This window comes from Ornithorhynchus anatinus, chromosome X5 (assembly GCF_004115215.2).
Source record: "Ornithorhynchus anatinus isolate Pmale09 chromosome X5, mOrnAna1.pri.v4, whole genome shotgun sequence".
Classification (NCBI taxonomy): domain Eukaryota; kingdom Metazoa; phylum Chordata; class Mammalia; order Monotremata; family Ornithorhynchidae; genus Ornithorhynchus; species Ornithorhynchus anatinus.
The window spans coordinates 22794408-22862707 of NC_041753.1; the positions used below are offsets into that span (position 1 = coordinate 22794408).

The window sequence follows — 68300 nt, forward strand, 5'->3', positions numbered from 1 at the left end:
TTTAACATCAAGTCTGTTCAGGAGCACATTTGCCCCACCGAAATGTAGATCCGCTGCAAATATCAACCTATTTAAAATCAATCTGTTCTCCTTCCGTCTCTCTCCGCTTTCACTCTGTCGGAATTAGATGCGCAGATGGTACGTTCCCGCTAGTGGAAAGCTCGGTTCCAAGGGAATCGGTATGGCTTCCCCAGTTTGCTCCCGCTCTGTCCTCTCTGGTGAGGCGAGCCTGCTTTTCGGATGCTGGCCATTTTCTTTGAGACTGCGAAAGCAAGATGGCCCACACTCGGTAAGGGATCCCCTCGACTTATTAGGAGAAGCAAGAAACGCTGGAGGATAAAACCAGAGCATCGGACAGGGGTCCGATTTTCAACCGACGGAGGCCGTTTGCAAACGTACGGACGAGGCTGCGTTGATCTCTCAGCCGAAAGCACGGGAAGAGAAAAAAAAAAAACCGGATGGGGAAACAGCGCTGTCTGTTGTTTAAGGAGAAAGAGCAGTGGCCCCACAGTTCTCAAAAGATGATTAAAAAGCCCCTCTGGTGTTCCCCTCCGGTTAGGTTCATATGTACATTTTAGCGGTGCCCGAAAGGACAGCTTAGCAAGGCCCAGTATTCTATAGCATGGGCACTTCTGAGGAGGCTCTGGTCCCAGCCGCTGTACAACTGAGCCCATCGTGTAAAGAAAAACAGTCCTCTTTAATAGTGATAAGGCTAGAAAAGTGTGCGTGCTCAGGTTTTTTTTGGTTTGGTTTGGTTTTTTTTTTTTGGTTCACAGGCTCCTCTTGGATGACAGAGCGTGATCCACCCATACAGGACAAGTAGCCAGTTGCTGTCATCAAGCGTTCAGGACAGTGCTCTGCACACAGTAAGTGCTCAATAAATACAATTGAATTAATAATTGATGCTACTGTAGCGAAGAGTTATTTTTTCAGGCCCCTCATTTCCAGAGAGAAGCGGCGTGCCCTAGTGGATAGAATGGGGGCCTGGGAGTCAGAAGGACCTGGGTTCTAATGCCCGCTCCGTCACCTGTCTGCCGTGTGACCTTAGGTGAGTCACTTTACTTCTCTGGGCCTCAGTTACCTCATCTGGAAAATGGGGATTAAAGCTGTGAGCCCCATGTGGGGCAGGGACTGTGCCCAGCCCACTGTGCTTGTATCCACTCCAGCACTTAGTACAGTGCCTGGCACATAGTGAGCACTTGAGATACCAGGAAAAAAGCCCCCTTAGCAATCGTCAAGAAGAAATACTGCTCTGTGGCTCCGGGTCCTATGCAAGAGATCCACGCGAACCAGTCGAGGGACTACAGTCTTCCGGCTGGGCAGGTGATCAGCGTTGACCCGGAGAGATTCCCATCTGCAGAAATGTTCTTCAGCTCATCTCCGACGGGGCCCAAGCGGCCGGGGCTGCACGCCCTGACTCCGTCCTGCCTCAACAGATTTGTCCCTTCCTGCCAAAAGAATCTGACGAGCAAGCGTTTATGCAGTGGCCGCACCACGTTGCGGGGCTTCCCTGCTCCGTTCCAAAATAACAAGCCTGGCGTTTAAGTACTTACTATGTGTCAGACACCATACTGATCACCGGGGTGGATACAAGCGGGATTGGGTTGGGCACAGTCCCCGTCCCACGTGGGACTCGGAAGGAACCGAACCCGGCCCTGCCCGAGGAACATTCCCGAGGTGGTTCTCGGCCGATATTTTCATGGGGGTCGGAGGGTCCATCCTCACCTCTCTCCGAAACTTGTTTTTTTTAACGGTATTTAAGCACTTACCCTGTGCCGGACACTGCACTAAGCTCTGGGGTGGATACAAGCTAATCAGGTTGGACCCAGTCCCCGCCCCACATAGAGCTCGCAGTCTTACAGGCGTGGGAACTGAGGCATAGAGAAGTGAAGTGAGTTGCCCAAGGTCACTCGGCAGACAAGCGGCAGAGCCGGGATTAGGACCCAGGTCCTTCTGCCAGGTCCGGGTTCCAACCACTAAACCACGCTGCTTCCAGTCACTACGGTTCCAGCGATGGGAATACTAGGAATTACGGGCCTCCTCGAGCTAGAGGAAAGGCTTGTGAACCCAAGCCTGGTGGAATGGGCCGTCGTCACTACTCGGTGGATTTTGCAAGCTCTTTGGAGCAAAGAAATGTTTTCCTCCTCCGTTCTAGTAGCGCAAATAAAGTCTGATACTGAAATGTTCCCCTTTGCTGTGGTAGTTGTTCCGTCTCTCCGAACGAGTGGTTTTTGGTAGCTTTGTTTCACGGGAACAACTTTACACGTACACACACACACGAAAAGAAACAAACACCCAAAAACCCATCGTCTGAATAGAGAGTATTTGCCAAAGTGCAGGGGAAGAAGAAAAGCTTGTAAAAGAACAGATGTAGGTGATGGAGCCCACACAGACTGCTCACTGAGAGCCGGGGGGGGGGGGGGGGGGGGGGGGGGGGGGGGGGGGGGGGGGAATGTGCCGTCTATCATTGGAGACTACCTTTAAAATGGCAGTTGTGCTCTAGGCCTGAAATCAGAAAGAAAGAAATACGTTGAATTGTACAGGCAGATGAGTCAGCAGTGTAGTGTTTTCAGAGAAAAGCCATCATTTTTCTGGGCTGGCTAAGTATGTTGGAAGTGTTGGGTGGGAAGGCTGATAAGGAGTGGGGGGGGGAAAGAAAAAAACTAGTTTTGCCGATGCTTACTTAACCCTGGTCCTTTCATGCCTCTTTCTTTGGGGCTAATGCCCTTTTAGAGGGCATATCGAGGAATCGAGAATACCCTAAAACCAAAGGTTGGTGATTAGGCTTCTCGAGCTTGCACTCTTCAGTCCTCCCAAGCTCATCTAACTGTATCTCGCTCTTGCCTCTCCCACCCGCTGGGAGAGGCACCTGGGCACTAGGCACCCACCTAGTTCACTTGGTTCCCCCAACCCTAAATCTGCCAGACTTCTAAAAAAAAAAAAAAAAAAAAAAAACACAACACCTCCTCCAAAAAGCCTTCCCAGTCAACTCAACCCCACAGGTGCATCAGATCAACACCCACCCTCAACACCTGTGCGTACATGTAACTTCATGTTACTTGTATATTTACCCAGACAGTCAATTATTTGTTCAGCCACTTCATCCCGAAGTGTTTTACCGCTTCCAGCTCCAGACATGTTATTCTTTCCATTAGATTGTGAACTCTTTGAGAGCAGGGAAATTAGGACTTACCCTGGCACTCTCCCCAGTGCTTTTTACAGTGCCTAGCACTCATTCAATAACTCTGAGTGATCTATTTTCTTAGCAGTATTCTTAGGCTTTCTGCCACTTCCAATCTCGTTTCCAGTTTACTTTCAATTTCCAGCATACAAAGCTGCACCTGGAGCTCCTGTGCCTTTTTTTTTCAATAAACTTCGAGACCTGAGAGAAACTAATTTCCTTCCGATTGTTTGTCTTGTTTGAGAGAGAGCCTTGATGTTCCCTATGCGAACGGGGAAGGTGTTTTCAATTAGCGGGCTTTCCGTTCCCACCACGGTCGGTGAACAATTCCAACGCCGAGGGACACAGAATTGGAAAGAGGAGGTGGAGAATGAGGGATCTGGCATCGCATCCCTTGATGGCAGTATTATTTCCCCACACCTTTTCCCTATCTCTTGCTTTCCGCCATTAGGTGGTTGCCAAGAACGTTTAAAGCTAAGGTAAGAACATTATGTCTTCTCTCCTCAAAACAGATGATAATGGGAGAGGGAAGATGGCTTCTGGAAACCCAATCCAACATCATCTGTGGGATATTTTCTAAGGAGGTGATAGCTATTTCCCTCTATTCCGAGCCGGATCAACAGAGAAGATTCCGAATGGCCCCGACATCCCCTTTTCTCTACTCCACTAGAAAAGAACAGGACACGGTTTTTTTTTTGTACTGAACATTTCTATTGTCCGTGAAAATTCACAGCTTATTAAATTCGACTTCATTTCTAGTACATCAGCGTGGGCCCTATGAATGGTTTTACAGATTTCACAATGAGAACGAGCTACAATCTTGAGGCAGTGTCAGAAGTGGTTGGGACGGCACTTTAATTACTCAGTGACCTCGCCGAAGAGTACGTACAAAGTATATTCAGTACAAAACAAACATATTACAATTGTTGCTCCTACTTCCGAGGTTCCAGGATTCCAGATGAGTTGGAACCTTCTAACAGAGGAAAAAACGGCAACAGCTGAAGATCTCCTGGCCAGTTATTTCTCATTCCCCTTTCCAAGCCAGAAGCCGAAATGAGCCACAGTATGTCAAACCTCACTAGGACCGAGTCTCACAAATAGAGTGTACCTAGGGTCATCAGTGCCTCAAAATTCCACGGTACGTTGGCCCAGAATATTACACCACCGCCCGCAGAGATACTAACGTTAATTCGGAAGACTTATGCCTGTGTATATGTAGTTCTGCTATACAAATGGAAGCTAGTTTTGATTACGTGTACCTGGTCTGCTAGAAACGCCAGCCCTCACAGTCTCATCTTGCCGGTTGCTTCCTGACTTAACGCATCCTTTCCGAAAGCTGCCTATTAAATTCCGGGCGGTCTCTGTCTCTTGCCCCCAGCCCCTCGAAGCTAATACTTCCCCACCGAGAGAGCGACAGTCCGATCAAATCCAACGGGAATCAGCACGGGAAAAACCAAATGACATTGCCTAGACCCCGCCAAGGCCATTTCTATGAAAGGAATTGCTGCTTCATGCTCTGTAAATGTTATTAAGGCCCATCGCTAGATGTAGATTCTACTATTCTCCATGAGATGCCTATTGAAATTCCTTTGACGGGATCTCTGATTCATGCCAGGCCTTCTCTTTCGCACTGTGGCGATGCCAGCAAGTTAAATTCGGGTCAAGGCTAACGCCGTCCCTCTAGCCGGGATGATCATCGAGGCGGTAAAACTGGCCACACAGGTAAACGATTGGGGGAGGGGAACCCTACAGCCGAGCTTCTGATTTGGAAGTTTCCATGCAAATAACACAACAGCCAAGTAAGTGCGAAACCATAAATGATAGTTTAGAAAGTCAATGGAAGCTTTAAACCGTTTTATTATTACTATGCTTTAAACCAGAGGGAGGATGACATTTAAATTATTCATTATGACAAAGTAGTATGTACTGCTATAATACCACATGCGTACTTAGGTACTGCCCTCCGAGGACACGTTAAGGACGTCGACTCGTCTGTCCTCACAACACCCCCTGAGGTGGCGGGTGTTAGTAGCTCCATTTCACGGGTGGGAAAACTGAGGCCCCCAAAGAGTCATGTGACTTGCCCAAGGTCACAGAGTGAGCGCGCTGTAACTAGAACATGAACCCGGTCTTTTGATTCCCACCCTCTAACCCCTACAATGCACTACTCTAAAAGCACAAAATGAAGTATTAATACTACCCAGCCCAGCACACCGTTGCCCCGGCTGAAGTTGTTTTTTCGATACTACGTGTGCAGGGGAGCACGAAGAAGAAGTAGCATAGAATGGGTTGGGCAGGCACCTATTCCGCAGAGCAGAATGCGTGACTATTTCGGAGGAGACGGTCTTCTCTTCCTCCCCGGTTATTAGCTCCTAGGGCCTCGGGAAGAAGTAGGGGATGGGAATAAGTGGTAATGAGTGAAATGGTACCTCCCATCAGAGCCCCACTACATAGTTAAGGTCCGAATTACTCTAAAAGACTCAGTTTCCATTGGGTGCTTTTGTTGAGCTTTGGAGGTATAAAAAGTTCAGCATCTGCAAATGGAAAAAAAAAAATGCAGGCAAATTAAATGGGTAGAGAGAACACCTGGGTGCGCGCGCGCAAAAGACAGAGAGAGAACACAGTCAGGCTTTGCATGAGTTATCGGCCATTAAGAGATTTCAAAATATTCAGGTCTCTCAGAAACAATTAGTCTGCACCGGCCTCCGGCTTGGGCCGTGAGCATATTATTCCAGATTTTCTGACGGCGGGCCCATCGTTCAGTGAAGGGCAACGGAGGACCAGAGCTCCAGTTTGTCCAGTTTTTTTGTTTAAATGATATCTGTTCAGTGCTTTACCGTATACCAGGGACCGTACTGATGCAAGCTAATCCGGTTGGACGCAGTCCCCGTCCCGCGTTGGGGACCCCAGTCTTAATCCCCCTTTTCCAGATGAGGGAACTGAGGCCCAGAGGTGAAGCGGCTTGCCCGAGGTCACACCGCCGCTAAGTGGCGGAGCCGGGATTTAGACCTCAGGTCCTTCTGAATTCCGGGTCCGGGCTCTCTCCACTAGGCCACGCTGCTTCTCTTCTGGATCTCTTCATCGCTGGCAGCCGTGACGCCCCTGGTTTGGAAACCAGGAAGCCTGTGGGGGTCAGGGTGAACCCAGGAGCCTAGGGCTCCAGCTGATGGGGCCCTCCCCTTCCTTATTTTGGCAAGGAAGGAGCAGAATGGGTCTTGTACTTGAGGAACTAACTCTGAACTGAGCCCAGACAAGAGTGTGCGGGCCTTATTTGCCCTGGAGCTGGGGGGATGATAGGATCCGGTATTCCAGGTAAGCAATGGCTCCCCCATAGATTAGAGGGAGGCCCCTTTCTTGATTACCCTGTATACACCCCAGCATTTAGAACAGTGCTCGGCACATAGTAAGCGCTTAACAAATACCAACATTATTATTATTAAGCCAATGATCAGGTGGCAGTTCCAACTCTTGAGCAGATGTAATGGTCTGGCTTGGCTGCCTGAAACGGTCACAGTCCTATTCGGGTGTGGGAGTCAGAGGGTCATGGGTTCTAATCCCCGTTCTGCCACTTGTCTGCTGTGTGACCTTGAACAAATCACTTCACTTCTCTGGGCCTCAGTTGTCTCATCTGGAAAATGGGGATTGAGACCATGAACCCCCACATGGGGCAGGGGACTGTGTCCAACCCCATTTCCTTGTATGCACCCCAGGACCTAGTACGGAGCCTGGCACACGGTAAGCGCTTAACGAATGCCATTATTATGATTATTTACTGGGGGGGGGAGGTCACTGGAGGCCAAGCACCATTCTACGTGCTTGGGAGAGTACACTACGGCCGGTAGACGGACCCCTGCCCTTGAGGATCTTGCAGTCTCAACGGGGAGACGGGCATTAAAATAAATATCAGGTAGGGGGAGAGATCGAGTGTAAAGATATCTAAGTGCTGTTGGGGTGGGAGAGAAAAACAAACCAGGCATATAAAATGCATTCCAAAAAGAAAAGTTCTGTTCCCAGCACAGGGCTGATTTCAAAAAAAGGTCATGAATGAGCAGTGCTAAAACTTAAATGACTATAGCATTAACCATACAGGGTAGTCTAGAAGCTGTTGAAAAAAATACTCCTTGATGTTAAGCACCTTGTTAAAAAAGGGGTGAAAGAATCAAAACTTTCCCACTTACTCACCGGGGAGTCTAAATGATCTGCTCTAGGTTAAGCTCGTTGTGGGCAGGGAATGTGTCTACCAACTGTGTTGTACTCTCCCAAGCGCTTAGTGCAGGGCTCTGCACATAGGAAGTGCTCAATAAGCAACACTGATCTAATGGTAGATGAGGACGGCGATTCCGAGTGGGTCATTCAGTTACGGATTATCGCGGCCCTTTGTTCCTCTCTCCGGCTACCTGTCTGGTGCTCGTTTCCCTGTTCCACGGGGCTTCCGGCAAGATGGTGGAAAAGGAAAACAGAGTGAGATGGGCCTCAAGCCAAGCGCTTTTTTGAGAGTGATCTCCGGGTTGCAGCATGCACCTCTGAGATAGAGTCTGGGCAGAGGGAAGCGATCTCTCTATATTCTGCTGCGGATAGACGAGGTTTTGGGACTCCGGGGAATCTTCAACGGAGACTAACTGAATTGAACCTGTGGATTCCAACTTTCCCCGCTATCCCTGATTGCAACACCTAGGGTGAGAGAGTTAGTGCTACTGATCCAGACGTGTAAGAGAGAGCTTGTTTCTCTCCTAGTCTCCAATTTATTAATATGAATTTATTCATATTACTGTCTCCCCCTGAAGACTGTACACTCATTATGGGCAGGGAAGGGGGTGTGTGGGGTGTGTGTGTGGGGGGGTGTGTGGGTGTGTGTGTGTGTGTACACGTATACACTAACCAAGGAGTGCAGGAGCTGAGGCCTTCTGCTGCCGATAGGAAGCCATGATGCTGTTCGCAGTGGAATTGGGACCCAAGACCTACAAAAGTGAACCGTATTAATCGTATTAAAAAAGCATCTTAGAACTTTCTATCATAGGTCTTTATTCCAAAGCCAAAGTTTCTAATTTGTGACTCCATTAGTTACTGGTGACCCAAAAAACACCTGCCCCCTCCCCCCCCCCAAAAAACCAACCAACCAACCCGGTGATGTACTCTTCCTCCTCAGAGGATATAAGCCTCTTTAAACTCAAGCTTCGGTTCTCAAATTTGACCACCAGGCTCTCATTTCTGTCCAAAGTGGCATCGATGGGATTCAAGCTTTAGACCAAAATCCCAGGGCTTGGCTCCAGCCAAATTCCAGGAGTGCAGAACCCCTATTTTTTTTTTACTTTATGGGATTTGTCAAGCACTTATTCTGCACCAGGCACTGTGCTGAGGATGGGATGGACCTGTCGGATATGGAGGGGAGAGGAGTCTCTGTGTCCATCTCAGGGGCCAGGCCGAGGGTCACCTGGGGAGCAAACCGATCCACCCCACACGCATCCCCAATTGCCCCCCTCCCCACTGTCACTGGGGCTCCAGAGGACCAAGATGAGTGAGGGAACGGAGCGCTGGAGAGATGCTGTCGGGGTGCCTTCCCGAGGATGGCAGACCTAGGAAAACTGTCCTCGGTGCTCCTTAGTGACCTCTGACCCGGCCCCTGGGACGGTCGACTTGCGACAACTTACAGGCATGGCTGTACTTGGCTGCTGGGCTAGGGTCCAGATTTCTGGGAGGGATCTTTCCATCAACTGCAGAGTGTCTTCGAAGGTCTGCTGTAGCTCCCTGGCCTGCGTGTCATACTCGAAGAGGATGAGGACCTTTAAAAGGTGGTACACCTCATCTAGAAAGGAAAAGGGCACAGGGCCATTAGGAAGCAGGGCCAAGTCACCTATAACCATCACTGAAATATGACCAAATTTCAGCCAGCCCAAAGTAGGAGAGAGGCTAGTTAGCTTTTTAGGAGCTGGGGCTGAAAGGCAGGAAAGACATAAAAATAGGGAGCAAGAAGAGGTCAGAGAGAGAGAAAGATACACAGACAGAGAGAAAGAAAAGGACAGAGAGAGGCAGACACCCCCCGACCCCCAAATTCAGTTAGTTCTTTGGATATAATGTGACGGAAGAATTAGGCAACATTTTTCCCACAGTGCAAAGTCCGTGCTAGGTAGAACATGGCCCAGGAGTTCACCCAAGTATAGTCAGGGTAGGAAGAAACATTTCTGCTAGGCTTTCTGGCCTCAGCCAAAGCTTTACAGTATTGGACCGTATCGTTCTCTGTGTTTCTTTGCAACTTTCCAACATTTAATACAGTGAGATGGCAAAGGCGGGAGAGATTCTCCCATAAGGCGGGGTTTTTCAAGAACCCAACCCCCACGTCAGAGACGAATGGGGGGTGGCCCTTGCTTTCTCCACCATCATCGACTGGAGAGGGGCAAAATAGGGTTCCCAGAGGCACCGAGGCAAGGCGAGTCCCGCTCCCACCATCTGGCCGACAGCTGTGGCCGTTCCCGTGGCCGCACTGCTGCCGCAAGGAACCCAGGCTTTTGGGACGAGGGCTCGGTCTCGGCGGCTAAGCCAGAAATCTCCAGAAAATGGCCACTTGGCCCACCGAGGAAGAGGCCGGCCAGCTCCTTCCCACCCCAGGCTCCTCCTCTTCCCCGCTGCCGCAGCCGAGCGCTGAGGCTGCCGGGTCTGGGTAACCTCTCAGTCAATCGTGTTCATTGAGCGCTTACCGTGTGCAGAGTGCTGTACTAAGCACTTGGGAGAATACAAGACAATAATATGAGACATGGGTTTAAGTTCTCCCGAGCGGCAGCTCCGATTTCAAAGTCACGTGCTTTGGCCGCATGCCAACAAGACCCCTACCTTTCAGTTTTTCAATGCTCCGCACAACCTCGCTCAGGGCCTCCAGAAGGGCGAGATCCTCCAGTGGACTCCCCTCTTTCAGACTGTGCTTCTTGCGTTCTGCTTTGCGGCGATTCTTGGCCGATCTCCTACGGGTAGAATGAGAGTCATGCTTTCGGAATGGTGGCTCGCTCACGGCGGCACCCACATTTTGATTCCTTCCCTCTAACACATCCCAACTGAATGGGATTTTTGAAGAACAGGTGTACTTGAGGTGCTTTAAAAAAAAAAACAACACACAAAACTCCCAAATAACTGCATTCCTTCTAAGAGCCCACACTGGCTACTGGAACACTTATATGGGTCTAAATTACAAGAAAAGAACCTTTCAATCACTCTGTGATATTTATGGCACGCAAGTAACTCTGTTACATTGCTGTATTGTACTCTCCCAAGCGCTTAGTACAGTGGTCTGCACACAGTAAGCGCTCGATAAATAAAACTGCCTTAGGCCATGTCTGCATGGGACAGATCTTCTGCAATTCATTCTGATCGCCACGTCTTTGTAAGTAGTAGAGGTTGTAATAGTATTTAGTGAGCACCTAATGAAGCTCAATGCATTCTCCCGAGCACTTGGGAAAAGTACAAAAGAAGCCAAAGACACATTCCCTGTCCGCAAAGAACCTACATTCCAAGGGGGATGATAGACTTTTGGGAAGTACAAGGATCAACTAGGAAGTAGAATAAGCGAGCCTCAAAACCGCCAAGCTTCTCTGTTACCTACTTGTCTGACCTTAGGCAAGTCTCTGTGTCTCAGTTCCCTCATCTGTAAAACGGGGATTACGACGGTGAGCCCTATGTGGGAAGGAGTCTGTGTCCTACCCGACTGCCTTGTATCTACTCTAGCGCTTAGAACGGTGCTTGGCACATAAGAAGCACTTAACAAAGCCATAATTAATTAATAATGAATTAACCTCTCTGGGCCTCAGTTGCCTCATCTGTAAAATGGGAATTAAAACTGTGAACCACGTGTGGGACATGGACTGGGTCCAAACTGATTGGCTTGTATCTACCCTAGTGTTTAGTACAGTGCCTGGCACATAGTACGTGCTTACTAACTACAATGCAAAACAGAACAAACACAACAACAATGCAAAACAGAAAAAAACCAAAAAACCGATTTGATGAAAAAAAAATAAATATCCCACAGTTGAGTTCTGTGAACCCTTTATTTATGACTAGTTTGTAAGTTCCTTGAAGGCAGGCATCGTGCCCTCTACCTCTACTGTCCTCTCCCAGGCGCTCAGCACAGTGCTCTGCACCCGGTAGGTGTTCAATGTATACCATTAATGATGATGAAGTCTCACTCTTTTCAATGAGCACAACTAGGTATCCAGGTCAAAAAAGCAAGAGGGGAAAAAAAAATAAAAATCAAAGATACTATCCCTTGAGGCCTAAAATCAAGAGAGTCCTGAAAGGTCACGGGACCTACTGCCGTAGATTCTCTGGAAAGAGGGGCAAACTGCTGTAGCGTTAATGATTAGATTTACAATTTAGCAATTTCAGTTAACAGTCCTGGGGCCAGAGGAGATGAATTCAACAAAACCTGTGATTCACCGCCCTCCTGGAGTCGTACGAATGTGGCGAATTATCTTTTTTAAATAGGCACTTACCCAGTGCCGTGTACCCTGTGGGTGCCCAATAATTATTAATGGAACTCGCTAGAATATGTACGGTTAAAAAGCTGATTTTGCACAATATGAGCAGAAAGAACGTTTCAGGTCTCCAGGCTTATATGCTGAAAGTTGGCAGGAAAAGCTTACTGTAGGCACAATATCCCGATTTTCCCAAGCACCCTAACAGTGGTATTTATTGAGCGCCTGTGGTGTGCAAAGCACTGTACTAAGCGCTTGGGAGAGTCCAGTATAACAGAGTTGGTAGTCACGTTACCTGCCCACAACAAGTTTGGTACATGTACATGAAGGACCGCCCCCCCCCGGCAAAAATCAGTCTCTCTGCACTTTCTGGGGGGGTGAACAAGAAGAGGAACACATACGCAGATATCCTGGAGTTACTGTGCGAATATTTGCCACTCATATCACTGCCGCTCATAACACTGCTGGTTTCAGAGAAGAGATCTGACTCTTGGCCATTTGGCACCTCTTCATCTGAAAAACACATCAGGGTAATCAGAACTACAGTCAGTCTCAGAAGCCGCAAGCTCATTTCAGGAGTTTCTCTTTTAAATGCAGTTTGAATTCAGCTGGGAAAGCTACCAGGAATAAAAGACCGATGCCTCAAAAAAATAAAATAAAATAAACGAACAAACAAAAAACCCACCCCAAGCAGCCACACTTTCCCAAATCATGGCTAAGGTCCCTGGTGTTGGTTGGGGGAGACGATGAACACGTACCCCTAGTTGCCAGCGAGCACAGGATCTCACTGGCCCATCTTTGACTTTCAACTACTAATTTCCATTTATATACGGTGGGTGGGCCCAAGGCTGAAATAAAGCTAATGCCTCCCAGTGTACTGAACGCTAACTAAAGTTATTTCTCTCCACCAGCCCGGTTCTAGTTCCGGCTTCCAGACCACTGGCAGTCTGCTCAGTTACGGTCATGTGATTCCCCTCAGATCCTTTACCTGGGCCGAGCCCCCGCCCATAAACATTTTTAAACGACATTTTAAAAAGTCACGTCTACTTCCTCTATCCTGGGGAAGTCAGAGCACTGCCTGAAAGTTTCCAGTACCATTTAAAAAAACAAAACAAATCTTTTCAGGAGGCACAGCAATCTGGGTGAGCGGGAAGTAGAGAAGCATCGTGGCCTAGTGGATAGAGCACGGGCCTGGGACTCGAAAGGACCTAGGTTCTAATCCCGGCTCTGCCACTAGTCTCCTAGATGACCTTGGGCAAGTCACGCCACTTTTCCATGCCTCAGTTCCCTCATCTGTAAAATGAGATGAATCTTGTACCTACGTCAGCGCTCAGAACAGTACCTGGCACATAGTAAGTGCTTAACAAATACCATTATCATTATTATTATTAGAGGGTCAGCCCCTACCCCCTCTATTAGACATCCTCCAGTGGCCCACAGGGATGGTGGGTGGAAAGAGGAGAGTCTAGAAACTCCGTCCCCGGAACACGGCCCACAATGAAAACGCAATGCGGATTTGTTGGCTTCCAACATCTCTCCTGTGTTAAATGCCTCCTTTCCATCGCAAAGTGGGTAGACTTGATCACGGACTCACCTAGCAGCCCTTGTTGTGCTTGTTCTTTCTGCTCTCGGACCACCAGCAAGCGCTTCTTATGGCGAGTGAATATGGCTTTTTGAGAATCCATAAATAGTAGATGATTTCTTTGGGCTGCGTGGTAGAAAGGAACACCATTTTGAAGAACATCATTTTTGTAAGGCAAAGAGATGACTTAAAAACAAAAGTCAACCAGGAAGGGTGTGGTTGGGGGAAAAAGGGTCACCAGACTCTTAAGAGCTTTCCACCTACTTCCACAATCCCACCCTTCGTCCCACGACTCCACCAGAAGAGTTGGAGAATAGATGCTCGGCACCTGTATCCGAAGGGACAATGGGTCTCCTGAACCTCGGGCTTATCCTAGATAGTTCAGAATCTTAAATAACGAGCTATCTAGCCGGACATACATACTCACCTATGGGAAAAGCCAAGAACTAGGCGAGCATGCTTTGGAGACTTAAAAGAGTTTACAAACATTCAAGGAATTATCATTCCACGCGGAGTGGCATTTGATGCTGCTGACAAGTCTGCACTGAGATAAGGACACTGGGCACTTGAGTGTGGGAAATAACTGAGATCACCCGTCGGTCTATAACCACCGCCCGCGTTTGGTTTTTACAATATTATTCCACCACCCCACCACCTTAAAAATTGTCTACTGAAATCACAACCAGAATTATTTGACAAACAGAATTAAGCTTCTGTTCTTGCTATTGTTTTTGTCTGTCTCCCCCGATTAGACTGTAAGCCTGTCAAAGGGCAGGGACTGTATCTGTTACCGATTTGTACATTCCAAGCGTTTAGTACAGTGCTCTGCACATAGTAAGCGCTCAATAAATACTACTGAATGAAAGTCATAATGAAGGCAAAAGGAGACTGAAAGGAGAAGCAGGTTCCGAGCAGGTAGGGAAGGCCACTTCATCAGGCATCGGCAATCAGAAGATGCCACAAAAGGACAATATGTTGCAAATATCCCGATACACACTTTCCCAAGAAGGAAGCAAAATGATTTACTCGAGCATGGAGCTCTTCTACATGGGCAGAGCTCAGAGGGTAAGTCTCCTCATCGGTTGGCAAACCCAAACTATCAGTGCTCCATTTGAATCTCAGGATCGTTGCGGGCAGGGAACATATCTCCCAACTCTGTTACACTGTACTCTCCCAAGCGCTTGGTACAGTGCTCTGCACACAGTGAGCGCACAATAAATTCAATTGATGGGTGGGTCAGGATTAACTGAGCAAACAAACAACCCTAAAAAGTACTGTACCGGAACCTAAGGCCTTTTACCTCCAAATCTCCCTAGATCTTATTCTTGTGATTTGATCATTTAAGCCCCATTTGTCAAAGGAACAGCCAAACTCCTTAGACTTCAACCTTAGAAAAAAAAAAAGGGGCTGCAGGTAACCCAGAATCACGGCACTCACCTAGGGTAACCCTGCGTGCTTTTCGGGGTCTAGGGATCAGAGATGATGGATACAAATGGCTTGACTGTCCTCCTGTAGCCAGGGATTCTGTGCTGCTAGTGTTGACCCTAGGTGAACCCAATGGCATGTCTCCCCACCCACACCATAAGATGCACTAAGACAGGAAATGAAATGCTCCCCATTCAAAACCTTCTTGTATCTTACAGATCAAAATGTCCTATAATCTGACTAAAAGATAGAGCACACTCTATGGAGACCATAAAGGTCATTGAGCAGGGTCTTAATTGGTTTTGACCCTGGATTTCTGCAGCACCACTTCCCCACTTCATTTTTTTTTTAAAAAAAACAGTACCACAAGAGAACCGTAATCTCTCCCTTTCTTCTTCTTCTTCTCAGCTGACAGGTTGGAGGGCAAGAACCTACAAGGCCCAGAATGAAGAACTAAAATACCGCCTGGAGGGAAACGGCAAGCTTCACCAGTAAACAGTGCCTCCATCAGAGAGACCTCCTGGCTCTCTGAAGGAATCCAGATAACAGAGACCGTCTTCCTCCCTGAAGAGAGCAAACACCAAAGTGGTCATCCTAAGGGGCCAGGGCCGAGTCCTTTAACTGGTACCCCTCAAAGTAGCACTAATGGTACAAGGTGGTGGAAAAAGCAAAGTCCCCCAGTTCAATCTCAGGCAGCTTACTTGCGAAAGTACCCTGGCTACGATGCTAAATTAGCCAACCGGAATCCAGTCCAAAGCCCCCGGAGGAAGAAACATGTCCAATTCCGTGACCCAGCAGGCAGCGTATTGTCATCAGAACAGTAACGCCAATGGCGATGAGGAGGCTGATGGGACCCAGGTCTCCCTCCTGGGTCAGGAGGAAAAGGACCCGTCACAAGCCAGCGTAGGGGCCGTACGCAGAGGGCGCGCGTTCCTCGTCACGCAACAATGCTTGGTCGCGGCCTGGCCGGAGACCCAGCCGGGAGCAGACGAGGTAACGTTCGTTCCCCACCGGCAGTCGAGCCTTCAGAGCAGCCGCTCCTTTTTCGTTCCAATACCGCAGCCCCTCATCCCGGCTAAGAGCAAGCCGCGCGGGGAGGGAACGGGACGAGGTGAGGGCTGCCGCTCCGGAGAGTCGGCCGGTCTCCGCTTGCCCGTTTCCAACAGGGCAAGGGAGAGCTCAGAGGGAGTTGCTTCCCCGCCCACACCTCAGGAGGGTGACTGCCGGCCCCTCGGACCAAAGAGGAGGGCTCGGCATCACTGAAGGCCCAGCGTCGCTACTCCAACGAAACCGTCCGAAGCACGAGAGTACCCTTAACCAAAAATGAGACACTCACCTTCTAAGATGGAAGGTTTTAGGTTGGTCTCTAAAATGTCAAGTCTGTTGTATTTGTAAATCTGGGGGGAAAAAAAAAACCTAACAGTAAGAACAGTAATAATATTAAGAGTCCTCCTATGATGAATAAACTATTCCGGGGGAAGAGAACTTAACTATTTGGAGGCACCAGGTGCCCTGAAAATCACGTTGGGAAGATGAGTTGGTTACTCTCCGGAGGATCAGATATAATACGAGGCAAGAAAGTCAATTCCAGCACAAACGACTCATTTTCGGAGTAGAGTAAGAACATGTACATTGCAGACCGAGGCTCGCTTCCCTTCAACGTTTACAACGTCAGTCGGGGAAACCTTTTCGCACGAAGGACCCTTAGCTTCTTAAGGGCTCATTGGAAAGAACCTATTAGGCCCCAGTCTCGAGAGAGTGAACGACTTCATATTTCCCTGTCCTCAGGAGGAGATCACTGCTGACTCTTTGAGCCCACGAATACCCCGCTTCTAGGAATTGCTGGAATGGGGGTGATATCTATTGCCTTTGCTCCACCCAAAGTCCATTACACATGGAGCACTTTGGAAATGCCCTTACCAGTCTGAGGGCCTCTTCCCAGGAAGCTCCTTCTAACAGCAAAAGGATGGCCTCTTCATAGTCCTACAAGAGGAGGAAGGGAAGGGGAAGAAATGGGCACAGTTCTGGTTCACGTAGGATCCTTCGATGTTTTAGAGATTTGGTAAAACGTAACAAAAATGAAAGGAGAAGAGAATTAGGCAAGGGGGGGAAGAGAGACTTTCCTTTGAAATTTGCACAAACGGCAGGACCTGAACTCAACCACGCCAACGAAGGCAGGTCCGTTATAAATTACTTCATGCCTGTCGATAGGCAAGACCAGCCTCTTACAAAAACCAAAAAATTCCAGAGTTATTGCTATTTAAGCTATTTGAAAGGTCTAAATCGTCTACACTAAGAATAATGACATTTATTAAGTACTTTACTGTGTGCCAGCACTGTGCTAAGCACTGGAGTAGAAGATGCAAGATAATCAGATCGGGGACAGTCATCGTCCCACACACGGCCACAATCGAAGAGGTAGCTGAGAGCAGGGATGATATCATCCCCATTTTACAGATGAGGAAACAGATCAAGAGAGGTCAAGTGACTTGCCCAAGGTCACAGAGCAGGCCGGGAGCAGAGCGGGGCCCAGGATGCAGGTCTTCTGACTTCCGGTCCCGCGGCCTTTCCACTGGGCCACTCTGTCTCCCGCTTAAAGGCCTAAAGTTCTTCATATCTGATGGCCCTCCTGGCAAGGGGCTGGGAGGTCTTGCATGGGATCCTAATCGGTACCACTGGAGAACGTGGGGTATAATTTTCCTTCTGTGCTACTTAGGTTCTTTCAAACCCAATACAAAAAAAAAAAAAGAGTAAGAACTGAGTAAATGAGCAAAGTGAATATTAAGTACTATTAAAGTAACTTTATATTAGATCTGGAGGGAGGGTTTGGGAAGGCAGAGGCAGGAAGATTGGCAAAGGGAACTCCACTGGACCAAGTATCAAATCCAAGTGGGGCTCTCAAAACTTCAAAGTTTGAAAAGCCCGGATCTACTTCCTAACATGAAGTAACAGGAAAAGCTTTGGATCTGGAACTTCCATTACTTCCTGCCATTACTTCTCATATGTGGTTTGATCGCTCAGTGTCTCAGTCTCTCCGTCAGTGCAGTGGGGGCGATTATAACTTCCCCTACTTCCCTCACAGGGCTCTCAATGGACGATAAATTAAGTGAAAGCCCTTCAAACCCTTTGGAAGAAATCCCAGATATACACATCTAAAATATGATCGGCAGTTGCATCAATCCCAATAACACCTTGAAGTCACTAAAAAGATAAGCAAAAAGTTGGGTATGTAGATTGCCATATTTTCCTCGAGAGAGTGGGGCAGGGCAGATACTTCCCATTATCCTCAAAGTTACTATTTCTAAGCCTGGTTATCATCCTTCTTGGGCTAGATTCTCTAATATGATCGGGGCCGGGGGGCAGGTTACATGGAGACTGGACAGGGGGAAAGGTTTAAAAAGTTCCCAAGTGTCAACCGGATCAGATTTTGGAGGTTACAAGCAAGTGTTCAACTCATTCCTTGCGGAGAAAGAGCTGGTTGATCCTGGCACCTATGAATTTATCTACACGTTCCCCCCCCCCTTAGCCCTCACGTACCTACGTCCACTTTATTTTTTGACCTCTAATTTATAGTCGGTGGTCCCAAATTCTAATCCCGGCTCTGCCACTTGTCTGCTGTGTGACCTTGGGCAAGTCACTTCACTTCTCTGGGCTTCGGTTCCCTCATCTGCAAAATGGGGATTCAATGCCTGCTCCCCCTCCTACTTAGCCCCATGTGGGACCTGATGATCTTGTATCTATCCCAACGTTTAGTAGTGCTTAACACAAAGTAAGCGCTTAACAAATAGGACAATTATGTTTGTCTCCCCCTTTAGAGTGCAAACTCCTTGTGGGCCAGGAACGTGTCCCTTTGTTATTCTGATCTTCCCAAGCAGCTAATACAGTGCATCACACCAAATGGGTGCTCTACACATGCTACTATTACTGCTGGCTGAATATCTTACTTATCTTACCCGATAAAGTAAACCCCCACAACTTTGAGCTACGCTGACTGGAGATTCATAATAATTTAGATCGAAATTTGAATGAAGCGTAAATGAAGTATTTAACTATTAAAAATCAGCTAGAGAAAATGGCTGCCATAGGAAAAGAAGCAAAGCAGGGTCAGGGGAGAAGAGATGAAGCAGAAAGAGGGGTAGGCTAGGAGGTGGGGAGGACGGGGCAGAACATTACAGTTTGTTTGGTGTTTTTAAACTTCAAATCAGCCCTTTTAACTCCCTGACTCTCCTTTGTTGAGGATGGGGAGACAGGTATGGGTAAGGATCTGGGTTCTAATCCCAGTTCTGCCACTTGTTTGCTGTGTGATCTTGGGCAAGTCACTTTACTTCTCTGTGCCTCAGTTCCCTCATCTGGAAAATGAGGATTAGGACTGTGAGCCCCATGTGGGACATGGACTGTGTCCCACCTGATTAGCTCTCATCTACCTCAGGGCTTAGAACGGTGCCTGGCACATAGCACATGCTTAACAAACATCATAAAAAGCATAAAGAATGGGTAGGAGAGTGAGGAAGAGGAAAGAGTTCAGCAGAAAACGAAAAAAAGATCAAAATCCCTCACCACCCTTCTTGCCTGGCATGCCCCTTTGCCCAGTATTGCCTTCCCTTCTCCTATGCCAGAGCTAGGAGAGAAAAGGCAGCTTTTCTCTGCCTACCAGCTGCCCTCTCCCAGTTAGCTACCATCTCTTTTCTCCAGTGCCCCTTTTTTCCATCCCAAGATGATAATTATAATAATCACTGGGGTATTCCTTCTGCGCTTACCAGGGAGTCAAGCACTGTCCTAAGTGCTGGGGTAGATACAAGTTAATCGGGACGGACAGAGTCCCTGGCCCACAAGGGGCTCACAGTCTAAGCCAGTTTACAGTTGAGGAAACTGAGGCACAGAGAAGTGAAGTGACTTGGCCAAGATCCTACAGCAAGCCAGTGGCAAAGCCAAGATTAGAACCCAGGTTCTCTGACTTCCAGGCCCGGGCTTTTTCCACTAGGCCACGCTGCTTCCCTAGGGTCAACATCAAACTGAAACCTTCCAAATGTTGCTCTGAATAGCCATATGTTCAGTACGAAAAAGGACGGGCATATTGTGGAAAAACCACGATTTTCCAAAATTCTACAATTCAGAACTCGTATTCCCTCTAATCTGAATTAGCGCTGGGTTACCGTAGTCCTACGGCGGATGAAAGTACATATATTTTTCTCCCTCTCTGAGGAGGGGAGCTGCTAAGAGAAGCAAAAAAGGATACGAGGAGAATTTTTTTTTTTTTTTTACCTGGGCGTACTGTTCCAAAACTACAGCGGCTTCACTGTATTTCCTCTGCTCAACTAGCTTGCCTGCAAAGCCAAAGAGAATTAAGCACTGATGAATAGCTGCTTTGTATAGGACACTAAACATTCCGGAAACATTAAGACAGAAGCAAACGTATTCATTTCTTAATTCTAAATGACCTGTTTTTTGAAGGTGCCCAATATGGAAAGACATAATTCCCGACTTTAAATATTCGAAAGTGACAGATAGCTCCTAAGGCTTAATGATGAACACAGGTCTCTTTGAGAAAAACAACATGTCAAGTTCTTCACAGCGCACTACACCACAAAGAGGTGAGGTAATACGCAATACTATTTGGAGTACTCAATTGGAACAGAACAAAATTACAGAATTATCTGCTAGCAGGCACACACTTGAATTCACCTGGGTGTCTTAGGGTACTTCCGAATTTAAAGAATAATAGCCAAAATGGTTACGCACAGTTCAGAGTAGCAATAACTGGGAGACTGGATGGTTTTCTTTTTGGCCTGTGCCAAGAAGCAAATCAGAGGAGCCAAAACAGTGTTGAAAATCGATTCTGTAACTCTGCCTTTTTAGATTGCTCTTACATCTACAAGGCATATCTGGTTTTAGATGTATGGAAAAAACAGGGGCCAAAAGTCTCCGTAGAGGAAAGGGAAAGCAATCGGAATAGAGAAACCATGAACTGATCCCCCAGAGGATAAACACTCCCCAAAAAGAAGGAAAAAGGCAGTCAGATGTATAGCCGTTTGACTTTTCTTTAATGGTATTTGTTAAGCGCTTACTTACATATCAAACACTGTTCTGTGCACTGGGGTAGGTACAGGTCGATCAAGTAGGACACAGTCCCTGTCTCGCATGGGGCTCAGAGTTTAAGTAGGAGGGAGAACAGTCACTGAATCCCCATTTTAAAGTCGAGGAAACTGAGGCACAGAGAAGCGAAGTGACCTGCCCAAGTGGCGGAGCCAGAATCAGACCCCAGGTCCTCCGACTCCGAGGCCGGGCTCCTTTCGCTAGGCCACGCTGCTTCCCGTTGCTCATGCAGTGGTAACTACTGTCACCTCAATGCCATGGAATTCAGATAAACCTCCCTCCAGCTACACCTCATCCTGTCAGTGGGTATGACAGCGTGACTCAGTGGAAAGAGCCCGGGCTTGGGAGTCAGAGGTCATGGGTTCGAATCCCGGCTCTGCCACTTGTCAGCTGTGTGACTGTGGGCAAGTCACTTCACTGGGCCTCAGTGACCTCATCTGTCAAATGGGGATGAAGACTGTGAGCCTCACGTGGGACAATCTGATTACTCTGTAGCTACCCCAGCGCTTAGACCAGTGCTCTGCACATAGTAAGCAGTTAAATACAACATTATTATTATTATGAGGGAAAAGAATGCCTGCCTTTCAAGAACTTCCAGGATAGGGGGTGACAGTCATTTGGCTCTCAACTCACCAGGTGCCCCGACTTAGGGTCTGTGGCTCGATAGCCACGTCTGGGAAAAAAATTCTCCCCTCAGGCTTTTAGCCAAAGGGTTAAAAGGGTCGATGGAAGGAGATGGGCTTTTCTGGAAACAGGTAGGGGGTTTCACTGATCGCTCGGACACTGGAAGACCCCTCGAACACACACATCGATGAGCAATGGGGTAGTAGGCGGGTGAAACGAGGTTCGTTTTTGTGAGGAGTCGGACACCGGCGGTTACCTCTGTCACTCTGTAACCAAGACCCTTTAGGAGGAACAGTACTGCAACAGAAATTCTTACCCGTCAAAGTCCTGCCCAGGCCAGCCAGCTGGTCTTTCGTGTAACTAAGCTGGGCAGCCATACAGAAGACTTGTTGCCAGCTGCCGCTTGTCAAAAAAGCCTCCAGAGCTTTTTCATATGCACCACAGCGGGCAAAAACCAGCCCTGCTTGTTCAAAGAGATTTTTCTGCTTCAAGTGTTCTCCATAAACATCACTGATATCCTATAAAGATTAAAGGTAATACGACAATACGCTTGTTCAACACTGAATCGAGAAATCCTGCATCAGCGTGGGCTAGCTTGATACTCCCCCATCAGTTAGCTACTTAGAAAAGCTAAGCAACGACTGCATCCGACCCGATCATCTCGCATCAACCCCAGCGCTTACTACAGTGCTCGGCACACGGCAGGTTGCTGAACAAATGCCACAACAACGATCTGGTCAAGCTTGATACCCTAAGGTGCCCCCGCTTCCAAAGACGACAATGCAAAATACAACGGATCCAACGGGTTCCCATCAATCCATCGATGCTATTTACCGAGCGCTTTTGGTGTGCAGAGCACTCAGCTAAGCGCTTGAGAGAGTATAATAGAACAGAGTTAGTAAACCTGTTCCTGGCCCACAGGGAGCTCACAGTCTAGAGGAACTTCCACAAGGAACTTACTCCTTTTACCAATTCTCTCACCTTGTACTCCTGAGAACTTGACGGATACAGCTTCAGAGCCTCATTATATAAGTTTTTGTCCTTTACCAAGTTTATACATTCTGAGAAATACTCGGGCCCTGGGGGAAAATAATTCGCTGGAGTGAAATCCACTTTGCCTTAATTGGCTCACGTACCTAGTGGTTTTTCTCAAAATACGCATGTGCACGCTCCATATATGTTTAGTGAAAATTCATCTTTTCGGTCAACAAGTGACAAAATGAAATGAGCCTCAAGTAACCTCTTTGAACACGAGAAGAAACTTTCCTCTGACACACACAAAACGCCCTAAACTGATCTGACTTCGTAATATCTCATTAAGCTCTATTAGACAAAAGCAGCCAAAGTTTAATATGCCGTTCCACACTCAGGACACCATTCATTAATTGACTGATTGAACAGGATCAATAGTCTAGCACACAAAACAGCTTGGGGAGATATCAGGGTAATTAAAATCAGCTAGGCTTTCTTCCCACACTTACCACATTTGCTTAGGTGGCCAACAGCTTTCTCATATCTTTTCAAATACTTATCTATAGTGTAACGTTGATAGTTAATCTCCATTTTCCTAAGTGTATTTAAAAATGGGAGATACTCTTTGGGGTCCTGAAAAATAAAACAAGAATGTGGCAGTAAATTCTCTTGAAAGTCAAACTATTTCTTTAGAATCAGTTTTGCTAAATGCTAGTGAATTTTCTCCATTACTGACTTTTCACCTAAAACAACATTCCACCGTTCTGAATTAAAATCTGACCTTATTTGGAAAGTTTTGAAGAAAATAAAAATGTCTTGAAGGAGATAGTCATGGACTACTTCTACACATACAACAATTTTCTGACATGCTTCACTCCCTTTATTTTCATATAACAGGGGGCAGAATACAATTGGAAATGTTCAGCTCCTGGTGACCACGACATAAATCCACACTATAGGGAATCAATCAGTTAATATATAAAGGATGTCTCTTATGAACTTGAAAATAGAGCTATCAGAGTTGGATGTATTTATGTTCAAAATCTGACACCACCACAATAATGTTGGGGTCAATACATGAACTGGTTTTAGTATTTTTTTTCCCCAGGAGAATAAGAAGATACACAACTCTGAGCATCCTAGGGGAAAGTGCATGGGCCTCTGTTTCCCCACCTGCAAAATGAGGACAAAATAGATTGTGAGCCTTGTTTTAGGACAAGGACGGTGTCTGAATGTGATCATCATGGATTGGTGCTCAGGCCATAATAAATGCTCTAATTATTTTAAGTCCCCAAAACATATTTACATAAATTACAGGAACCGCATTAAGTTACTCAGGCTCTGCCCAGCAGCAGATGAAAGCATGCGTGACTTCTTCTGTGGCAAAAATGATGATACTTTGTCTTTATTTTTTAAGATATTTTCTTCTGAAGACTCAGAGTTTGGAAATTTGATAAGTTGAATTTCTGAGTTTTAATATTCTGGATCTTCCACTTAGGTTTATCTGTCCCCTTTCAAAAAAATTTCCCAAAATAAATGGAGAACTCACACACGCTTAAGTCATGCAGTGGATGACAGTTTAAGATCAATGAGATCTGGGATCCAAACTAGACCTCTCCTTTGACTCTTTCTACTCATAGGGTTGTGGAATTTGAGGCACGAGTGTGTAACATATTACTAAAAGCAGCCCCTATATTGGAGGACTCTCAGTTTGCCACTGTGGCTCCTCTGTAGAAGCCTGGTTCTAGAAGCGATATTAGGCATCCTACGCTAGAGTATCACTTCTAAAAATGGCAAATTGGTAGAATCTATAATCGAGCTTGCGATTAGTACTTAGAAAAAAATACTAGTTTGGGGAAATAAAACACGGTTCGGTGAGGGTTAAAAAAAAACATTTCTGCTGGACTCTTTTGAAGGGATCAAGTAGCACAGAAGGAGGGAGGGGAAAAAAAAAAGTCAGTGGATAAAACACATTTTAGATTTTCAAAAGCCTTCTGATAAGGTTTCCCACCCGGACCACCTAAAACAACTGAATTATCTTAGAACTGAAGGGAAAGTTTTGTAATGGTAAAACATTTGTCATGCTGGTTTGCACTTAAAAAGTCTCACTCTCTCTCTCACCACCCCCAACCTCTGCTACCAACACGCATCGCAAACCCAGCGGCAGAGTACACATGAAATGAACCTTTAAGCAGGGAGAGGAAAAAAATGAAGCTTCCTCATACCTTTTGTGATTTCTCCGCAACCATGAGGACCAAATCAAAGTCATACGTCCCCAGGGAATGATTGTATAACTCATTGACATCCACCAAAAAAAGTAAATATTTTAGTGCTTCCTCAGCACTGACAGCATCAGGGGCAGAATGAGCATTTTCTATAGCATTAAAAAAAACAAACCAACAGCACATGTCAATGCCAACTGTTAACAGCAGGATTCCCAGCTTGGCACATTCACGTCTCTGACAAGACCTTAGTTTCCAAACAGGGCTGCAAAGACCTCAAAGAGTGGTTTCTGGGTCCTCAGCTCTTTCATTCGTTCAGTGGTATTTATTGAGCGCTTACTGTGTGCAAAGCCCTGTACAAAGAACTTGGGAGAGTACACCACAACAGTAAACCGACACGTTCCTTGCCCCACTGCTGAAACCTGTCGCCTCCTCGGCCGGTTCCCACTTGCTCCCCCTGAAACGTCTGCCCCCTTTCCACCCCCATACTTCTAAGAAATTTTTGGGTTGGGCACCTGTGAGCCTAACAGACTAGACAATACAGAAACGTCACGCTCCACATCCTGTTGTGGAGCCATCACCCCAAACCTAGACTTTAATGTCACCTGCTTTGCTTACTCCTGGTTCTACGTTTCGGTTTCTGAAAATTAAAGCTGGCTCCCTAATGGTGATGTACTTTGTTAATACTTCACCTCGAAGCTCATGGACCTTCTGCAGTGCGATTTCCAATTCTGGTGTTGTCTTCTTCACGTGGGAGGTCAATATGGATAAGCAGTACCTGGGACAGAGAGGAAGAATGAGAAGTGTTTGGCTACTCAGGGTCCCTGAATCTCTTCACTTGATTTTGTTTTTAACCAGTAAGGCAAAATGGGGTAAAAGGAGGTTCAAGTCTCCTCCGGGAGAGATGTCATAATAGCCGCTTACTCGGGAAGAGCTGAATTTCTCCTTTTGTCTTTATTTCCAAAGGAATCACGTCCCTATAGTGAGACCAGAATTGGTCTCATAAGTACGAGGATCAACTGCAACGCAGTTTCACTGGACTAGAAGACTTCCAGGACAAAAATCAGATTTCAAGGTAGCTGGGAGAAATGTCATCAAGTTGGGAGGAAGGGGAGAAAATAAATCAAGTGGGATCACTCTGTTTTTGAGAGCCTAGCCTCAATTTTCCAAACTTTCAAATACAATTTTCTAAAAGTCTGAGCAAGGAGAGACGACTTGGCAATCACGGGTAAAACCACACCAACTTTACATCTCAAAAAAACCCAAACCACTTTTGTATAGCCAGAAATCAAATGGCATCCTGTGTAGGTCGCCAAGGACAGGGGCCTAATTCTATCCGATGTGGCCGACACGATGACGGTATCTGCTGGAGCCTGCTTTAAATGACATTTAATCTACCCTTCTGTCTTAAAATTGAATGAACGTATAGCCCAACATTATTTATTTTCAATACTTTGAAGACTACTGCCTCGACTAGGCCAGTGATATCGGCACCAGTCTTCTCTCCACTGCCTGAACATTTAATTGCCAAAGACTCTCCTCTCGGTAAGGCCCCCTTGTGCTTTTATTCAAGGAAAAGGATAGTAAGCCCAAGTAGGTTCTAGAATAAGCACGCGCGCAGAGCACACACCCCCGCACGCAAAATCAGTAAAAACATTTCAAATGCCACATCGTTTTTATTTTACATTCCACATACTTGTGAGGATTTATATTCTGCATGGCTGTTCTCATGGCATCACAAACAAGGTCCACCTTTCTACCATCGGGACCCCTGGATAGCTGGACGTTACTGGTAACCGGAGGAGGGTACAGAGTCTTTGTGATGTCTTCTTCCCTAAGACAGACAAGTACAAAAAAACCCCAAACCGTCTTCAACTGAGCCCCCACGATATGCACCCAGCTAGCTACTAATGTGCTCTCAAATGAATGTGCTAAAGTAAAATTGAGTCCTGAAAAAGCTTTCTAGGACATCCTGTGCACTGATGAAATTATTCATCAATGGCAATAAGCCAAGCCGTACATCTGTAATTGCACTCCACTTTCACACCTGGCAGTTCTCTTCTTTCCAGCGAAAGATTAGTCATACAAATGAATTTCCAAAGCTTTCAATTTAAGATAATTACTGCATCAGCTTGTATTAAAAACAACCCCACAGGAATCAGATCCAAAAGTCACCATCTTGTTTCCCTACCAAAAATGTGATTTTGCATAGAATTTGCTAAAATGAAAACAAGTCATAATTCGGGATGACCTGTATTTTGATGCTGCTTGCTTAAAGACTAAGGCCACAATTCTAAAGAACTAGTGAGAGAAAATGCGACTGAGAAAAAGGGTGAATCTACAAATTCTAAAAAATGAGTCTATTCAGTAGGATGCACACTATTAAGCAGACTAGATAACAAATAACTGGCTCATTAACTCAAAACCATTAATAGATAACTACAAGTTATCCGAAATGGACCTTTCTAAGATTTTTTTCTTCAGCCCTTATTTTTCTGGGTCTTTCTGCTCAAAGGCTAGGACAGTGTATTTTTACTTAAAATATCATGCTACTTACTTCAATTCTGTGAAAAACAAATTGATGTGGTTTACAGAATCAATCTGCTTTACAAAGGTTTCCACATTTTCAAGAAACACCTAGCAAAAATACAAAACAAAACACTTTCAAATGATCAAACATACAAAAAAAAAAAAAAAGAGCGAGTCACCCTAGAGCTACAGCTGAAACCACAGGCTTTCACGTAAAATGCTCTTTGGAAAATCACAAAAAGTAATGTTACGATTTCAGGGAAACTCTGTTTAGAAATTGCCCATTTTTAGTGGCCAAGGCAGACACTTTGCATGTTGCATATCATTATTCTTAATTGTGCTCTTTTCACAAATTGGATTAACATTTTATAAGAACAAGGGAAGCTGTTGATTCTATTTTGCTTTCACAACACGGGCAGAATGACACTTACCTTTGGGTTATGGTCATGAATCAGATTGAGATTAATTCTCAGCTTCCTCATACATTCAAATGCCTCTTTAAACATAAGCCTGAAGGAAGAAATAGAACGGATGGAAAATTCACTTCACTGAAATTTATCAGGTTAAAAAAAATATTTTCAATAGGCAAATCCAGTTTCCAAATCACTACAATAAAGAGTGAAAACCCAAATACTCTTTTTTTTTTTTTCCATTGTGGAAATGGCCTAAGACCCTATGATGAACCAGAGACTGAAAGATCTTTCTGGACAGGGATCATGTCTATCAACTCCAGTGTACTGCACCTTCCCAAGTGTTTAATGCAGTGCTCTGCACACAATAAATGCTCAATAAATACCACTGACTGACAGATTCGCTCATTCCATGGCAAGTATTTTAACGACACACGTCGGATAGGCTGTGAAGGCAGAATTAAGGAATATTCTTCTAATAAGACGTGTCTGAAAACAATTCAATATTTTTCCTCCAAAATAGCGTAGTGTGATTCTCTTTAACGTTAAGGTTCTTCAGAAATGCAAACCCCCTATTTATGGCATTGACTGTGCGGGTGTGTGTGCGCTCGAATGTACGTTACGTAGAGAGATCACTTTCAAATGATCAAATATCCATCACTGGCATTTACTGAGAGCTTCCTGTGCGCAGAGCACTGTACTAAGCGTTAGGAGAGTACAAGACGACAGAGTTGGTAGACACGTTCCCTGCCCACAATGAGCTTACAGTCTAAATATACATGAGATTTTATAAAAGAGCGAATCACCCTACTTATCTCCACAGGGGGATACACAGGTATAAATCATACCTATAATTTACATATAAGTAGTTGGACCAAGGTAACAAGGCGTTAGTCACTGAAGTTTCTTTCAGGTTAAATTCCCTAATTCTAACGAGCCTAGTCAGAACTCACACGCTGAAAACCTCCACCAATGTCAAAACAAAAACACAGCACTCACCGGTCTAGCCACTTCCGAATCTGAGCTAAAACAAGGGCTCGATGATGAACGACTTCTAAGTTTCCCCTTGGCATCTTTAAACGACAACAAAAAAAATTGAGACTTATCTCTCTTCTTAAAGAACAAAAAAAACCCCGTCAGAAAACAGTACGGCTCCCCAGCCACCCGAAAAGAGCCATTAGGAGAGCAAGATTGGTACGTGTGGAGAAGCGGCGTAACCTGGTGGAAGGAGCACAAGGCCTGGAGAAGCCAAGTGACTTGCTCACGGTCTCACAGCAGACACGTGGCGGGGCGGGGATCAGAAACCAGGTCATTCTTGACCCCCAGGCCCGGGCTCTATCCACTAAGGTCATGCTACTTCTGGGAGAAGACCTCATGGCTGTGACGCTGGGCCAACTCCCCATCAACCTTCCCCGACTAGGCCCTCATTTCCTCTTCTCCCTCTCCCGTCCGCCTGGCCCTCGGACTTGGATCTGCACCCCTCATTCACTCCTCCGCAGCACTTAGGTGCGTATCCGGAATGGATTTATTTCTATTAATGTCTGTCTCCCCCACTAGACCGTAAGCTCGTCGTGGGCCGGAAACTTGGCTGTAAGCTCTATTAGGCCGTTCGCTCCCGAGCGTTCAGTGCAACGCTCTGCACACGGTAAGCACTCAGCAGCTCTTGGCGGATGGTAGAGGGCAGGGAGGGACACCGACTAACAGCAATCTGGAGCACGGGAGCGCAAAGTGGCCGGGTGAAAGGCAGTAATAATGACGACTGTTACCGGAACTAACAAGCGTCACGAAAGCAGGCGCTGTTTTCCTAGGATAGCTACATTGCCTAGACCTGCCCCGACTCCTGTCAGTCACAAGTCACGAAATGACCAGAACTATACACTGACCTGTAGTATGAGTTTGGTATCTTGGGGTACAACGGTGACAATACGAGAGCCCCTTTCCACTTTCCGTAGGGTTTCCTCATTTGTGGCGTTAGTGTTGCTCAAACCTGCTTGGAAGACTGAGGACACCGCAATGGGCAGGACAACTTAAAAAAAATCCCGCTCGCTATTCAGCCCGTCGACCCCTCCTCTAGCTAGGTCACCGCTTTCCACCCACACGCCCGGCATCAATAAAACACAGCGAGCAACGTGAGTACCCACGAGAGCGCAGATTAGTCTCCCGTCGACCGAGCTCTCCGGTTTATCCCGGCTCTCTTTTTCAGGGCGGGGGAGGTTTTGGGGTAGCGGGTTTCTCATTTGCGACTGGGGCAAGTGCTCCCTAGGTGAACGAGAAAGCACGCTAGCCAGTCACTCTGGCGTCCGGCCAGTGGGAAGTGGCACTTCATAAGCTCGTTCAGATTACCAACAGATGGTGATCGGGATGAGTGGGATCATAGAAAAGACCTTCGAGTACATTAGGATGCAGGAGGAGAGGGGATTAGCTGTTCTCCATCTCCGCCGGGGATATGAGAGGACCTGGGCTTAAGCTGTAGACTGTGGCATTTGAGCTCAACACAGGAACAACCTCCGGGCACTGAGGGTTGTTAAACATTGAAAGGTTATACTCAGCCACTTCCCCTTTCTGTAACCTAGGTTAACGTCGCTCTCCCCCTCTAGACTGGAAGCCCCTTGGGGGCCGAGACTCTACCAACTCTACTGAACTGTATCCTCCCAAGCGCTTTGTACGGGGCTCTGCGCACAGTAAGCACTCGACTGACTGAAGAAGGCTGGGCAACCTCTCCCTCTGGAGGGATTTAAAAAAACGGTCCGGCATAAATGTGGGCCCGCCCGAAGGCGGAATGAACGACTAAAGGATCCTCGCAAAATCCTTTCCCATCTTGGAATTCTCTAATGAAAACCTAAAGTAGAGAGAGCATTCTAAAGTCAGCAAGGCTCTGCCACTGAGTGCACAGACATGAAAAAAAAAAATATATATATATATATTCACGCACACACCCTTTTATATATATACGTGTGAATATATACCTTTAAATGAAGTATCTTTCAACGACAGGCACTGGCAGGTGTGGGAATGGGTGGTCAGCAGTAAAAACTCATCATATATTACAAATGATGTAATATTCGATGCAACCTATAACACAACAGGGAAAGTAAAAGGGAGAAAGTTACCTATCCCTGCACGTATTTAAGTCAAGCCACAAAGAGCGGGACTAGTCCCCCAATAAATCTAGATACCTCGATGTCGTTAATGAAAAAGCGGCACTTGTCCGACAGACCTAGGATGCATTCCTACAAGGGGAGACGAAAACAACCATTATTAAATCCATTAATGACGGTTCAGTCCTGATCAAAAACAATGCCCTTCTGACTCCCGGGTTCATGCTCTATCCACTAGACCATGCTGCTTCTCAAAATGCTCATTAACTGCCGTCACCTGTGATGCAGAAGACCACTTTGGAGGCACCTTTATTTCTGTTATGAATTTGGGGCATTCCTGCTCTGTTCCCATGAGGCCATAAACGCCTCGAGGGTGGGCCCCGTACCTTGTCTGTCCCTAATTAAAAGCTTCGCACAGAGTGGAGCGCGATACAGACCGCTGACTGATGAACTGACAGTCAACGCTCAATTCCTTTGGCGTTGCAACTCCCTTCCCACTGCTCACTTACTTCTCCACCTATCATGGCCACCGCGGTCTGGATGCAGGGATAGGGAAACTGGACAGCGAAGCCGCTGCGGTTCTTCCACGGCTCAACAGCTGGGATTGGAGACTCTAGAGAGAGTCAATGAAAAGGACGAATCATTCATTCATGCAATCGTATTTACTGAGTGCTTACTAAGTGCTGAGCACTGTACTAAGCGCTTGGAAAGTACAATTCGGCAATAGAGAGAGACAATCCCTGCCCCGGTGCCTTTCAAAACACGGACTAATACCAGGTGACGGGGAGGAGGGGTTGTAAATCCGTCACGATATGGCGCTTTTCTGTTCAGTACCCAACTTGGCTGTACCCCATCGAAAGATGAAAGAGAAGCCACGACCATTCTGAACAACTGAGAGAGATGAAGGCCGCAAAGCGCAACTTGGAGATTTGGGATTACTTTGGCTCCGCTCTTCTGTAGTTTGGATATCGTTTCAAAATCGATAGCCTTTGGGTGCAGACTGACAGCTTTCACGAGAGCTAAACCGTTTACCTCGAAGAGCTGGGCAACTCACCTCTAACCCCGCCCGTGGCAACTCACCCCAGAGGTACTTGAGAATCTGTCCATCGGCTAATTGTAGGGCCACTGCCTTGGTTTTCTGATGGTAGCACAGACTGATTACGACCCCTTCGACGATTACAGATGAACTGACAAAAACGTGGGCAAGAACGGACGAGATCAGCCGCCTCGAAATGGACTTACTATGCATTCTGTCGATCCCGCCATTCCCGCAAGGAAGAAGGGCGCCAATACCTGATATCCACGTGGCCTTCTTCGTCCCCGTCCCCCGGCTCAGAAGGGGCCAGAGTCAGGTGGTGAATCAGGGACTGGGAGGGGCTCTGCCCGTGACTGACGGCCAAGAAAGTGCGGTCTTGGATCCAGGTGAGAAGACACAGATTCAAGGGGTTCACCTCCTGGTCTTCTCGGCTCTCAAACTCAATTCTGTTTCAAATGGTCAGGAAAAATCAACACAGGGATAGAGATTTTAAAAGGACTTCTTCAAATAATAGCCGGGCTATTAAATAACAAATGGATGGTCAGGACATAGATTTGGAAGACGATTAAATTCAAACAGAGTCTGAGCAAAAGCCTCATTTGCCTGTTTTCCCCTGTAGTAGTCATAGTATTTATTCAGCGCTGTGTGCAGCAGAGCACTGTGCTAAGCGCTGGGAAAGAATATAAAGATAGAAATTAGATACTATCCCTGGCAGCACAATGGGAGTGCAGGTGTTGGTAGAATCACTGGACAAATCTCTCACTTCGCTAATCACTAGCTGTGTGGAAAGGCACTCTCCAAATGTTTGGAAATCTTGAGAGGAGGTGAATTGAGAGGGTGGGTGAGGATGAGAAGCGGGTAGCCCCAGTACCCGCAGACGCCGAGAAACTACGTCACTACCACGATCACCGAGCTCTCCCTCACACTTGAGACCAGAAAAGAAGAGGCCCGCAGTGCTGCATCCAAGCCGATTTGCTAGAGTGGGCTGTAACGTTCCACTCGGAGTCAAAAAGAATTCACTCTCCCTTGCAGACTTCCTGGCTTCAGCTAGTGGCAATACAGAGAGCATTTCCAAAGGCCGTTTCTGGAGCAAGCATCATTTGGGCTCATGGGGCGACTTAGAATTTTGATTTTTCTACTCATTTTTCAGATCGGTTGGTTGTTTATGTCCTCCCGCTAAAGTTTGGAAGAGAAAGTCAGAGTGAAGATTCGATCCTAACATTACCGGCCCATGGGGATTCATCAACACAGCCCAGGCACAAGGTCAGGTGACATGAGTACTACGCCTCCTCTTGATCCCCAAACGGAAAGGGAATCTCTTTCTTCCCAAAAGGCCCGAGGACCCAAAAGAGAGGACCTACTTGTATCTTTTTTCCAGGCGAGGTGTTGGAATGGAAACCTTAAATTCACTTCCACCCACGGCTCCTATTTTCACCGTAGGATCCACAGCTGAGCCGTCCCCTAGAAAAGACAACCTTTCATTGCCTGATCCGGACCACACAGCACGTTCGACGAGCTAAAAAATCGCCTCCATCCCCCCTGAATGACATTGTTAAGTGGTAGTGACGAGTACTGACGGTCAAGAGGTAGAATTCTGTGTGGACTGGACCTGGCCCACAGGCGCTGTGAGCCTGCAGGGCATGGTCAGACCAGCACCAAGCCAGATATCGTCAGCTTCGAGCCGAGACAGGGAGTCCCCTAGCCAGTCGGTCAAATCAACAGTATTTGGTGAGCGCTTTCTATGTGCAGAGCACTATCCTAAGCACTTGGGAGAGTACAACGGAACTGGGAGACGTTCCCTGCCCCAGACGAACTTACGGTCTAGAGGGGGGCAACAGGTATTAATATAAGTAATTTATAATATATAATTTAAAGACGTGCTTAAGTGGCGTGGGGTCGGGGCTAAATATCAAATGCCCAAAGGTCACAGATCCAAGCGCACAGACGACAGAGAAGGGAGAGCGAGCTGGGGAGAAGAGGAGTTAAATGAGGGAAGGCCTCTTTGGAGGAGATGTGACCTTAGTAATGATTTGAAGGTGGAGAGCGGTGGTCTGGCGTATGTCGAGTGGGAGGGAGTTACAGAATAGGGGGTGGATGTGGGAAAGGGGTCGGTGGTGAGATAGATGAGATCGGGACACGGTGAGTAAGGTGGTGCAAGAGGAGCGGAGTGTGCGGGCTAGCCTGTGGTAGATAAGGGGGAGGAGGTAGGATGGGGCAAGTTGATAGAGTGCTTTAAAGCCAGTGGTAAAGAGTTTACGTTTGATACGGAGGTGGATGGGCAGTCACTGGAGGGTCTTGAGGAGTGTGGAGACGGGAACCGAACGTTTTTGCTGATAAGTGGATTGTGCGGCAGAGTGAAGTATGGATCGGAGTGGGGAGAGGCAGGAGGCCGGGGGGTCAGCGAGGAGGCAGACGCGGTAGTCAAGGCGGGATAGGATAAGTGCTTGGGTCAGCACGGTAGCAGTTAGGATGGAGAGGAAAGGGCAGATTTTAAGTAACGTTGTGAAGGTAGAACCGACGGGATTTGGTGACAGATCGAATACGTTGGCAGAATGAGAGAGACGAGTCGAGGACGACGCCAAAGTTATGAGCTTGTGAGGCAGGGAGGATAGTGGTGTTGGCTACAGCGATGGGTAAGACACGGGGAGGACAAGGTTGGGGTAGGAAAATAAGGAGTTCAGTTTTGGACATGTTTAAATTTGAAGTGTCAAGCGGGATATCCAAGTAGACATGTCTTGGAAGCAGGTGAGAATGCAAGACTGCAGGGAAGGAGAGAGATCAGGGCTGGAGATGCAGATTTGGGGATCGTCCGCATACAGGTGGTAATTGAAGTCAGGGAGTGAGCGAGTGAGTTCTCCAAGGGAGTGGGAATAGAAAGAGAATAGAAAGGGATCTAGAACTGAGCCTTGAGGGACCTCTACTGTCAAGTGAGAGAGTGAGTTCTCCAAGGGAGTGGGAATAGAAAGAGAATAGAAAGGGATCTAAAACTGAGCCTTGAGGGACCTCTACTGTCAGAAAGTGAGAGGCAGAAGAGGAGCCAGCAAAAGAGACCGGGAAGCAGTGGTCAGTGAGATCTATGGGCAGGGACAGATATGAACATGAGTAAGTAATTAAAATACAGAAATTATACTGCGAATTCTAAATTATAACGCAAATATACTCTAATAAATCATAGACCTTCCGCCACTCCCTCCGGTCACCAACATTTCAGTAGTTTTTGGCTCGTCTTCTGGGACCCCACCATGCATGCTACTGGGCTGCTGATACAACCCCAGCATCCTCAGGGACAAGTGTCCAGACCGGGATCAATCATAACTGATCAGTCAATAGTATCTGAGCACCAACTGAGTGCAGAGGGCTGTACGAAGCATCCGGAAGAGTCTAAAAGAATTGTTCACGACCCAGCAATGCCTGAAGGAAGCCCTCCGGCTGCTAAACACTAGAATCTACACAAGATAATGCTCAAATTTGAACATTTATGGGCAGCCCGTAACATTAGCAACATTTATTGACTATTTGCTTAGTGCAATGTGCTAGGCTAGTACAGAATAACGAAATGATAATTTCCCTGCCCACAAGGAGCTTATACCCTACCTTGGGGTGGGGGGGAAGGGAAGGGGAGAAGCAGCAGCCATGGTTTAGTAGCTAGAGCATGGGCCCGGGAGTCAGAAAGACCTGGGTTCCAATCCCGGCTCTGCCACGTCTGCTCTATGACCTTGGGCAAATCACTTGACTTCTATGGGGCCTCAGTTACCTCATCTGTAAAATGGGGATTAAGAGTGTGAGCCCCATGCGGGACGGGGACTGTGTCCAACCTGATTAACTTATACCTACCCCAGCGCTGAGAACAGTGCTTGGCACATAGTAAGCACTTATTCCTTAATCGCTTAGACTATCCAACTGTAGTAACGTGGCTTTGTGTTGGATTATGAGCTGGATGTGGAAATGACCAGCGGGAATCATGGTAATTCTTGCTTCTCTAGGCCCCGGGAGAAGCAAGTGGGGTCAAATTTGTTGAGGGAAAAGGGGGAAATTGCATAAGATTGAAGCAAGCCCAAAATGCAGTTTTATGTTTCAAAGAAACCCACCGGATCTATAAACGGAAATCCTGTTGTTAACATCAAGAACGGCAAGGTCGCTGTTCTTGTTGGGATTTGTGTAGAATACAACTTGGTTCACTGCCTGTGGAAGCTGGAGCTGATAGGAGCAGAGAGGTGGAGGCACCACAGCGTGTTGAAATTCTGTCACCAATACTTTGTCTTCACATAAAAACAAAAAACAAAAACAAAACCCAATCCAAGTCAATCGCAGGGATGTTGAATGAAAAAACAAAACACAGTTCACTTTTCAAGGCCAGTCTGTTTCCAAGCCTTTAGGCCCGGGGGCCTAAAGGACTAGTAGATTGGAGAGATGCAAAGAACTCTGGGTTTTTCCTAAGCGCAAATTAAAACCTAGAATCATGGTGAAGTCAGAGGTCATCAATCGATTATATTTATTGGGCACTGTACTAAACGCTTGGGAGAATATAGCAATATAACAGTCAGTAGAAACGTTCCCTGCCTCAAGCGAGCATCCAGTCTAAAGGATGCCTTAAACGGACAAACACAACTTTGAGAGTCCTGCTTGAGAGGGGCCCCAGGATACAGGTCTGGAGGCCTCCGGGCCTGGGTTGAGTCATTAAAAAGCCAAACCTGTTGGGGTTTGGACTGTCCCCATTTCTTCTCCGATCAGAAGCTTCGGGATGAGGTCAGTTGGTCAGTCAATTGTATTTATTGAATGCTTACGGTGTGCAGAGCACCGTACGGAGCGCTTGGGAGAGTACAACAGTAAACAGACACATCCCCTGCCCACCACGAGCTTACAGTCTAGAAAGGGAGATAGACATTAGCAGAAGCAAACACATTAGACTTGGACATGAACTGCATTTCCATCTCAAAAGAGACTCTATCTTCACGAACAACAAGCAAACCCTTAATGGGGGGGTGGTGGGGATCCTTAGAATTTTTAAAAAAACAAAACAAACCACTTACCTCCATCGATGACAGCCACACTAGCCAAGTCGCAGGCATCTTCTCCCTTGCTCCCGTCAGTACTCCAGTGCCAGTCATAGCTGAGGTAATGCCAGCCCTGACAGAGAACGTGCAGTCTGTACGGGGTCACCGGATCCCAAGTCAAAAACACGATCCGATTCTTTTCACAGCTTCCGAAGTGCAGGCTTTGCTTGAGATACCAGTGATAATTTCCGACCGTCCACAACTGAACTATTTGAGAAACGGAGACATCGTTATAGGACACAGAGTGGAGCCGTCCTCTGGGTCGAAGACGCCGCAGACGTGAGAATCCCCGAGGGAGTAACTCCTGCACAATGGGCCGATGAAAGTACAGTTGGGCATCATTTCTGGCTCCTGGCACTGGTGCCTCTCTTGCAGTAAGAGATTGGACTGGGGCTGCCCAAGTTTTCTAGGACTTTGGCTTAGGGTCAGAAGAGGGGAAAAGGTATTTCCTACTGCCGCCAGGACACACAAGTCAGAAAGAAGCAGCGTGGCCCGGTGGATAGAGCACGGGCCTGGAAGTCGGAAGGTCCTGGGTTCTAATGCTGGCTCCGCTACTTGTCCGCCGTGTGATCTTGGACAAGCCACTTCGCTTCTCTGGGACTCAGTTACCTCGTCTGTAAAGTGGGGATTAAGACCGTGAGCCCCACGTGGGACAGGAACCATGTCCGACTTGATTAGGTGGCATCTACCCCAGTGCTCAGTACGGTGCCTGGCACACGATAAGCACTCAATAAATACTTTCGACTGATTCATCACCGTCTTCGAGAAGAAAGATATGCAACTATCGAGGCATCTTATTACTTCCCATCAGGGACAAGGTAACACTCAAAGTACTCCTGGACCAACTAACAGAGAATATCACTGAATGAACCTTCCTGAAAATCAAAACGTAGCTTCAGATCAGCACTTGGAATGGCTGACAAAATCTTTGCGGCCCACCAGGCACAGGAAAAGGGGAGCGGGCAGCATGGAGCCCTCCATGCACATGACACTGCCGCTACGGTGTAGGCAATTTGGCTTTCCTGAAAAGTTCTTCTTTGGAGACTACTTGGGGTGACACAGCTGACTAGGTCAGAGTCAAGAGTTCCCTGTCCACTCCATTTTCCCAAGCGGGGAATTAACAGTGGACAGGGAATGTGTCTGTTATACTGTGCTCTCCCAAGCTTAGTACAGTGCCCTGCACACAGTAAGCTCAATAAACAGTACCGATCAACTGATTTACGGGGAGGCGTAGTTGGCCCGGTTCCATTAGATTTACTCTACGCGGCCATGCCGGAAGACGCAACGGGAGGCCTGGATGCCGGCGTCGCAAATGCGCTTCCGCCCAACTTGGGCGCACTTCCAACTCGATCTGGAGCCTTACTAAAGTCCTAGACGCGGTCACTCAAGAACGGCTGTGCCCTAGAGACACGTTTTCAAGAAGGCAAGCTGACGATCAGGTCCAAAGGCAAGCGCGGTAATGTATCAACCGGCACCGGGGAAGCCGTACGCACAACCAAGATGTTATATGGGCAATTCAGAGCTAACTATTGCCAAAGCGCTCTTACCGAGTTAGCTCGTTGTGGGTAGGGGATGTGTTAAATTGTTATATTGTACTCTCCCAAGTGCTTAGTACAGCGCTCTGCATACAGCAGGTTCTCAATAAATACGACTGACACCGATCCATGAAGTAATGATAGACAAGAAGCAGCAGGGCTCAGTGGAAAGAGCACGGGTTTGGGAGTCAGAGGTCATGGGTTCGAATCCCTGCTCTGCCACTTGTCAGCTGTGTGACTGTGAGCAAGTCACTTCACTTCTCTGTGCCTCAGTTACCTCATCTGGAAAATGGGGATGAAGACTGTGAGCCTCACATGGGACAACCCGATTACCCTGAATCTACCCCAGCGCTTAGAACAGTGCTCTGCACATAGTAAGCGCTTAACAAATACCAACATTATTATTTTATTATTATTATTATTATTGTTAAGAAAGTACAAAAGCCAATCAAAGTCCAGCACATCCTTAGAGAGACTGTCAGAGTATGAGGGCAGTGTGATATTAGGCTCTAGACTAGAAGTATTGTCCAACCTTCTTTATGGCTGAGAGACCTCAACTCCCCATAGATTATCCCCAGTGGTATTTATTGAGGGCTTATTATTATTAATACTAATAATGATGACAATAATTCTGGTATTTGTCAAGGTCTTACTGGATGCCAGGCACTGTAGTAAGTGCTGGGTTGGATACGAGCTAATCAGGTTGGACTCAGTCCACGTCCCGCATGGGGCTCATAGTCCTAATCCCCATTTTCCAGATGAGGTGATCGAGGTCCAGAGAAGTGAAGTGACTTGCCCAAGGTCACCCAGCAGACAAGCGGCGGAGTCGGGATTGGAACCCAGGTCCTTCTGACTCCCAGGCCCAGGCTCTATCCACCACGCCACGCCGCTTCTACATTGAATTCGATTTGAGCTTCCCCTTTCTTCCCTCCCTCTGGGCCACCCTCTGGCAGACGGGAGACCGAACCACATATTACTCAAAGGCCAAGGAGTGGAACGGAGTAAGAGCTGGTCTAGGTTGCTCACAAGCTCGATACTCAGTAGTCCTGTAACAAGCACAGATTGGCTGTACACACGCAAAAGAGTAGCTTGGTATCTTCGCTGTCCTACCACTTCCCTATATTAAGAGAATACAAACTATGAGGGAACAGCTTTTTTACCATAGGTGTTGGCTTTCAAGTTCTCTTCATTGTTAAGATCTTCTATCCAGATGGCAAGCACGGTAGAGTCACAGTTCCACAGCAGTTCATTGACCTGGCAGAAAGCAAACTCTCACTAGGGTTTCGCCTCCAAACACAAACCTTCTCATTGTTAACTTCCACACTTTTACCGAGGACACGGTCCCATAACGTTTTGTAAAATGAACAACGGCATCATTAAAAGCAGCTCCACGATAAAAATTAGCACCCGTCGGTTCGTCCGGCTGCCCATAAGACGCAACTCTCACCACACGAGTGACAGGGGATGCACAATTTGATGGATAATGGTGCGAGGGGTTTATGTATTTGCTTTCCAGTTCTATGGGTCTGGAAAACACGCGCTGGAGGCGGAGGAAAGTGGAGGGCTGTTTAACGAGCCAGAGCTGGATTCAAACAACTCCGTTGTCACCATCAGAGCAAAGAGCAGCAGTTATAAGGAGAGAGAGGTGCATGGTGAGGGAGGAGGAAGAAGCTTGGCCACAAGTAAACGCTGATCCAACACAGGCAGGGTCACGCCTTTATGTCCAGGAACTCAGAGAGAGGGAGGCAGCCCAAAGAACAAGACATGTCATTAACATGAGTCTGCATCTACTACCCGCCCCGGTCCCATCCTGTACCAAAAAGAACCTTCGGGGGCTGTGAATCAAAGAATCTGGGGCCATTCTAAAGAAGTAAACGCTTCTTAGGAGGAGAAATCAACTACTACAATGACGCTAGATAAACCCAACAGCCTTGCATTCTCCAACGGATCACCTCCCTTGGAAACGAAAGGCTTCGGGTCATCTTTTTTCAGGAAAGTCAACTCAAACGTTTAGCTCCCCAAGTATTCCCCAGAACACAACTGGCCTCCCTTATGCAATCTGCATTTTTGCCAAACCGCATGTCTCTGAGCAAAAGCCTCTGGGAAGCAAAAGACCCAGAGACTTATCCTAAAAACACCTACCAATCCGTCACATTAGGCATATTAAAAAGGCTGGATATTGAATGTCTCCCTCTTATCACAACTGTAAAGACTGTAAATGGATCAGATCTTTTCTTTTCCTAGTAAAAGAAGAGTTCACTCTACAAAACGGGGTTCCCTTTTTTGGGAAATACTTCTGAATCTTTATTAAGAAGTGAAATCCCTACTCAGAGGCAAAAAAAAAAAGGGATGACTTTTCATATAGGCCAAATTTGGGACAGGACGTCAGGAGGGAAAAGACAAAAAGAGGAGGGGAAAAAGGGAAGGGGATGGGGGAGGTGGGGGGGTGAGGGAGCCGGGAAAGGAAGGTAAAAAGGCCTCGCCCCACAACCATGCTACCCCTGCTTTTCTCATCCTCCCGAGGTTTGGGGGAGGGGTGCTCCCACGGGTGAACCACCACCCGGCTTTACCACACCACCCGGGCCACCTGGGTGGCCAGAGATGAGGTGGAGGGGCGGGAGTGTCAGATCTCCCAAGGCGCTGCAGCGGTATGAAGCAGCGGGGCCTACTGGATAAAGCACGGGCCTGGGAGTCAGAAAGCCCTGGGTTCTAATTCCGCCTCTGCCGACTGCCTGCTGTATGATCTTGGGCGAGTCACTTAACTTCTCTGTGCCTCCGTTCCCTCATCTGTAAAACGGGAATTAAGACCGGGAGCCTAGCGTGAGGTAGCGACTGTGTCCACCGTGACTAGTTTGTATCTACCCTGGTGCTTAGAAGAGCATCTGGCGCACAGTAAGTGCTGAACAAATACCAAAAGCAAACAAACAGTGCCCGCTTACACTGCTTGCCAGCTAGGACCTGTCAACGACCACCACCACCACCCAGGCAGCAGCAGCATGGTGTAGTGGATAGAGCACGGGCCTGGGAGTCAGAAGGTCATGAGTTCTAATTCTGCTGTGTGACCCTGGACAAGTCACTTTACTTCTCTGGGCCTCAGTTACCTCATCTGCAAAATGGGGATTGAGACTGTGAGCTCCACGTGGCATAGGGACTGTGCCTAACCCGATCTGCTTGTACCCCCCACCAGCACTCAGTCCGGTGCCTGGCACATAGTAAGCGCTTAACAAATGCCATAATTACCATTATTATTATTCCCGAGATAAGTTGAAGGGGCGGCCACATACCTTGACCCGATCTTTGCCAAAAGGCAGTGTGAACTCTCCATGAAGAAGTCCGTTTTTCTCGAAAAACACGACGTCGTGCTTATTGGGTTTACTCTGGGTGGATGCGATCAAATTGCCAGAAGGCCTTAAAACAAATCCGGAGAATTATTACAATGGCACAATGCATTCCTTCTTTAGCATACGCCCACTTCTATTAAATAGGAGTTGTGTTCTTTACAAAACCCCACCTAAGGAACGTTCACGCCGCGGACTCAGCCCCTCCGATGCCACGTACGTGCACTGCCGTTTCTTCCGACAATCGCTCTCCCCAGCCCTTCAAAGCCTTATAAAAGGCACATCACCTCCAAGAGGCCTTCCCCGACTATGTCTTCATCTGTTCTTCTCCCGCTCCCTTCTGTGTCACCCTTGAACTTGGATGGCACCCTTTATTCACCCCTCCCTAAGCCCCGCAACACTTATGTACATATCCATAATGTTTTTATATTAATGTCTGTGTCCCTCTCTAGACTGTAAACTCGCTGTGGGCAGGGAATGTGTCTACCAACTCTGTTTTATTGTACTTTCCCTAGCCCAGAGTACAATGCTCTGCACACAGTAAGCGCTCAATAAATATTGATTCCGACATCATGGCACGATGGAGTCAAAACAGGGTTGTGCTGCTGGAAGAACACTTTCTCGTCCAAACGGCAAGTATCGCAGAATTGAGTATATCTAATATTTTTCTTGGGCTTGCTCTTATCGGAATTAAAGCTAAATATATGTGTGTATGTTGAGGGGGCGGGAGGTGGAGAAAGGGGAAGAGAGATAAAACCCTCAAAATCCGTGGGATTTCCAAATGAGTCATTCATTTGTTGTGTGTTTTCATACGAATTCAAATGAATCAATTTTCTGTTCAGAAAAGTTAGTTTCTTCTCCATCGACTCTGTATAAGGTACATTATTGTGGCTTAGGACCCAATTCTCTCTACTGCCTATCTTTCCTGCCACATAATCCTCATCTCTGCCATCCCATCATCTTGTCATTGTTGGTGACAAACAGGCACGACTAAAGAAACCCACCCTATGCAATAGTATTCCCTGACTCCTTTCAGGCTATGAAAAATCTCATTTTCCCCAATCTTTACTTCTTGATGGTAGCAGAAAGGGAGAAAAAGTACTTGTAGCTTCAACCGCCATACTACGCTCTCAAAGACAAGAGTTGGACAAAAATCTATACAGATTTTGCCTCAATTCCTTGGTTTGGCTGACGACACAATCCGAACAGTTGCCCAACTTTCCACTTGGCTTCTTGTTATATAAATGTCTTCTGATAAACGGGTTAGAAAATAAATCTTTAGATGAGCATTTTACTGTATTTTATCCATTTCTACTTAGATTTCACTTAATGACAAGATTGACCTTCCTATTTCACACGGCGGTGGAGTTTCCAGTTTAATTTTTCCCCCCTTCCACTAACTCTGCACCTACCACGACCTTTGTGGGAGTCATAATCAGCAATTCCCACGTAAGATGCCTCAGGGCACTAAACATTCAACTTTGAGTGCTTAAAATAATGTAATAACAACAATACTCCCGCTGTAAATGAACTACGAAACGACGGCATCTTTTTCTACGGACCCTGTATATAACCACTGAAACCAAAAAAACCCAACATTTTGAATGCTTTAAATAGCATTCAGGGAATGGGAGAGTGCTGTTAGCATTCATGCCATGTTGCTGAACACTAATGACCTTTGTCTGCTAGAGTCTGTGGTATTCTGTGAGACATTCTCAAACAGCGTTTGATAGTCCGCGGGCTGTTCTCCAACAGTTAAGAGCCCTTCTTTCAGGCGAAGCTTTCAGGTGAGAAGCAGCGTGGCCTGGTGGTAAGAGCATGGGCCTGGGAGTCAGGGGACCTGGATTCTAATCCCCGCTCCGCCACATGTCTGCTCTTGGCCAAGTCACTTCATTTCTCTGCGCCTCAGTTACCTCATCTGGAAAATGGGGATTAAGACTGTGACCCCCACGCGGGCCACGGACCGTGTCCAACTTTATCAGCTTGGATCTACCCCAGCTCTTAGAACAGTGCCTGGCACAGAGTAAGTGCTTAACGGATACCAAAAAAAGCCCAAAACCCTGATTAAGAGCAGGGATTCTTCAGCCAGAGGTACGAGGACATCTAGGGGTTCGTCAAAGAATCACGGTGGGCACGGTCGTGGCATTAACAACTCCTCTGGAGAGGCTTCCTACCAAAGTGAGGAGAGAAGTTGGCCAACTCTCTAGGGTTTACGCCTCTGCTCAGAGCACAGCAAGAAGTGTTCCCAGAGTAATACTGGGAAGTCAGAACTCTGGGGGTAGCTGGTGGCAGCGGCGAGGAGCTGCTGAGGCTCCGCTCCTTGGCGGCGAGAGGGTGTGGATGGGGCGTGTGGGGAGCTAGAACTGAAAACTGGTTAGGGACCCAATTATTTGGAAGCTAAACTGGAAACACTGACTACTAAGAGCTGTACAGTTGGGAGTGGTTTCGCACGGGAATTGGCACCAAGACCCGCAATACACTGGCTCTGCTCTTTCAGAGGACTCGGATTCTAATCCCGGCTCTGCCTCTCACCTTTCATTCATTCAGTAGTATTTATTGAGCGCTTACTATGTGCAGAGCACTGTACTAAGCGCTTGGGATGAACAAGTCGGCAACAGATAGAGACAGTCCCTGCCGTTTGACGGGCTTACAGTCTAATCGGGGGAGACGGACAGACAAGAACAATGGCAATAAACAGCGTCAAGGGATCACCTGCTCTGTGATCCTGGGCAAGTCGCTACACTTCTCTGTGCCTCAGTTCCCTCACCTGCAAAATGGGGATTCAATACCCGTTCTCCCTTCTACTTAAACTGACAGCCCCGCGTGGGACCCGATTATCTTCTACCTCCCTCAGTGCTTAGTACACTGCTTGATCCATTGTAAGCGCTTAACAACTACTACAATTATTATTATTACTAGGCACTTCCAAAATGGAGAGCCAAATTCAATTTCTACGAGAGGCTTCTTGCTTTCTAATTCCACAGAAAATGGGAGTGCTCTGTAGTACTTCAGAGCAGCCAATAGTTTCAGAGCCGAAGCAACAAGACACGAGGCGTCGGACTTCCACGGAGCAGGACCTTTTTGAGAAGCAGCGTGGCTCAGGGGAAAGAGCCCGGGCTTGGGAGGCAGAGGTCATGGGTTCTAATCCCGGCTCCGCCGCTTGTCAGCTGTGCGACCTTGGGCAAGTCACTTAACTTCTCTGGGCCTCAGTTACCTCATCTGTAAAATGGGGGTGAAGACTGAGCCCTACGTGGGACAACTTGATTACCTTCTATCTACCCCAGGGTTTAGTACAGTGCTTGGCACAGAGTAAGCGCTTAACAAATACCAATATTATTATTTTAATCACTACTGCCCCGTCGCTACTGCACTTCTTAAGCTCTTGTGAGTACTGACTCAATGCATTCTACCTAGTCCCTTCACTTCTCTGTGCTTCGGTTCCCTCACCCACACAAACGGGGACTCGATGCCTGTCCTCCTACTTAAAAGACCGTGAGCCCCATGTGGGACCTGATTCTCTTGTATTTACCCCAGTGCTCAGGACGGTTCTTGGCACATAGTAAGCGCTTAACAAATACCCCAATTATTGTTAGTACCCCAGTGAGGAAAAGGACACCCACACACATACCATGGTCTGTTGCTGAAGGTAGCCACATAAAAAGGTCACAAAGGGCTTGTGAAATCGGAGAGAGCTGCTGTACAAGGATTCCTACACAGGGCTATCCCGAGAGAGCTTTCAAGGGGACTGCAGATCGTCAAGGTAGAACCAAGTAAAAGGAAAGGGGAAATCTCGGGGCTCTGAAGAAACTCTAAACCACTAGACAGAAAGGTGCCATTCTCTGCCACTCACTTCCATGCCAGTGCTTGTTCTAATCCGGCAACAGGCTCACTTGTTGACTGCAAAACGAGCTCTCTGTTCCACACTCTGACCTTCCGGGCCCCTTCGCGGGAGTGGGTGGCGAAGGAAGAAAAAACGAAATCATTATCATGAGTAAAAGAGGGAAAATCTTGAGGAAAAAAAAAATTAATCTTTCTAAATTTCACACACTAGAGTTCTCCTACGTACAACTGTGGCTCTGCTCAGGAATTAAGATTTGCATTCGGCCTTAGGTTCCCCCCAGCCCATTAAACCTTAGACTAGATCAATCAATGGTACTTATTGAGCCCCTACTTTGTGTAGAACATGGAACTAAGGGGAGCCAGACATTAAAAAAAGTACAGATAGGGAAATGACAGAGTGTGAGAATTTGTACATAAGTGCTCTGGGGCAAACATCAAGGGCTTAAAGAGCAGAGAGCCAAACATACAGGTGTTGCAGAAGGGAGGACAAGAAGGGAAAAAGACGGCTTAGTCAAGCAAGGCCTCTTGGAAGAGATGGGAGTTTTAGGATGGATTTGAGGGTGGGGAGAGGGACTGTTGGATATTAAGCGGGAGGGAGTTCCAGGCCAAAGGAGGATGTGGGCAAGGGATGGATGGCGGGATGGAGGGGATCGAGGTATTGTGAATAGGTTGGCGTTAGAAGAGTGAGGTGTACGAGATGGGTTGTAGCGGGAAATCAGGGAGGCGAGGTCGGAATTGGAGAGCCGGGTGACTTCAAGCCGATGGTAAGGAGTTTCTGTGATCAGCTATTGCCATCTATAACCCTGGGACTCATTCTTGAAATTCCCAAAAAAAACTGGGCAGAAAAAGCTAAATAAGGATTCCAAACAGTGTGCTCCTTGAAAAAGAAAAGGTGAACATTTATTTGGTACCTAAGAGGAACAAAGAGGAAACAAGCTTTCAAATTCAGTATCCAAACTCCGGGAGTAGCATCACACAACATGGGAGTGTTCTACTGAATGATTCCTCAATCTACTCTATGAAGTCAGTGGGAAGCAGAAAACTGTGACTGATCATCGAGCAAAAACACTGGCCAAAAAACCAGAAGGATTGGGTCTTGGGGAAGGAGAAACCACATTCTCTTCCCTTGATTTAATACCTGCAATTGATTTGAATGTTTGTCTCCCCCGATAGACCGGTAAGCTCCAGGTAGGCAGGAATCGTGTCTACCAACTCTACTGCACTGTACTCTCCCAAGTGTTAAGTACAGTGCTCTGCACATTGCAAGCACTCGATAAATACCACCGATTGACTGAAGCTCTAAATTACAAATCTGAATGATCTATACATATAAAAGCTTTAACTTTCTACATATTAAATGCTTTAACTTTATACATTTTTAAATGTATATCCCTAGAATGAATTAAAGTAAGGGAACAATGTGCTTATACAAAATAGCTTAAAAAACATTCTTGGGGCTGCAAATTATTTTCATACCTGTTTCTGGGCAAACGGAACCCACAGCAAAAAACTGTCCATCCCCCCGCCAGGTCACTTGGGGTCTGAGATCATCCCAGGGCAAAGCAGGCTGAACATCCTAACGGTTGGAGAAAGAAGCGTCATAATAATAATAATGTTGGCATTTGTTAAGCGCTTACTATGTGCCGAGCACTGTTCTAAGCACTGGGGTAGATACAGGGTAATCAGATTGTCCCACGAGAGGCTCACAGTCTTAATCCCCATTTTACAGATGAGGGAACTGAGGCACAGAGAAGTTAAGTGACTTGCCCACAGTCACACAGCTGACAAGTGGCAGGGCCGGGATTCGAACCCATGACCTCTGACTCCCAAACCCGGGCTCTTTCCTCTGAGCCACGCTGTCAAGTGGAGATATGTTAATCCACCCTCAGCAAAAGAACCGTTTTGGTAATTAGAAACCAAATTAGTTTAACCCAGTAACTAGTTACTACTATTACTGGCTGCCTTGGTAGAGACATCATCAGAGAAATTTACAAGTCTGTCAATCAGACGGGCTGAAAGCTTGTTGTGAGCAAGGAACGTGTCTGTTTATTGTTGTACTGTACTCTCCCAAGCGCTTAGGGCCATGCTCTGCACACAGAAAGGGCTCAATAAATACAAATTAACCGACACACATTTGCCACCATCCATATTCAGTCTTCTCACAAATCGGTCTCCTGATAACAGAGTAACTTGAGCAAGGGTCTGTTCAGACGATCCTTGAACGGCACCTTTTCGAGTTCTGACGAACAGGCTGTTTCTACCTTAACATCTTATGGCTGTGAGCTCACTGTGGGCAGGGCATGTCACTGCTGATTATTGTAGTGTGCTTTCCCAAATGCTCAGTACAGTGCTCTGCATACAGTAAGCGCTCAATAAGTACAACTGAATGAATAGCCCGTTCGCTCCATCCGGTCTGACTTTATATTACTGACCTTTACGGCACAAGCTCTGTTGACCACCTGAGTACAAGTGCTTCACAGACCCTTCCTGATGAATGCCTGGGAATAAGACAATCCTATGTCCCCTTACATCTCCCACTAGACCAGCCCAGTCACTGAGGTTGTGGCAGTTCCGAGGATATATATATATTTTATATATATATAAAAAAATAAGGGTTGGTCTAAAAGTTATACATGCTTCTAAAATTATTCATAGGTAGGGATAATGCATATTGTGCTATCTGTTACACTCATTTAGCTTTGCCACTCATCTACAATTGTTTGAGCACAAAAGTCCAGGTAACTTTGGCAATAATAGGGTACCCATCTTGTGGCAGGAACCGAGCATTATTATATGGCATTTACTAAGCACTTCAATTGTAAGAGTACTTATTAGGTGCTTACTGTGTGCAGGTGGGAATTAGATAGTCCCCGTCCCTCAGTCCCTTACAATCTGAGCTGCCTGTTTACCCTATATCTACCCCAACGCTTGCAGCAGTGCACGACACATAGTAAAGCACTTAACAAATACAATTACCTTGATTAACTACTTACCATGGTGTTAAGCAAAGGGGTAGGTACAGAGCTTTTGAGATCAGACCCTCGCAGCCCTCTGGCCCTCTACACTAATGTTTCTATGAGAGAATTGATTCCAACCTACGTTTCAACTTAAAAGACAGTTTTTAGGAACCAAGTGGGTCAGAAGTCTGAGCACTACCCAAACAGTCTTTTTAATGGAAAGCATTCAGCTGTCAACATATGTGCAAAACCCAGAGAGAGGATGACAACTTTTCCTGGCAGACACTTCTGCTCAGGAAAAGCATTTTAATCAGTCAGACCAACATTACCATTTGCTTACGCTGGGCTGCCTCTTTGCCTTCTGATCCATGGAACTGTGTCTCCTTTTTACCCCATCCAACGGTGATAAACTTGCCTAGAGTGCAAATTATTCAAAGAGAACGCAGGTTACACCAATCGTAATAAAAAGAGGGTCCATAATAATTGTGGTACTTGTTAAGCATGTTGGTTTTTTTTTAATGGTATTTGTTAAGCCCTTACTATGTGCCAGGTATTGTACTAAGCGCTGGGGTGGATACAAGCAAATAGGGTTGGACAGAGTCCATGTCCCACATGGGTTTCACAGTCAATCTCCATTTTACAGATGAGGTAACTGAGGCCCAGAGAAGTTAAGTGACTTGCCCGAGGTCACAGAGCAGACGAGTGGCAGAGCTGGGATTAGAACCCAGGTCCTTTTAACTCCCAGGCTCGTGCTCTATCTACTATGTGCCAAGCAATGGGGTAGACAGGTAATCAGATAATCAGGTCCCTATACCACAGGGTGTTCATACTCTAAGGGGGAGGGAGAACAGGCATTTGATCCCCATTTTACAGTTGAGGAAACAAGCACAGAGAAGTGAAGTGATTTGCCCGAGGTCACACAGCAAGCAAGTGGCAGAGCTGGGATTAGAACCCAAGTCTTCTGACACCCAGGCCCATACTCTTTCCACTAGGCCAACCTGCTCCATGATTTCTTTTGCCAGGGACTACTCAAATTTAGCTTCACTTTCAGACTTCTCACATCAGTCATCTGATGTACTTGTGCTTCCAACTTTGACACAGTAATTTTGATAAAACATTCAATATACAGTACTAGATAGTTCAATACGTTATCCTGTAACCATTTCACAGATTACTATTCACAACCTCCCCAGTGAAGGGACTAATGAAATCCCTACTTCATCAATGACCACAGTGAGTCTCAAAGAGGTGAAGCTACTAGCGAGCAAAAAGCAAATTGGTCAACGGGCTTGGAATAAAACTTCTCGTCCCAAGTTTCCTTTGCAATAATCTACCATCTAAGCTATCGTTCAATTTTCCGATCCATTTCCAGTCTTTAAAATGCAAACCAGGGTTTCGGTGAGAACAGTTGTCACCCTACTCCCCAGGGCTTAGAATGGCAAGAGCAGCAATAGGCTGGGGGGCAGAGATAAGAGCTGGTAGCTGGAGTGATAACTCAGCTTGCTGATGGCCCTCGTGCATTTTTTAGAAGGCAGTGCTGGCCGCATTCCGAACCATGTGAAGTCCATCAAATCTTCCAGACTGATAACACTCACTTTCTCCAAAGTCCTCCTGGTGGATCTGCCTTTCCATAATCGGTTCAAAGTCCTTCGTCATCATGATCAGGGTCTGCTGGCCTTCAAGGAAGAGAAAAAGAATGAAAATTAAAATAATAATCGGGGTATCTGTAAAGCACATACGGTGTGCCAAGCACTTTACGAAGGGCTGGAGTAGATGTTCACAGCTTCAGTAGGAGCTGTCTTGGCTTACGTTGTCACTACACCTCAAAGACTAAGGAAAAAGCTTGCAAATAGGATATGCAAACAATGATTTCTCTATCATTCATGGCCATGGGGGTCTGTTCTTGGACAGTTTGTGTTTTCGCACGGGTGCATAACTCCTAACTTCAACAGGAGACACGTACGTGCTCCACAAACATCATCTCCTCACCAAAGCATCTCTTTAAAAATTCAGAGATACTAGCAAAACATCAAATATAAACTGCTAATTGGCACTAGGACGTGAGTAAATGCGTGGGGCTAGGGAAAGAGGTTAGAAGAAATAAAAAAGCCAACTGTTTTCAAGACAACTTTTACTCAATCTCAAAATTCCCACTTTCCAATAATTAGATTGTTGCTTTACAGCTTGAGGTCCTGGACTAGGTTTCCAATCTCTTCCTCTGAATCTCTAATGAAAAACAAAAACAAAACCCCACAAGCTGCCTGCTCACCGCCGCCCGGACCCCCAAAGAACCCAACACCAACAGTAAACATGCTTGCGACTTGTGCCCTAAAGGCTGCCCTTTCTTATGGCAGTGAGGTTTCAGGTGGAATCCTCAATCAAGTGGCAATCGGACAACCGGAGTCTAGCATAAGGTGTTTTTCTTTGACACTTCTTGGAGAGGTTTGTACTAGAAAAAGACCGGGATAGCTTTCAAGTGCTTTAACACATGCCAAAACAAACTGCATTTCACAGTTAACAAAAAAAATGGTGACACAAAAGTCTTTTGAAATCTAATAGCGGTTATTCTTCCAAAGAAAGTATTTTTGTTCTCTCCCACGTAAGTGTTTCCTGTCCTCTCCATGTAAAGCAAGAGAAGATTAACATTCAGAGAGTGAGCAACAATATGCACTTTCCAGATCTGGGTGCTAGGTAAGTAACGCTTTTCATTTGAACAGCCTTTCCACCCAATCATCAGAAAGATAAAATCTAAGACAGAAAAGCTTAATAGGACAGTTGTTTGTATGATGTGACGCTCATACCTGTAGCAAAAAGAACTAGCTCTTGTTCAGGACTCCAGCTCATGACTGTCAGACCGCTGTCTATATTTCCGACACACTCCAGCTGAAAGATGCACCGGTAGAGACAAATGAACAGGCAGCGGGAAAGAGAGCAAAAGCAGTGTTCAATCACCTGAGCCTATTAGTGACAATCACCAAAAGAAGAACCAAAGTTCCATTTAATACCCCCCAAAACTTCCAGATACAGCCAAAATCATTTTAAAATAAAAGGCGTAAATAGTAACCAAAGACAAGACTGAAAACATCTATTTTCGGTGATAAAACAAGAGAAAGACAGATCAATGTGTTTGGCACAGCTAGGAGGAAGCAGTCATGTTAATTTATTTGCTATTGTTTTAATGAGATGTTCTTCCCCTTGATTCTATTTATTGCCATTGTTCTTATCTGTCTGTCTCCCCCGATTAGACTGTAAGCCCGGCAAAGGGCAGGGACTGTCTCTATCTGTTACCTATTTGTACATTCCAAGCGCTTAGTACAGTGCTCTGCACATAGTAAGCGCTCAATAAATAGTATTGAATGAATGAATGTTAAAGGAAATAATCGAATATGCAGAGCACAAGTTCTGAAACCAGTCTACAAGCAGAAAATACTACAAATAATCTCATGTTCTAATGCTGCATGATCCTATCTTTGGCGTTACCATAAAAGGGGTTGCTCTGTGTAAATTTCTACCTTCAGAAAGCACAAACCCCACTAGACTGATATCAATGAAAAGAATAATTGGAGTTTTGATTACGTCTTGGGTAAAAGTACCAGTGTGGTTTATTAAAAACTGAATCAACTAGTTCACGATTCTAGCTGGCAAAATCCTTTAAAGATGGCTGGCGACTGCCTTTGAAAATCCTGCTGTGAAACACGTGGTTTTGGTTGGTTTCGCTTTCAACTGAGAAAGCCTTCCGAAGTCCGACCTCCCATTTTACCTGGCTCGTATTGAGATTATAGAGGAGAACATCACCGGTGGCTGTGGCCACACACACGGATTCTTGATCCAGCAGGTCCTGTATGCCAACAATGCGGCCGCTTCCGTCTTCTGGCAGAAAGCCCGCCGTAGTCAGGGAAATGTCACACAACACCTTTTAACCCCAACAGAGAACAGTTACCATACAAGTGAAAGCAAGCCAGAGCAGGTAACTTTCAAGAGCAAAGGGCAACCTCGATCCACCCCTTCCAAATTCATCAATCTATCAAAAAACCCCCCAAAATTGCTGTGCCCCGTTTCAGGTAGTAGAGACGCTATATGAAAGGTCTTGCATTGGGCTACAGGTTCAAAGCTCTGCCTGCCTTCACTGGAATTAAAAACATGGAAACAGGGCCACCAAACAACAGGGTGCTAGTCAAACCGGGCATAGCAGTTCACTAATTTGATCCTCAGAGGCTGGCAAGGGCTGAGAATTCCACAGGAACAGAGCAGGAATCTCCTGCCAAACCCAGCAGGGAGAGGGGAAGACTGGAAGCGATGAAGTGATTCACAGCGCTTCAAAGCAACCCCTTCTGCCCTTAATAAGGATCATATTCCATCTGGTTTTAGTGGAAACTGTATCCCGTCTTTCCCAGCTGGTGGAAGTGGTGCTGTTACCCAAGGTGGGAACTGACGTGCTGGTGCCGTGTGGGTGTGCGTGTGTGTAAGGGGACAGGATTAGGAGAAGGAAGGGGTTCGCATCACCGGGCCTTTTTCAAGTGTCCTGTAAAACCACCCCCTTGTCCACCGATAAAGCCAATGATTTAAATAAAGGTATTTTAAGCGCTTCCTATGTGCCAGGCACTGTACTAAGCGCTGGGGTAGCTACGGGCTAATCAGGTTGGATACAGTCCCTGTCATATATGGGGCTCAAAGTCTTAATCCCCATTTTACAAATGAGAGAACTGAGGCCCAGTGAAGTCAAGTGACTTGCCCAAGGTCACACAGCAGGCAAGCGATGGAGCCGAGATTAGCATCCAAGTCTTTCTGACTCTGTGCTCTATCCACTAGGCCGTGCTGTTTCTCAAGCTGATAAGACGTGAACCTCTGGCCTGCCAGCCAGTTCCACGAAGATATTCTCCAGAAGACTACCATTAGGCAGATTAGGAGAAATGCCACTCAAACTGGCTTCACTGAGTATGAAGGGGGAAGGAAAAAAAAAAAAGTCAGGTTACCCAAACTCTCTATTCCTCAGTAAGGCAACATGTACTTATTGAGTGCAAATATTGAACAGCAGAGAGCTATATGAAGTACCTGGGATACACCAGCTACAACCCAGCCCGCACAATTCGCTCTTCTAATGCTAATCTGTGCGCTCGACCTCCACCTCGTCTATCTCCCCGCCGACCTCTCACCCACCTCCTGCCCCCGGCCCGGGACGCCCTCCCTCTTCATATCCGACAGACCGCCACTCTCCCCACCTTCGAAGCCTTATTAAAATCCCATCTCTTCCAACGGGCCTTCCCCGACTAAGCCCTCATTTCCCCTACTCCCTCTCCTTCCTGTTGTCGTCTTCACATTTGGATCTGTACCCTTTAAGCACTTGATAGTCACCTCACCCCCAGCCCCACAGCATGCATGTACATATCCGGAATTTATTTATATTAATATCTGTATCCACCTCTAGACCGTAAGGTCCTTGTGGGCAGGAAACATGTCTACCGATTCTGTTATACTGTACTCTCCCAAGTACTTAGTACAGTGCTCTCTGCATAGTAAGCACTCAGTAAAAAAGATTGATATTCGGTCTCTCTCTTCAAAATGCTTATTATAGGTTTGCCTCATCACTGTAAACAGGTCTAAACAGAAAATTAAAAGATTAAAGGGAGGGATGGGTCGTGCAATCAGGTGGGAGAATGGGAAGGGTTTTATCTTGATGTTGTCTGTTTTTGTTTTGCTCTGTTTTGCTTTGCTGTCTGTCTCGCCCGTTTAGACTCTGAGCCCGTCACTGGGCAGGGATTGGCTCTATCTGTTGCCAAATTGTACATTCCAAGTGCTTAGTACAGTGCTCTGCACATAGTAAGCGCTCGATAAATACTACTGAATGAATGAATGAATAATCAGGTTTTCGTCTAGAAAATGTCAAGAGGCATCTTATACTGTACACGCGAAGCCACTAGGAGTCATTTTAAGAATGTGTCTCCATGACGCGAAAAAAGGCACAAAGGAAATGATTAACTGAAACATTTGACTAGGAACGTGCCAGGCAAATGAACAACATATCTAGCTGCTAAGTGGCCAGGAGGGTAAACCCCTCAAATCTCATCCTAAATGCTCACTGCCTAATTTTTAAGGGACTAGCAGACTCCCAAGAATAACATATGGAAATTTAGCACGGCTAGCTCTAAGCCAGACTTTTAAGCACGGTGAGCAACGAAACAGTAAAACACAAAATAATCACCTTACTTCGGCGTGAGGGGGAGGAGTAGGAAAGTGTGGGGAGAGAGGAGGGTTGGAACAAAAACCAATGGTATTTACTGAGCACTTACTGTGCGCAGAGCACACTACTGAGCTCTTGGGACAGTACGAGGGAGCTGATAGACACGATCCCTGCCCACCGGGAATGTCACCTCCATTGCTCCGTCACTCTGGAGGGGCCATGATGAACCCCCTTTGCACAAGGATGGACTCCTAATAATAATGATGACATTAGTTAAGCACTTCCTATGTGCTAGGTACTGTACTACTGCTTCCGGGAAGCAGCGTGGCTCAGTGGAAAGAGCACGGGCTTTGGAGTCAGAGGTCATGGGTTCGAATCCCCGCTCGGCCACTTGTCAGCTGTGTGACTTTGGGCAAGTCACTTAACTTCTCGGTGCCTCAGTTACCTCATCTGTAAAATGGGGATTAAGACTGTGAGCCCCACGTGGGACAATCTGATTCCCCTGTGTCTACCCCAGCGCTTAGAACAGTGCTCGGCACCTAGTAAGCGCTTAACAAATACCAACAAATACCAACATTATTACTAAGCACTGGAGTGGGTACCAGTACATCGGGTTGGACGCAGTCCCTGACCCACGTGGGGGCTCACGGTCACAGGCCCCATTTTACAGATAACTGAGGCCCAGAGAAGTGAAATGACTTGCCCGAGGTCAGGCAGCAGACAAGGGGAGGAGCCGGGATCAGAACCCGTGACCTTCCGACTTGGGGGCCCGTGCCCTATCCACTGCGCCAGGCTCTTCCAGGCTCTGGCCCTCAAGGCAGCAGAAGGTGCTCACCAGTGTGTTTTATTTTGTCTCTGTCTCTTTCAGTGCTGCCCTAAATACTCGGTGCAGCATCCTCCCCTGGTGACTCACCTCTTTTGTCGTAGGATCCACTTCTAGGAGCCCATATCCCGAAGCGATAAGCAGCGTTCCTTGGTCGGTCCGGAGGGAGAAGCACTGGGGTCTCCCGAGAGTTTGAATATCCCTGAATTCCAGGGTCCGCAGTAACTTTAGGTTTCTCATGGTGAATGGATAGCTATCGAAGAAGAAATACACATTTACCTCCAAAAGGCGTAAGATTCAGGTGAAGCGTCAGAGACGCCTGCATTTTTACAACTAAACGGGTTCTCGGAGAATAATTCGGTGGCCACGAAAGGCTTCTTGCAACTAAACGTGCCAACAACACATTTATGTGCACTGGCCCGTCGTGTAAGTGGAAGCAGTTAGATGCCAAAGAATGGGGCTCTGGCCTGAGAGTCGGGCGATTTGGACTCTATTCCAGGCTCCGACAGTTGCCCAGGCAAACCTCTGCTCTGAATTCTGGATTTCTTCTTCTGCCAAACCGAGGTAGCATCAAGGCTCCCTCTTAGGGGTCATCTGAACCTTATACAACACCTCAAAAAATAAAACATGTCGAGGTCTACTTTTATACAATAGTGCCAATAATTTCTGGACCAAGTGCCATATGACTTTAGGCACACATCATACACCAATCCGGGTTATAAAATGGATGAACGAACGCCACAGGAAATGAGACACCTTCCCAAATCCACTTACTAAATATGCCCACATTCAAAGTCCTCCTACAATCCCATCTCCTCCAACAAGCCTTCCCAGAAGAATTTCCCAGCATCCTTCGGTCAACTCAAGCATTTCCAAACTCAACTGCACCCTCCCCAGCGTTCACGGGGGGCAAGTATATTCAATTATTTACTCTGATGGCTCCGCAGATATTTTCACATTTGTCTTACCGCTTAGAATTCATTCAATAGTATTTATTGAGCACTTACTATGTGCAGAGCACTGTACTAAGCGCTTGGAACGTACAATTCGGCAACAGATAGAGACAATCCCTGCCCATCGACGGGCTTACAGTCTAATCAACGTAAGCTCCTCGTGGGTAGGGGAGGCATCACTTCCCCCAAGGGCTGAGCGGCACTTAACTACGGATTTTTAAGCTCCGTTGCTTCCCCTTACCTGTCATTTTTAAAAATGCCCGCCTCCCCTGCTAGACTGTAAGCTCCACTGTATTCTCCTAGGCCCCTAGTACAGTACTTGGCACCAAGTGGACATTCTGCAAATGCTAGCACTATTACTATGAAACCTTATGAAATAAAAGGTTTCCACTGGGGTCCACTACATTTACGAAACCCAGCGACCTGGGGCGGTTATTACTTAAAATAATTAGGACTTCCTCAGAAATAACCAAATAGAGAGGACTATTTTGATCTGTTTAAAGTTGCCACATTAACAAGTAAGACACTCAATCGACGGTATTTATTATTTATTGCTCTGAGCGCTTGGGATCCAGCATTCCTTCTCAGATCGCTTTTAAGACTTGTGGCCTTTCAATAGCGCGGCGGGTTTTAAAGGATATTCTTACCCCCTTTAACTAGAACTCAGCAATAAAAACAAACAGTTAGAGGAGTCACAATTGTTTGTGTGCTAAGTGTACGTGGAATGGAATCATGAAACCTGTGGGAAAGATAATAACGCTTCAGGCCCTCTGTTCAGCACTACAAGTTTACGTAAGGAAAAAAATTTCCAAATACCAATAAGAACCACACAAAATACCTTTCCTCTAGGAGAGCTCCCGCTATGTTAACCAGGAAAAAAATGTCAAAAGGACATTTGTAAAAGCCAAGGCCAGCTTAATTTTCACCTTGGCCACAGCATTACCATTAAAAGCAGTTAGAACAACCTCTTTGTCCTTCTGCTAGAGCATTTTCAAATACTCAGGCAAGGACTTTCCACACCAAAATGAAGAATTTCTTTTAAAGGGGCAGGAAGGGAGGCACTTTGCTACTTCTAGAGAATGGAGGAGAATGAGTCCAGGGGCTAAAAAGATGGGTCCAGCGACAGAGTTTACAGGATTTGCAAAGTCACCATTTATTAGTAATAAGTTCAAAAATTAGGATGGGAGGGGAGGAATCCTTTCGGGGGAAGGGAATGATCATATCCCATTAGTTTGGAGATAGAAACTTGTTTCAAATCTATCCCCGGGTGAGCAATATCAGGAACAAGCAGTACTTGACTCTCCCGAGATACCAGAGGAGTCAGCAGTCGCCCAAACAAACCAGACCTTGTACTGGGCAAAGTTATCCGGACAAGCCACGTGCATCCTCCTCTTGCCATTCGTGATGGGAGCCAAAGACTGGCTACTGCTGCTCAAAATAAATGAAGCATCACGGCCTAGTGGACAGAGCGTGGGCCGGGGAGTCGGAGGGATCCGGGTGCTAAACCCGGCTCCGCCACTCGCCTGCTGCGTGACCTCGGGCGAATCGCTTCACTTCTCGGGGCCTCAGTTCCCTCATCTGGAAAATGGGGATTAAAACTGTGAGCCCTACGTGGGACAAAGACTATGTCCAACCCGATTTGCCTGTATTCATTCATTCAACAGTATTTATTGAGCGCTTACTATGTGCAGAGCACTGTATTAAACGCTTGAAATGGAGAATTCGGCAACAGATAGAGACGATCCCTGCCCAAAGACGGGCTTACAGACTGTATCCACCCCAGCGTTCAGTACAGTGCCTGGCATATAGTCAGCACTTAAGAAATACTAGTTATTATTATTACTAGCCTCGCTTCCTCCTGGTATCACTGGTGGTGCAGTCCAGTCTGCTTGGGCTCAAACACCAAGGGCCACGGACCATAAATGGGTGTTCTAACCGTGGTCTTTCCACTTCCCTCATATGTCAATCAGTAATGATAATAAGTGCATTTGTTAAGCGCTTACTATATGCCAAGGAGTGTTCTAAGCACTGGAGTAGATACAAGTTAATCAGTTTGGACACAGTCCCTTGGTTCCACATGGAGCTCACATCTACACTGCTTATACTACTACTAATAATGACGGTATTCGTTAAGCACTTACTATGTGCCAAGCACTGTTCTAAGCACTGGGGGACATACAAGGTTATCGGGTGGTCCCAGATGAGGCTCAGAGTATTAATCCCCATTTTAGAGCTGAGGTAACCGGGGCAGCAGAGGGGTTAAGTGCTTTGCCCAACGTCACACAGCTGCCAAATAACAGCGTGGCTCAGTGGAAAGCGCACGGGCTTGGGAGTCGGAGGTCGTGAGTTCGAATACCAGCTCTGCCACTTGTCAACTGTGTGACTGTGGGCAAGTCACTTAACTTCTCTGTGCCTCAGTTACCTCATCTGTAAGATGGGGATGAAGACGGTGAGCCCCACGTGGGACAACCTCATAACCTTGTATCTCCCCCAGCGCTTAGAACAGTGCTCTGCACATAGTAAGCGCTTAACAAATTCCAACATTATTACACTGTACACTTTGGCAAATTGGGGAGGACGAGCGGGGGGGGGGGGGGGGGGGAGGAGGGCGGGGAAGGATGCGTGTGCTATTCCATGAACATTGGAATGGCATTCATTCAATCGTCTTTATTGAGCGCTTACTCTGTACTTTCCAGTGCTCTGCACGCAGTAAGCGCTCAATAAATACGATTGAATGCAGAGCACTGGACTAAACGCTTGGGAGTGTACAACATAATAGGCGGACACGTTCCCCGCCCACGACGAGCTTACAGTCTAGAGAACTTGGTAGGAGCTTACTCGGTGCCAAGCATTGATCTAAACGCTGGGGCAGGCACCCGTTCGGACACAGTCCCCGTCCCACATGGGGCTCACGGTCTATGCTGGGTGTCTTCCCCCCGTCTATAGGGAATATTTCGGATGCTAGGCGGCGCGAGGGGGACGATAAAGGGGGAGAATCATCACTCATTCTATCATTCCTATTTAGTGGGCGCTTACTGTGTGCGGAGCGCTGTCCTAAGCGCTTGCAAAAGTGCAACACTAAAGAGCGGCGTTTCCTGCCCACAACGAACTCACAGACCGGCGGGGGATGGCGACAGACAGCAACACCGATAAATCCAGATGAGCGTTTGAATTCATTCATTCATCCATTCCTTCGATCGTATCGACTGAGCGCTTACTGCGGGCCGAGCACTGCACTGAGCGCTTGGGGTGTACAATTCGGCCACGGACGGTCTAGACGATGGGAAAATGATCTGGAAATGATGGCCCAAACCTATGTAGGCATGCGCAAACCACACGCAGTTGGTCCACACGTTTTCGGCAAAGAGCCGATTGCCCGGCTCCGAGGGCGGGCTCCCCCTTACCTTTTCTCTTCTCTTTAAGACGGAGGCTTTTCGCCTCCGAGGGCCCGGCCCCGTGGAGGACGCGCCTTGCCACGAACGCAGTCCTTCCTTCCTCCCTCTCGGCCTGAGGCGAGGCCGCGGGACCCGAGGAGGGCCCACCCGACGGATCCCGCCCCCGCCCGAATGCAGAGCCGCGGCTCTCTTTGTCCCGCGCTAAAGCCACGCGCGCTCGCCTTCCTCCTCCTCCTCCTCCTCCTCCTCCTCTTCCTCCCGGCTCGGCCGGCTCGGCCCTGCCCACCGCCACCACGGCCGGAGGAGGGAAACCATTCGCCCCCTCGAGGCGCGAGCCGAAGCCAGACCACGTGACCACGGGCGGGGGGAGCCGCCGACGGCCCGAGCCCTTCGAAGCCCCGCCCCCTTCGTAAAAAAAAAGAACCCCGAGGCCGGGCGGGCGGGCGATTACGTCATCACCGCAGCCGCTGATTGGCGGCGAGGTGATCGGTGGTGGGAAGCGCGCTGAGTTTTATGGGCCTTACCTCTTCATTCATTCATTCGTTGTTCGTTCGTTCGTTCGTTCGTTCATTCATTCATTCATTCATTCATTCATTCATTCATTCATTCATTCATTCAATTCATCCGCTCGGATTATATGGAAGCAGCGGGGCTCAGTGTGGAAAGAGCCCGGGCTTGGGAGTCAGAGGTCATGGGTTCCAATCCTTGGGGAAGCAGCGTGGCTCAGTGGAAAGAGCCTGGGCTTCGGAGTCAGAGGTCATAGGTTCGACTCCCGGCTCCTGCCACTTGTCAGCTGTGTGACTGTGGGCGAGTCACTTAACTTCTCTGTCCGTCAGTTACCTCATCTGTAAAATGGGGATTAACTGTGAGCCTCACGTGGGACAACCTGATTGCCCTGTATCTATCCCAGCGTTTAGAACAGTGCTCCGCACAAAGTAAGCGCTTAGTAAATACCAACATTAACATTAACAATCCCGGTCCGCTGTGTGACTGTGGGCAAGTCACCTCTCTGGGCCTCAGTTCCCTCACGTGGAAAATAATAATGTTGGTATTTGTTAAGCGCTTACTATGCGCAGAGCACTGTTCTAAGCGCTGGGGCAGATACAGGGTCATCAGGTCGTCCCACGTGAGGCTCGCAGTCTTCATCCCCATTTTACAGATGAGGTAACTGAGGCACAGAGAAGTGAAGTGACTCACCCAAAGTCACACAGCTGCCAGGTGGTGGAGCCGGGATCGCGCCTACTGTGTGCAGAGCACTGTACTCAGCTGACGACAGATATGCACGGAAGTGCGGTGGGGCCGGGAGGGGGGATGCGGGATAAAAAAAAAAATCGGCACGGGGGAGAGAGCCCCTTATTTTTTTTCCAAATTTAGTGCAATGTGTCAGTCATATTTACTGAGTGCTTACTGAGTGTAGACCACTGTACTAAGCGCTTGGGAGAGTACAGTATAACAATAAACAGACACATTACCTGCCCACAGTGAGCTTACAGTCTAGAGGGGAAGACAGACAGAAATCAATGAATGACAGATATGTACATACGTGCAGTGGGGCTGGGAGGGGGGACGAATAAAGGGAGCAAGTCAGGGTGATAACTAGTGGCTTATTTGGAGGCTGTGGGAGAAGAATGGTGGAAGTTGTGGGCTCTCGCACAGTCTCATGGGGAAATGGGAGCCCTTATTGGGCAGGGATAGTCTCTGTTGCCGAATTTAGTACAGTGCTCTGCACATAGCAAGCGCGCAATAAATAGTATTGAATGAATGAATGAATGAAATGTGTCCCTAATACCTTCTCTCTTATCCCTCTGCATTCAGGCCCTTCCAGGACATAGATTCTGGAAGGCTGGGCTGTTCCTCCCGTTGTGGGGAACAGGGTCGAATCCCCGACCAGGATTTATGAGGATCCTCGGCCCCTGCTCTTGGTGCATTAAGTCTATCACCATCCCGCTCTTCTGTGTTTCTGCTGTACTTCCTCAACAACTCAGCACATCGCAAACATCACTTTCGCCCCCACAGGGAATGAAACAAATAGCCAGTGCTGGAACTCAGCTCTGGCACAAGAAAAAGCCCTGGAACAGGTATTTCGGAGTCTTTTTTTTTTTAATGGTAATTGTTAAGCGCTTACTGTGTGCCAGGCACTGTTCTAAGCACTGGGGTCGATTCAACCTAATCAGGTCGGACACAGTCCCTGGCCCACGTGGGGTTCTCAGTCTTAATCCCCATTTTACAGATGAGGGAACTGAGGCACAGAGAAGTCCAGTGACTTGTCTAAGATCACAGAGCCGATAAGTGGCGGAGCTGGGATTAGAACTCTGGTACTCTGACTCCCAGGCCCGGGCTCTTTCTACTGGGCCATGCTGCTTCACCACTTGGTTTAGTCTGATGTGTAAAGGTTACAAAGCTAATGCATGAACTCCCGGGAACCTAACTACCAGCTGTTTTCTCCTAACCCATGTCAGTTTAAGGGAAGCATGTGAACTTGAGCTGGTCCCTCTCCGGGTTCAATCCGTTGCCAAGAAGCACCTTTGGAAACAGAGTTAAGCTAGAGAGCTAAAATGGGGTACTTGAAGCCTGTAGACGGTAACATGAGAGGGCCCATTAATGAGTTTCTTTTTGGGCGGGGGGATGAGTCCCCCAAAAGGGGGTGATGAAAAGCAGTGTGGCCTAGTGGATAGAGCACAAGCCTGGGAGGCAGAAGGACCTGGGTTCTAATCCCGGCTCCACCGCTTGTCTGCTGGGTGACCTTGGGCAAGTCACTTCTCAGGGCCTCAGTTACCTATAAAATGTCTGAATGCCCGTGAGTCCCATGTGGGACATGGACTGTGCCCGACCCGATCGCCTTGTGTCCACCCCGGCACTTAAAACAGCACCTGGCACACAGTAAGCACTTGACAAACCCCACAGATAAAAGACACCTAAATCGGAGATTCCTACCGCACCGAGGCCCAGCCTTGCTGCTGAAATCGGTCACCTAAAATAATCTACCGAAAGCTGGTTGGGTATGCGTGGGGAGTGGAAATCCTTGAATGGCTGCCAGAAGGAAAGTGCTGAACATTAAGAGATGCAGTGCTTTTCCCAAACAATCAATCAGTGGTATTTGTTGAGCGCCTACTGTGGGCAGAGCACCGTACTAAGCGCCTGGGAGAGTACGGCACAACAGAGTAGACGCATTCCCTGTCCACAACAAGCTTTCAGTCTAGAGGAGAGACAGGCAATATAAATAGTGTATAATATAAAGTTCATAGGTATGTCAGTCAATCGTATTTATTGAGCACTTACCGTGTGCAGAGCACCGTACTAAGCGCTTGGGAGAGTACAATGTAACAGACACATTCCTTGTCCACAATGAGCTTACGGTCTAAGGGGAGAGACAGACATTAACATAAATAAATAAAATGACGGATATGTACATAAGTGGTATGGGGCTGGGAGGGGGGAATGAATAAAGAGACAAGTCAAGGTGATGCAGAAGGGAGAGGGAGAAGAGGAAAGAGGGCTTAGTGTCGGAAGGCCTCTTGGAGGAGGTGTTTTCAGTAAAGCTTCGAAGGAGGGGAGAGTAACCGTCTGTTGGATAGATATGTACATAGATGCCGCTATTAATAATGCTGGTATCTGTTAAGCGCTCACTATGTGCCAAGAAGCAGCGTTTTGGTGAAGCGGCAGGGCTTCCCTCTAGAAGCCGGAGGACCAGGGCTGGAGTCTGAGCTGTGCCGCGACTCTGCCGTGTGACCGTGGGTGAGTCGTTTAACTCCTCCGTACCTCCGTTTCCCCATCTGTAAAACGGGGGTAGTAATACCTGCCTTCTTTCCCTCCTCACAGGGCCGTTGCGAGGACCGAAATGAACTAATTAATAACTAAATAATTGACAGTAAAAGCACTATAGAAAATTAAACTCTTTCCCAACTCTTGTATCGTCCTCTCCCAACGCTTAGTACAGCGCTCTGCACGCAATCACTGCTCAACGAATACCACCGACTGACTGATTGATACTCAATAATCAGGCGACAACAAAGATTGCAGGGTAGGAGGATGAACTGTAAGCCCGACATTGGGCGGGGATTGTCTCTATCTGTTGCCGAATTGTCCATTCCAAGCGCTTAGTACAGTACCCTGCATATAGTAAGCGCTCAATAAATACTATTGAATGAATGAATGAACTCCTAGGCTAAAAAAAGAAAGTAGAAATGGATTTTCCAGTCACCATCGATTGCTCTGTAAGGAGTATCATTGTATCAGGGCAGTATTTCATCGGGCAACCAGCTGGGGATGGGGTAGGGAGGAGGAGGCTGGCAGGTTGTCTGGAATGCTGAAATGTTGCGATCTCAAAGGCCAGGGAAGCCATGGGTCCGTCGCTGTTGTGCGTCACGCTGCTCGGAGCCGCTTTCCGCTCCAGCCCTGGGACTAATAATACTGAGAGACCTTTCCCCTGCCTCCTCCCTTCATCATCGTCGTCATAATAATAATTGTGGTATTTGTTAAGCACTTACTGTGCGCCAGGCACTGTATTGAGCGCTGGGGTGGATGCAAGCGAATCAGTTCGGACACGGTCCCTGTCCCGCGTGGGGCTCACGGGCTCACTCCCCCTTGTACAGATGAGGGAACTGAGGCCCAGAGGAGTGAAGTGACTTGCCCAAGGTCACACAGCAGGCAGGTAGCGGAACGGGGATTAGAACCCGTGACCTTCTGACTCCCAGGCCCGTGTTCTGTCCACTCACCATGCTGCTTCTCTAATCACGATCGGGTTGGGACCTGGAAATGGGAAGGAAAAAAAAAGTCCTGCTGACCCCGTGAGATCGTAAGCTCCTTGAGGGCAGGGATCTTGTCTGCCAACTTTTCCAATCACTTAAGCACATAAATGCCATGGATTGATCGATCTAAAGACTCTGCCCAAAATTCGGTTCTCCCAACTTCGGCTTGGTTGTCACAGGTAACTTCACACCTAGAAGCAGCGTGGACTAGTGGAAAGAGCTCGGGATTGGGAGTCCTCCGACCTGGATTCTCATCCCGGCTGCGCAACTCGTCTGCTGTGTGACCTTGGGCAAGTCACTTGGCTTCTCTGTGCCTCGGTTCCCTCATCTGTAAAATGGGGATTAAGACTGTGACCCGCCCCCCCCATGTGGGACATGGGCTGGGTCCAATCTGATTATCCAGCGCTTAGTACAGTGCCTGGTCCGTAGTAAGCGCTTAACAAATAGCATCGAAAGAAAGGTGAGAGTGACCTTCTCTTAAACCCGGTTGAACGGCCTAATGAGGCAGGAGCCCCGCACGAATAGTTAAGACCACAAGGTGTCGCCCTCTATCACCTCCGAAGCGCTTACTATGTGCCAAGCACTGTTCTAAGCGCTGGGGTAGGTACAAGGCAATCAGGTTGCCCCACTTGGGGCTCACAGTCGTAATCCCCATTTTCCAGATGAGTGAAGTGACTTGCCCAAAGTCACACAGCTGACAGGCGGCGGAGCCGGGATTAGAACCCACGACCTCTGCCTCCCCAGCCCGGGCTCTTTCCCCTAAGCCACGCTGCTTCTAGGATCACAGACCGCGTCACAGCGTCTTATTAACATTCCGAACATTCCCCCAGAGGAATTCAAGACCATCTCAATCCGTCAGTGGTATTTATTGAAAGCTTACTGTGTGCAGAGCACTGTATTTGGAAATCGCCTCTTATACCATATGCCAGGGAACCCTCAGACTAGAGGGGATCCCCCAAAACTGATCCGCCAGTCCACGGATCCTTTGGAATTTTGGGGAGCGTTCATGGTCAGCTCGTGGTGGGCAGGGGATGCGTCCGTTGTATCGAACTCTCCCGAGCGCTTAGTGCAGGGCTCTGAATGCTTTAAGCGCTCAATAAATACGATTGACTGACCGGTGGGTGTGAGGCGCACCCCGTATTCCCGTTTCTCTCTTAGCGGTAGGCAACAGAGAAGCAGCGAGGCCTCGTGGAAAGAGCCTGGGCCCGGGCCTGGGAGTCAGAGGACCTGGGTTCTAATCCTGATCCTGCCCATTTCTTAATAGTAATGTTGGTATTTGTTAAGCGCTTACCATGTGCAGAGCACTGTTCTAAGCGCTGGGGTAGATACAGGGTAATCGGGTTGTCCCACATGGGGCTCACAGTTAATCCCCATTTTACAGATGAGGAAACTGAGGCACAGAAAGTTAAGTGACTTGCCCAAGGTCACACAGCTGACATGTGGCAGAGCCGGGATTCGAACCCATGACCTCTGACTCCCAAGCCCGGGCTCTTTCCACTGAGCCATGCTGCTGCTCTTGCTGTGTGAACTTGAGCAGGTCCCTTAACTTCTCTGTGCCTCAGTTTTCCCAACTGTAAAATGGGGATTAAATGCCTGTCCTCCCTCCTACTTAGCCTGTGAGCCTCAAGTGAGACAGGGGTTGTGTCTGAACTGATGATCTTTTATCTCCACCAGCGCTTAGAACAGTGCTTGACACATTGCGAGTGCTTAACAAATACCGTAATAATAGGCAACAGGGCACAGAGACTGCCTATGAATTTTCCTCAATCAGAAAAAATAGGAGGAGTGAGAGGGAGATAATATGTGTCAGTAAGAAGGTGTCATTTCCACAAGAGTCTGTCTGGTGAAATTCACTTCTTGTTAGGCAGCAGAGAAGCAGCATAGCCCTGTGGAAAGAACATGGGCCTGGAAGTCCGAGGATCTGAGTTCTAAATCCGGCTCTGCCACGTGCCTGCTGGGTGACCTCGGGCAAGTCGATTCACTTCTCTGTGCCTCAGTTACCTCACCTGTAAAATGGGGAGTCTAGCCTACTCAGACTGTGAGCCTCATGTGGGACGGGCACTGTGTCCAACCTGATTAACTTGTGTCTACCCCAGCACTTAGAACAACGCTTGGCACATATTAAGCACTTCACAAGTACCATGATTACGATTATTATTATTGGCTGCACTCTGCTTTCCGGGTTTGCAGATTCCCTTGCTGGATAATTACGTCTTTCCCCCGCCTCCTCTCTTCACCCTGCTTTCCCCATTCTTTCAATTCCCAACCTGAGTTTTCCATCATCTCCCCCCATCCTCTGCGGGCTCAACTCCGCTCTCTCCCTTCCTTCAATCAATCAATAGGATGCACACTCCATATGCACGCCACTATATTAGGCACTCGGGAGAGTACGACACAATCGGTAGACCCGATCCCGGACCTCGACGAGCATTCGATTCAGCCAGAGTCACTGTGCTGTCAGCTATCTATTGTGTCATTTCCTTTCTCCGCAGTTGTTGAACTGCAGGGATGCTGTGTTGCCTTTACAAGCTCGTTGTGGGTAGAGAATAGTGCTCTCTCCCAAGCGCCGGGGACAGTGCTTTGCACACAGTAAGCGCTCAGTAAGTAATATGGGCTGACTGATCTGTACCCTTTAAGCACTTTGGTATTCACCCTACCCCCTGCCCCACGGCTCTTACGTATGTAACCTTATACTCGGCCATTTCCTCCATTTGAAATGCCTCTCTCTCCCTGTAGACTTTAAGCTCCTTGTGAGCATGGATCGAGTCTATCAACGCTATTGAATTGTAGTCTCCCAAATCCTTAGTACAGTGCTTTGCACATAGTAAGCGCTCAGTATTCACTGATTGATGGATAAAAGGTCACAGGATCACGAAGCAAAGAAAGATGGCTGAACTTGTGAGCACATGTGTTCTGATCACAGCAAGGTACTCGACCAATGCTTTCGGTGTGAAAGTAAGGATTTAGATGCAGAAGATTCAGAGTAATCATTTCAGTTAGGTTTTAAAATGCAAGGCAGAGTAATATTGTTTCATTTCAACTACGTCTCAGGAACAAAAATTGTGTTCAAAGCATGTTTCCTTAGTGCTGTGATGTTTTTGGTAAAAATTCTAATAGTTCGTTTATAATGATGCAGTCTTTATGTCAGTAAAGAGCTATAAATGATCAGCTGCGGACATTTTTCACCGAACCCTTTATTAACACGACCAAAGTATAATATTAGGATAAATATCTTCTGCAGTCACCCACTAAATACATGTTCATATGAGCTATCCATAATGAAATATTCTTTGTTTGGGGTATTATGAACCCCAGTGGTAAGAATGATGTTCTTATCTGCTATACTGAAGTTGAGATACTGATCTCCCCAGAAATTCCACAACTTCCCTGAGTGATCTAGTAAAATTTAGCTTAGCTTATGTAACTTGAGTTCTTACTTGTGCAATTTTTTTCTCTCGCCATGTCCCCACCCCCAGCCCCACAGCACTTATGTACGTATTCGTAATTTATTTATATTATTGTCTGTCTCCCCTCTGGACTCTAAGTGACAGGGAGGGTTGTTCTCTAAAAGGATAAATCACAGGCTCCAATTGACCCTAAGCACAGGGCAGAAGAAAAAGGTAAAATGAAATTCCCCCAAACGTCTATGGTGTTTTATAATTCTGGGTCTTTTCACCCAGACAAATGCAGTCTCCTAGAAGCGGGCCAGTTGGTTGTGAGTGAGGAAAGTCTGGAGCTGGTCACTTGATACGAAACCACGGGGAGAGTTGGCCGGACCGACTCATCGCTCTAGACGGTAAACTTGTCGTGAGCAGGGAATGTGTCTGCCAACTCTGTTACGTTTTACA

The 68300-nt window shown here is 47.2% G+C and overlaps 1 protein-coding gene across 2 annotated transcripts; it reads right to left on the reverse strand.

Moving 5' to 3' along the window:
- Nucleotides 1-5020: 5020 nt before the first annotated feature.
- On the reverse strand, nucleotides 5021-60050 carry ELP1 (elongator acetyltransferase complex subunit 1). 2 transcript variants are annotated; one of them, XM_029055042.2, is made up of 37 exons: nucleotides 59714-60048; nucleotides 55447-55609; nucleotides 52116-52268; nucleotides 51157-51238; nucleotides 49951-50031; nucleotides 48685-48770; nucleotides 46875-46974; nucleotides 45409-45499; nucleotides 41505-41628; nucleotides 39381-39474; nucleotides 36662-36892; nucleotides 35720-35890; nucleotides 32993-33092; nucleotides 31889-32077; nucleotides 31676-31782; nucleotides 31105-31208; nucleotides 30674-30727; nucleotides 30464-30569; nucleotides 29381-29496; nucleotides 28497-28570; nucleotides 27519-27597; nucleotides 27116-27195; nucleotides 26255-26392; nucleotides 25251-25336; nucleotides 24562-24710; nucleotides 22846-22969; nucleotides 22346-22443; nucleotides 21681-21882; nucleotides 19910-19971; nucleotides 16568-16630; nucleotides 15984-16044; nucleotides 13235-13348; nucleotides 12042-12153; nucleotides 10007-10134; nucleotides 8830-8984; nucleotides 8061-8139; nucleotides 5021-5715 (listed from the first exon to the last, which is right to left on the reverse strand). In XM_029055042.2, the coding sequence occupies exons 2-37, from the start codon at nucleotides 55594-55596 to the stop codon at nucleotides 5648-5650; spliced, it is 4011 nt and encodes a 1336-aa protein (XP_028910875.1). In that variant the 5' UTR covers nucleotides 55597-55609; nucleotides 59714-60048; the 3' UTR covers nucleotides 5021-5647. The 2 variants fall into 2 exon arrangements, with proteins under 2 accessions (XP_028910875.1, XP_039766706.1); XM_039910772.1 differs by lacking the exons at nucleotides 5021-5715; nucleotides 8061-8139; nucleotides 8830-8984; ... (1 more) ...; nucleotides 15984-16044; nucleotides 16568-16630 and having other exon boundaries at nucleotides 59714-60050.
- Between the last annotated feature and the right edge of the window lie 8250 nt (nucleotides 60051-68300).

What these genes read in the sequence shown, in the direction of transcription:
- ELP1 (XM_029055042.2), bottom strand. Translation starts at nt 55,596, where the DNA reads ATGAGAAACCTAAAGTTACTGCGGACCCTGGAATTCAGGGATATTCAA. An exon ending in ATAATCTCAATACGAGCCAG is followed by an intron (nt 51,239 to 52,115) that starts GTAAAATGGGAG and finishes TGCATCTTTCAG; the next exon opens with CTGGAGTGTGTCGGAAATAT. An exon ending in ATACCAAACTCATACTACAG is followed by an intron (nt 28,571 to 29,380) that starts GTCAGTGTATAG and finishes TGTCGTTTAAAG; the next exon opens with ATGCCAAGGGGAAACTTAGA.